Raw genomic sequence first — 72,089 nt, 5'->3', positions numbered from 1 at the left:
CCATGCATGTAGGCCTTCATAACGAGAGGATTTGAGTGCAGGAGCAAAGAGGTCCTACAGTTGTGCAGGGCCCTAGTGAGACCACACCTGGAGTATTGTGTGCAATTTTGGTCTCCTAATTTTAGGAAGGACATTCTTGTTATTCAGGTAGTGCAGCGTAGGTTCACCGGGTTAATTCCCCAGATGGCGGGACTGTCACATGATGAACGAATGGAACGACTGCGCTTGTATTCACTGGAATTTAGAAGGATGAGTGGGAATCTTATAGAAACATATAAAATTATTAAGGGATTGGTGCATGCTAGATGCAGGAAACATGTTCCCGATGTTGGGGGAGTCCAGAACCAGGCTACAGTTTAAGAATTCGGGGTAGGCCATTTAGAACTAAGATGAGGTAAAAAAATTTCACTCAGAGAGTCGTGAATTTGTGGAATTCTCTGACTCAGTGGAGGGAGGTTCACTGGATGCATTCAAAAGAGAGTTAGAGCGAGCTCTTGGTGCTAGAGGAATGAAGGGATATGGGAAGAAGACTGGAACGGTACTGATTGTGGATGATCAGCCATGATCACATTGAATGGCGGTACTGGTTCGAAGGGCCGAATGGCCTCCTGCACCTATTTTCTATGTATCTATGTAGCACAGAAACAGACACTTCAGCCCAATTCGTCCATGCTGGCCAAGATGCCCCATGTAAGCTCGTCCCATTTGTCTGCATTTGGTCCATATCCCTCAGACATGGCTGAAAATGCAGGCTCATGGTACATTACTGAATGCTTCTCAACTACAGTACAAGGGTGGCACAGCAGTAGACTTGCTGCCTTCCAGCGCCAGAGACCTGGGTTCGATCCTGACTATGGGTGCTGTCTGTATGAAGTTTGTACGTTCTCCCTGTGACTGCGTAGGTTTTCTCCGGGTGCTCCGCTTTCCTCCCACATTCCGATACATGCAGGTTTATAGTTTAATTGGCTTCTGTAAATTTCCCCAAACGTGTGTGAAGGATGCAAAGTGTGGAGGAAGGAACTGCAGATGCTGGTTTACACCAAAGATAGACAAAAAATGCTGGAGTAACTCAGTGGGACAGGCAGCAGGAATGGGTGATGTCTCGGGTCGAGACCCTTCGTCAGATGCGTAACAGGGATAATATAGAACTAATGTACAGGTGATCAATGGTCAGCGCAGATTTGGTCAAACGACCTGTATCCACTCTGTATCTCTAAAATTAAAACTAAAACAAGTGACAAATTTGAGTGTTGGTCAACATGGGAAAATGAAAATGCAGTGTTCTGAAAAAGAGACTCTGACACGCAATTTCTCCCTCTATAGATGCTGCTTGCCCTGCTGAATGTTGCCAGCATTCTCTATTTATATTTCTGAATATAGTGGAATTGAGTTATAAAGTACATTAACAAAACTTAAATCTTTAACCTCAGCATTATTTTCTTTATGGGATCGCGACCCCAATGCGGCCCCAATACATCCATGTAGCGGAGAGAGAGTTGGCAGATGGTGCCAGTGTACGCCTGAAGTAAGGGCAGTTTGACGTATCCGTCAATAAGGCAGGCACAGCTGGGGCTCATGCGAGTGCCCATGGCTACACCTTTAACATGGAGAAAGTGGAAGGAATCAAAGGAGAAGTTTTTGAGGGTGAGGACAAGTTTTGTCAGGTGGAGGAGAGTGTTACTGGAGGGAAATTGATGTGTCCCTTTAGTTTCGTTTTTCGTTTCGTTTAGAGATTCAGTGTGGAAACATGACCTTCGGCCCATTAAGTCCGCGCAGACCAGAGATCCCCGGAAACTAACACTGTCCGACACACACTAGGGGCAATTTACAATTATACCAAGCCAATTAGCCTACAACCTGTATGTCTTTAAACAGGAGTACCCGGGGGAAACCCACGCAGGTCACAGGGAGAACATACAAACTCGGTACAGACAGCACCCGTAGTCCTGATCGAACCCAAGTTTAGTTTAGTTTTATCGAGCGCTGTAAGGCAGCAACTCTACCACTGTGCCACCTTCTGTAAGAGGGTGAAACAGAGGGTCTCTAAACCCTTAGGTGGGGTTGGAGGTGTAGAGGGACTGAACGTCTATGGTAAAGATGAGGCAATGGGGGCTGAGAAATTGGAACTTGTCAAAAGAGAAGGTGTTGAGGGAATCTATTTCTGCCACTGGAATCACACAAACAGCCAAGTGTTTCCACACGACTTTCATTGGCACCTGGTAAGTGTTAATGGGAGTCAGATGTACATGTGTGTTGATGCTGGGTAGGAGCGGATCACGTGAGGCCTGTAAGACTGCAACAGCTTACCAGCAATCACTGGCCATGATCACGATCCCTGGGAGAGCAGCCAGAGGGCTCGGACCAGCCAAGTGCAGCACCTTAACATGAATGACCACTGAGCCAGTGAGGATGAAAGGAAAGCGCAAGATGTTTTTTTGCGTGCAGTTCCGTCGCCCCATTACAGGAAGGATGCGGAGGCTTTACGGAGGTTTTTTTTTATGGATATATTATTATCACGTCACGATGAAATTCTTTGTTTTACTTACCGTACACAAAGTGTGCAAAGAGTCCCCAGGTATAGGGTGCCCACAATGTTACAAAGTGTTCAATGTGATCCCCAATGGTCCATCTTTGTTCTTGACTCCCACCCTGCCACGCCGGAGAGTGAAGGGAAGCAAGGGTCGCTACACACTTTGATTCCCGCTCCCATTCCCACACTGACCTTTCTGTCCTTGGCCTCCTCCACTGTCAAAGTGAGCCTTTCCCCACCCCAGTTCCCTGACTAGTTTCACTGTCCATCTGATTAATTTACTGATTGTATGCCTCCTCTTCAGCTAACAATGAAGCATTTTACATTTCCTTATCCACGTCTGCTTTGATCTGTCATTTTCACGCCTTACCCATCCATATCTCTAGACTCCCCCTCCCGACTCAGTCTTAAGAAGGGTCTCGACCCGGAATGTCACCTATTCCTTTTCTCTAAAGATGCTGTTTGACGCACTGAGTTATTCCAGCTTTTTGTGCTAACCCTCTTTGTTCTCAGTGCCCCCCCCCTCCCCCCCACCCCCCCCACACCGGGTCCATCTATAAACACTGCGTCCTTGACAGACTTCCGTCACCCACTCGGACCTGTCCGTGGAGATTTACCACAATGCTGCCTGGATTAGGAGCTGCAACTACAGGGAGAGGTTGGACAGACTTGGATTGTCATTTCTGGAACGTCAGAGGTTGAGGGGAGATTCGATAGAAGCATTGAAAACAGATAGGGTAGACCGTCAGAACTGTTTTCCCAGGGTGGAAATGTCCAACACAAGAGGGTGTGGCTATAAGGGGAGAGGGTGAAGTTTTTAAGCCGTGGCCAGTCTCACCAGCAGGCCTGGCATTGCCCGCCATGGACCAGGGACTCGCACAGAAGGCCGAAGAGGAGGAAATCGGCAACAACAGTCACGAGGAGGAAGGCAGGAGGTTACACCAGCCGTGCCTAGCCATACCCTACAGCAGGCCCCGCTCGCTCGCCCACCCAGAGAGGAAGGTCGGACGGAGGGCCGGTAAGCAGACCGGTGGTGGGAGGGAGAGCACTGTCTCGACGGGGGAGTGGGCCACTGAAGGCCCTGCAGCAACCTGGGCCTCGGCTAGACCCGCGCTGCTCCAAGAGGCTGAACGCGTGGACTAGACACGGCTTACAGCAGTCGAGTACACCATGGCTACGCTTGGCCAGGCCGACCCTCCAATGCCGCCAGGACAATGGGCCTTCATGGTCAGGTCAAGAACCCAGCATTTAAAACTGGGACTTGAAAATGGTGCCTAAAACTGGCGATTCTGTATACTGTCTCAGTGTACTACTGCTATACATTCGTACTGTACCTTAGATTTATATGTGGTGATACTTGTACTGAATTGTATTCAAAAATGAATTTCACTGTACCTTCGTACATGTGATAATAAAGTTTCAGTTTCAATTTAGTTTATTGTCAAATGTACCGAGGTACAGTGAAAAGCTTTTGTTGCATGCTAACCAGTCAGTGGAAAGACAATCTATCTTCTGTACATAATTAAAACTCTCATCTTGTGCTCTTCCGGATTGCGTTGTATTTACATTTGCGCAAAAACGGTACCCGATGGCGCTATGATTTTTCACCACCTTGCTCGCCATTCTGCTGCAAGTGCTACAAGTTTTGTTCCGATTGGTGGAATATTACAAAAGTTATTAAGATGTAAACATTGTAAAAAACGCGCATGTGCAGACTGGTCTCTTCTGTCAGCAGATTGGTCTTCTCTCCTGTCATTCGCCGGGACGGTGACGCCCCATCCGGCACCAGCTGTCAATCACTGGCAGCGAGTAGAATAAAGCTGAAGCAGCGGAGTGAACAGAGAAGGAGAACGGGTGGGGGCTGCGTCTGTGTCGACCACCACCACAAGGGAGCTGTTGAGTGAGGCCCGGGGGCCGCTGAGTGAGGCTGGGGCCCGGAGCGGGAGCCGCTGAGTGTGGCCAGAGTCGGGGCCTGGAGCCGCCTTTGTGAGGCCGGAGTCGGGGACGGGAGCCGCTGAGTGAGGCCCCCTCTTCCCAATGGCTCTTTCCCCCATCTTTTTTCCGAGCTCTCTCTCCTCTCCTCCTCCAACTCCCCACTCACACACACACCCTCCCCCCCACACCACACACATCACCCTCCCACTACCCCCGCCCACACACCACCTCTCCCTCACAAACCCATGCCCACATACCCCCCTACTCCCCACACCCCCCCCCACACACAACCTCCCCCTCCCACACACCACGCCCTCGCTCCCCCTCCCACACACACCCCTCCCACACACACAACACACAGGCCCTCCCCTCCCACCCAACTCCCCCACCCACACACACACACCCAAAGGCCCCCTGTCCACACACCACTCTCCCCCACACACACCTGAAGCCGTCCGTCCCCAGCTGCAGGACGCTCCCCCCCCTCCCCCTCCACCGGCCCCCGCCTGAAGCGATCCCCATTCCCAGCTGCAGGATGCTCCCAACCGGTCCCAGACTGAAACCGGTTGGGGCGGCAGCTGCAGGCCACAGCAGCGATTGGCCACAGCAGCTACAGTGGTAGACCATGCCGGCGGCAGCGATAGGTCACGGCGGCGGTAGGCTATGGCAGTGGCAGGGATAGGCCACGGCAGTGGTATGCCACCACAGCAGCAGGGGTAGGCAGCGGCAGGGGTAGGCCATGGCAGCAGTAGGCCACGGCAACAGTAGGCCATGGCAGAGCTCCCCCTCTTCACCCCCCCCCCCCCACCGGACCCCGACTGGGCCTCGTCTGAAGCCGTCCCTGCCCCCCGGCTGCAGAACGCTCCAGCCGGCCCCCGCCTGAAGCCGTCCCCAGCTGTGGTCCATTTGGTCCACAACACCAGTATTAGCCCAAGAAAAATCCATTCCACCCACAATATCCGACCTAGCCTTCGGAAACCAGTCCCTTCGGCCCACGACAGCTGTACTCACCCAAAACAAGTCCACCCTGAAGCCATCCCCCTCCCAAGGCTACAGGACGCTAAGCCCCCTCCCCCTGCCTGAAGCCGTCCCCGTCCCTGGCTATAGGATGCTTCCACCGGCCCCCACCTGAAGCCGTATCCCTCCACCTCCCCGGCTGCAGGTTGCTCACCCCCCCCCCCACCGGTCCTTGCCTGAAGCCGACCCCCTCCCCCGGCTACAGACGTCCCGCCGTCCCATTACCCCAGCTACAGGATGCTCCCACCTCAAAAGTAGCTTTTACAACTGCAAAACCTTTCAAAGTACTTTTAATTGCATTCACTTTTAAAACATAGGAAAGGCAGTACTTAATGCATGGCCAGATCCCAAACACAAACACCAAGAACCAAATAGTTTAGTTTAGTTTAGTGATACTGCGCGGAAACACCCACCGAGTCCATGCCGATCAGTGGCCCCGCACTATCCTAGACATTAGGGACAATTTACAATTTTTACCGAAGCCAATTAACCTACAAACCTGCACGTCTTTGGCGTGTGTGAGGAAATCAGAGCACCTGTGGAAAAACCCACGCGGTCACAGGGTAAACATGCACACTCCAAACAGACAGCACCCATAGGCAGGATCGAACCCGGTTCTCCGGCGCAGGAAGTCAGCAACTCCACCGTTGCGCCTCCATGCCACCCCTGAGCAATTCTGGCCGAGTGAAATACCAGTGCAATTTTTCAAAAACATTCTGTGGATGGTTTGCACGGATCAGAAAAGCACAATTTCCTAAAGTGGAATACCCATTAAAAATACACGGGATGTTCAGTACAGTATAGTGTGGCACAGTGGCTGAGCTGCTTTCTCATAGCGCCAGAGACCCGGGTTCAATCCTGACCTCAAGATCTGTGTGTGTGGAGTTTGTACGTTCTCCGTGACTGCATGGTTTCCTCTGGGTGCTCCGATTTACTCCTACATCCCAAAAATGTGTGGTTTTGTAAAATTACCCGATATGAAAGTGGGGTAACATAGAACTAATGTGAACGGGTGATCGACAGTTGGCGTAGACTCGATGGGCTGAAGGGCCTGTTTCCATGCTACTGTAGGGCTGTATCACAGCTTGGTTTGTGAACAGCTGAGCCTAAGACCACAAGAAATTACAGAGTTGTGGATGCTGCCCAGTCCATCACACAGACCAGACTCCCTGCCATTGACTCAATCTACACCATGCTGCCTCGGAAAAGCAGCCAACATAATCAAAGACTTGTCCCATCCTGTTCCTTTTTCTCTCTGCTCCAGTCTGGAAGAAGATACAGAAGCTTGAAAGCGCGCACCACCAGACTCAGGAACAGGTTCTTCCCTTCATTTGTCAGGCTTCTGAAAGTTCGTCCATATGCTAGGGTACTGTTCAATTCACCTCTTCCCCATTGAGGACATTGGACATGGTCTACGGAACTGATGCGCCACAATGCTGAGAACTATATTCTGCACTCTGTATCATCCTCTTTGCCCTTTCTATTATACGATTATATACTGATTGTATCTATGTATGGTCTTACAGTGTGGAAACAGGCCCTTTGGCCCAACATGCCCACACCGATCAACATGTCCCATCTACACTTGTCCCACCTACCTGCATTTGGCCCATATCCCTCCAAACCTGTCCTATCCATGTACCTGTCTAATTGTTTCTTAAACATTGCAATGTTCCCTGCCTCAACTACTTTATCTGGCAGCTCGTTTCATGCACCCACCATCCTTTGTGTGAAAAGGTTACCCCTCAGTTTCCTAATAAATCTTTCCCCTTTCACCTTAAACCTATGTCCTCCTGTTCTCGATTCCCCTCCACAGTGCGTCTACCCGATCTATTCAATAGACAATAGACAATAGGTGCAGGAGCAGGCCATTTGGCCCTTCGAGCCAGCACCGCCATTCAATGTGATCATGGCTGATCATCCCCAATCAGTACCCCGTTCCTGCCGTCTCCCCATATCCCCTGACTCCGCTATTTTTAAGAGCCCTATTTAGCTCTCTCTTTAAAGCATCCAGAGAACCTGCCCCAACATCGGGAACATGTTTCCTGCCTCTAGTGTGTCCAAGCCCTTAACAATCCTCTCATGATTTTATACACGTCTATAAGATCACCCCTCAACCTCTCCCGATAGCTCAGGCCCTTGAGTCCTGGCAACATCCTCAATCAGTTGTAGTATGACTGATCTGTTAGGACGTTGCAAAACATAGCTTTTTACTGTAACTTAGTACATGTGACTATAATAAACCTAAACCTGTATCTCTAAAACTAAAACTATGTTTAGTGCTTGTAGAATTTGTACAGAGGATGCAGCTTTAGATCTGTGTGCAGCCTGGATTTCACATACAGGAAAGGTGTAAATGCGTTGGAGAGGGTGCAGTGGGGATTTGTGAGGAAATGGGGATCTGCACGAAAAATGACAGCTGTAAGGAAGGATTGAGTAAGGTCAGGGTTTACTTTAGTTTTGAGATACAGCGTGGAAACAGGCCCTTCGAGTCCACGCCAACCAGCAATCCCCGTACGCTAGTGCTATCCTACACACCAGGGACTATTTACAATTTTTTACCAAAGCCAGTTCACCTATAAACCTGTACGTCTTTGGAATGTGGGTGGAAACCAGAGCGCACGTGGTCACGGCGGAAACGTACAAAAGCCGTACAGACAGCACCTGCAGTCAGGATCGAACCTGGGTCTCTGGCGCTGTAAGGCAGCAACTCTACCGCTACGCCACCGTGCCGCCCCAGGGTGTATTCTTTGTAGCAGACAAGGCTGGAGAAAGACTTAATTCGGGTGTATACCTAAGACAGATAAACAGGAAGAAGTTATTTTTCCTTACCTGGAGGGTTGGGGGAGAGATATTTAAAGTAGCTAGACACAGAATGCTGCAGTAACTCAGGGGGACAGGCAGCATCTCTGGAGAGAAGGAATGGGTGACGTTTTGGGTCGAGACCCTTCTAGAGACTTATTTAAAGTAGTTATTCAGAGAAGATGAAATATCTTTTTTTCTAGATAATGGCACATGCCAGGAAGGCTGCCTGAATAGGTGGAAGGCACTGACCCGCACCCCTCACCCTTGGTTATAGCATCACTGAAAATAAAGCAAATTATAAGTTCATAAGTTCTAGGAGCAGAATTAGGCCATTTGGCCCATCAAGTCTACTCTGCCATTCAATCATGACTGATCTATTATTCCCTCCCAACCCCATTCTCCTGCTTTAGCCCCATAACTCCTGGCATCTTTACTAATCATGAATCTGTCAATCTTCGCCTTAAAGGTATCCATTGACTTTGCCTCGACAGCCGTCTGAAGCAACGAATTTCATAAATTCACTATCCTTTGTTTTAAGAAATAGTTAGCCAGACACATGGATAGGACAGGTTTGGAGGGATATGGGAAAACGCGGGCAGGTGGGACTAGTGTAACTGGGACCTGTTGGCCGGTGAGGCCAAGTTGGGCCAAAGAGCCTGTTTCCACGTTGTATCACTATGACTCTTTGACAATTCTTCTTCAACTCCTTTCTAAAGGTACGTCCCTTTATTCTGAGGCTTATAAAGAAAATAAGAAAATAAAGTATCATTGAGTTATGATGTTAACTAACCGGGTTAGTGGCGGCGCCTAACGGCAGCGGCTCGACTAGTCGTCTGTCTTTTTTTATTTTTGTCTTATTAAATGTATGTCTTGAGTTAGTTTTTTTTAGTTTTTTTCAGCTGTGTATATGTGGGGGGGCTGTGGGGGAAACCGTTTAAATCTCTTTCCCGTGCGGGGACCCGACTATTCCCTGTCGGGTCTCGGATGTCGTTGGGCCTAACATCGTGGAGCCGGTGGCAACCTCTGGCCGGGACTAACCTGGGGGCTCCAGTTGCAGAGCCTGCGGAACTGACATCGTGGAGCTGGCCAACTTCAGAGCGGGAAGAGCTGTGGTGGCGTGCTGCCGCGACCCGACTTTTGGAGTTCAGAGGCACCGGCCGCAGACCCGATGGACGGGAACATTGGGAGCTCCAAGTCCCTGGTGGGAGACCGCTTTTCCGAGCTCCGCAACGGCGACTTCTCCCGCTGGAATCGCGGGTTTAAGGACATGGAGCCGGGGCCTAACATAGCCCGGCGTGGCTTAAATGGCCTCAGGACTTACCATCGCCCGCCGGGGGCTTTAACATCGGAGCCCCAGTTCACCTCGACACTGCAGTTGGACTGCTGGACCACGGGAGAAGGAACAAAGGGAAGAGATAAAGACTTTGCCTTCCATCACAGTGAGGAGATGTTGGAGACTCACTGTGATGGATGTTTATGTAAACTGTGTTAAGTGTGGGTCTTGGATTGTTTTGTAATGTAAAAAACTGTAGAAATGATATTTCGTTCAAACCTAGGTTTGAATGACAATAAATTGCATTCTATTCTATTCTATTCTATTCTATTCTATGCACAACGATGTGTACATTAAGAGCCCTTGTTTCTGGGTCTGTGGGTCTGTCGGGGAATGTCAGGCTGGCCCTGCTGCTCTACTTCAACTGGCACACACACGGTGGGTCAAACTACCTGTTTCTGTGGTCCCTATATGCTCAAGAAATCCAAATGCATCTCTGGGCCCCTTGACATTTTATTACACAAGAGAGAAATCTGCAGCATTATTAAAACCCACAATTTCTTCTGAAGAGTAGGCGAGTGGGCAGTGGGACTTTTCCCTCAGCAGTGGACTGCGACTCATGTGCCACAAATTGTGCCTTGTTACGTCCGATCTTTGCTTCTAAACTAAATGGCAATAACAATCGGGTTGCTTCCATGCAGGACAAAGAACCATTATAATGTTTCAGTTTTACTCCAAGTACCAATGTGGCACTAGAACCATTTCTTTGAATGAGGTAAACATTCTCTTTATTTGAGTAAATCAGATCAAGAATGAAAGAGGAAATAGTTTATAAAATGGAGTCTTATATTTATTTATTTAAACATATATTTAAGCACATATTTTTATTATATACAGTATTCATTATATCTATACTGTATTATTTTAATGCCTGGGGCAAGTTGAACCATTGGAACTAATTTGGTTTCTAAATTAGTTACAAATGGCACTAATTTGAAAATGTTTAAGCTAATTATAGTTTCAAGAATGAATCTGTCAAGTAAAATCATTTCATATGGCAGAATATAATAAATGAATAAATAATAATAATAATAATAGATGCCTACTGTTCCACTGGAAAAGCTTAGTAAAAATGTGGGATGGAGAGAACCAGAGAGAGGTTTTACCATTGCATAACAGTGACGTCTTCAAGTTTTCTAATGCATGTAGAATAATTTGAATAGTGTCTCTGCTGCACCAGAAAAAGGATGCAAATTGCTGGAGTAAATCAGCGGGACAGGCTGTATCTCTGGAGAATATAGATAGGTGACATTTCGGGTCAGGATCCTTCTCCAGAGATGCTGCCTGACTTTAGACTTCAGAGATACAGCGCCGAAACCGACCCTTCGGTTCAACGAGTCCATGCCAACAAGTGATACCTCGTACGGTAGCACTATCCTGCACACTAGGGACAATTTACAATTACAGAAGCCAATTAACCTACAAACCTGTACATCTTTGGAGTGTGGGAGGAAACCGGAGCAACTGGAGAAAACCCACATGGTCACAGGGAGAGAGTAAAAACTCTGAACAGGCAGCATCCATAGTCAGGCATGAATGTGGGTCTCTGGTGCTGTAAGGCAGCAACTCTACCACTGCGCCACCATGCCGCCACTGTGTACTGACCCACTGTATTACTCCAGCACTCTGTGTTATTTTGATTAAACCACTATTTGTTGTTCCTTGTTGCTACAACAAGAAAAAAAGCATTTGTGTAGGCAACAGAACAATACAGTGCAGCTCACAGAGAGAATGGATGGCAAGCAAACGGAAGAAGCAATTAAAAAGGTAAAAACATTCATTCTTCCTAACGCCATTCTCCTGCCTTCTCCCCATAACCTCGGACACTCGTTGATCTCCAGGTAATCCATCATCTACTTCCTCTCATTATCCAGTGGGTAAGAGTGCCGTTATTACATTAAAAACCAGCCAACGTAATGTTCTTGGACCAATTTAGTTGTCAGTAAGCTTAATTAACCCATACTAAGTCATGAGACATTCATTGTTTCAAGTTTACTGAAACATTGTGAAAGGAGGGCTTCATTTCTGTACAGGATTGTAATCGCACTCTGTCATCTACGCAAAGGATTCCCAAGCGACCATTTGATCACTGCCTTACTGGTATACATTCCTGCATAACATTAATCTCTTGTTCAGTGCTCCTTACTGTTGAATAACCAATCCTAGCTTTCAAAAATCAATCAAGCTCTAAGTATTGGTGAAAACAAAAACATTAAATATGACATTAAACCAATTCGTACAAAAATACATTTATAATATTAGCAATTTCAAACAAGTATGCTGGGGAATGTGAGAAGAATCCATGTTTGAAACTAATGTACAGTAAAATGAGGGAACACTCTATAGAAACAAAAATAACTCAAAGTTTTGCTGTAACTAAGCGGGTCAGGCAGCATCTCTGGAGAACAGGGATAGGCAACATTATGAGTCGGGTCTTTAAAAATGGGTCCCGACCTGAAACATCACCTATTTATATTCTCCAGAGATGCTGCCCGATTTGCTAAGTTACTCCAGTACTTTGTGTCTTTTTTTTTATAAACCAGCATCTGCAGTTCATTGTATCTATCCATTGATGCTGCCTGAGCTGTAGAACATGTTCAGTCTTTAGCAATCTTATTTTTCTTGGTTGTTTTAAAATCAATTGCCTCATCAGAGTTTTCTTGTTTCTATAATCACCAACATCTTCTGGTTTCTCTATTCATTTATTAACTTGGAAGTGAAGGAGGAATCATTAAGTGGGGTGAGCGCAGGCGAAAAAGTTTGATTCTGATGAAGTAATGAATAATAAAACAAGTTGATGGAAGTGAACTTGAAGGACTGTGACTTGCAGGGACTTGGAACCCAGAGGTGGCATGTAGGATTGGGCTAGATCATTGATAAGACACAAAAAGCTGGAATAACTCAGCAGGCCATTGGACAAGTTCTCTGGAGAAAAGGAATAGGTGATGTTTCGGGTCTAGACCCTGAGAGTCAGGGGCATGGGAAATGAGAGATATACTGTAGACAGTGATATAGAGAGAGATATAGAACAAATCAATTAAAGATATGCAAAAAAGTAACAATGCTAAAGGAAACAGGTCATTGTCAGCTGAGGGCTAGGTGACAACAAGTTACAGTCTATGAGGCTCAACAAGACAACTTTGAAGCTAGTATGATTTGGTGGAGAAGTGATGGAGAGAGAGGGGATGCAAAGGTTCCTTGAAGTTAGAGAAATCAAAATCCTTACCATTGGGTTGTAAGCTGCCCAAGCGAAATATGAGATGATGTTGATTGATTGATTGAATTGATACAGCATGGAAACAGGCCTTGCGGCCCATGGAAAGACACAAAAAGCTGCAGTAACTCAGCGGGCCAGTTAGCATCTCTGGAGAAAAGGAAAGGTGATGTTTCGGGTCGTGACCTGTCATCATACTCACCTATTTATTTTCTCCGGAGATGTTGTCTGACCTGCTGAGTTACTCCAGCCTTTTTAAAAAAAAATCTATCTTCGGTTTAAAGCAGCATCTGCAGTTCCTTTGTACACACTTGTGGCACATGTAGTCTTCACCCAGCAACAATTACACTAGTTCTGTTATCCCACGCTTGCATCCATTCCCTACACACTAGGGGCAATTATCCTTCAAACCCTTTGGGATGTGGGAGGGAGTCGGAGCACCCAGAGGAAACCCACATGGTCACAGGGAGAACGTGTAAATTACCTACTGACAGCACAGCACCTGAGGCTAGTATTGAACCCATGTCTCAAGCGTTGTAAGGCAGCAGCATTTTTATTGACTAGCAGAAACACTGGGCCGAATGTAACATACTGTGTCATAAATGGATCATTTGTCATCATTTCTGCCACTTTCTACATGAATCCACCACTAGATACATCTACTCCCCTCTCTGCTCAACATCCCCTCTGCCATCTCCACCAACTCCTCTTCCCACAGCATTTCCTATATGTGTGCAGGAAATTATGGACTTTTTTCTTTTTTCCTCTTCCCACCATCCTAGAAATCAAAAAAATCCTTCCATGTGAAGCAGTGACTTCATTTAGAGACCCAGCATGAAACAGGCCCTTCCACTCACGCCAACTACTGAACATCCATTCACACTAGTTCAGTTTAGTTTTAGTCCAGTTTAGAGATACTGCACGGAAACAGGCCCTTCTGACTACTGACCAGCAATCGCCATCCACTAGCACTATCCTATACACTAGGGACAATTTACAATCTTTACCAAAGCCAATTAACCTATAAATGTCTTTGGACTGTGTGAGGAATCCGGAGCAACCTGGGGAAATGTACAAACTCCATATAGACAGCACCTACAGTCAGAATTGAACCTGGGTTTCTGGCGCTGTAAGGCAGCAACTTTACCACTGTGCCACCGCGCCGCCCTCTATGTAATCCTACTTTCTCATCCACTCTCTACATACTGGAGGCAATTTACAGATGCCAATTAATCGACACACCCAAACACTTTTAGGATGTGGGAGGAAACCGGAGCACCCGGAGAAAACCCACGCAATCACAGGGAGAACATACAAACTCCACACAGACAGCACCCGAGATCAGTATTGAACCCAGGTCTTTGTTGACTGGCAGAAACAATGGTCTGAATGCACCCTACTGTGCCATAAATATTCCCTACAATTTGACCTGGTCTATCTACATCATCAATATGGCAAAGAAAGCACATGAGCACCTTTCTTGCGCAGACTACTAAGCACAACTCCAATGACTCTAACCAATTTCTACAGATAAACCATAGAAATCATCCTATCCAAATGCTTGGTTTAGCAAATACTCTGCCCAATGTTGTGAGAACTTATCGAGTTGTGGACGCAGCCCAGTCCATCATGCAAACTAGCCTCCCCCCACTATCAACTCCATATACACTTCATGCTGCCTTAGGAAAGCCGCCAACAGAATCGAGGATGACACATCCAGGTGATTCTCTCTTGTCCCCTCTTCTGTCGGGCAGAAAGAACAAAAGATTGAAAGCATATAGCGCCAGATGCAAGGACAGCTTTTAACCCTATTATCTGACTCTAGAAGAGCCCTCTCATACGCTATAGATTCCAGTCTACCCTGTTGCAGCATTTGCACTTTCTTTACTTGTACTTTCTCTGCAGCTGTAACACTATATTTTGCACTCTATTTCAGTCATACAGCACAGAGATGAGCCCTTTGGTTCAACTCGTCCATGCTGACCAAGATGCCCCATCTAAGCTAGCCCCATTTGCCAGCCTTTAGCCCTCATCACTCTAAACCTTTCCTCTTCATGTACCTGGCCAAGTGTCTTTTAAATGCTGTTATAGTACTTGTCTCAATTACCTCCTCTGGCAGCTCGTTCCATTTACCCATCATCCTCTGAGTGAAAAGGTTTCCCCTCGGTTTGTATCAAATCCTGCCCCTCTCATTTCAAACATATGTCCTCTTGTTTCTGATTCCCATACCCTGGGTAAAAACATTCACCATATTAGCCTCATAGTTTTATACACATGACTCATATGATTTTACACCTTACATTTTATACATTATCCTCTCATGATTTCTATTCTATATTTGCACTGTTCTATGATGTATGGTATGATCTGCCTGGATAACATGCAAAATATTTTTTTTTGCTGTATCTCAGTATACTTGACAATTATAACTCGATACCAATGACAAATGTGCTTTATGCATGCTAGATTTATGTTTCATTGCAAACATCCAATTTAATCATGGAGTCATAGTTATGGCCGATTAGGAAAAGGGGAGATGCAACGAGACCTGGGTGTCATTGAAAGTAGGCATGCAGGTGCAGCAGGCAGTGAAGAAAGCGAATGGTATGTTAGCATTCATAGCAAAAGGATTTGAGTATAGGAGCAGGGAGATTCTACTGCAGTTGTACAGGGTCTTGGTGAGACCACACCTGGAGTATTGCGTACAGTTTTGGTCTCCTAATCTGAGGAAAGACATTCTTGCCATAGAGGGAGTATAGAGAAGGTTCACCAGACCTCTTCCTGGGATGTCAGGACTTTCATATGAAGAAAGACTGGATAGACTCGGCTTGTACTCGTTAGAATTTAGAAGATTGAAGGGGGATCTTATAGAAACTTACAAAATTCTTAAGGGGTTGGACAGGCTAGATGCAGGAAGATTGTTCCCGATGTTGGGGAAGTCCAGAACAAGGGGTCACAGTTTAAGGATAAGGGGGAAATCTTTTAGGACCGAGATGAGAAAAACATTTTTCACACAGAGAGTGGTGAATCTCTGGAATTCTCAGCCACAGAAGGTAGTTGAGGCCAGTTCATTAGCTATATTTAAGAGGGAGTTAGATGTGGCCCTTGTGGCTAAAAGGATCAGGGGGTATGGAGAGAAGGCAGGTACGGGATACTGAGTTGGATGATCAGCCATGATCATATTGAATGGCGGTGCAGGCTCGAATGGCTGAATGGCCTACTCCTGCACCTAATTTCTATGTTTCTATGCAGCATTGTAACAGGCCCTTTGGCTCAACTTGTCCATGCCAAGCAAGATATTTTTCCAAGCTAGGTCCATTTGCCTGCGTTTAGTCCATATCACTCTGCACTTTTTCTAGCCACACGATTGCCCAAATATCTTCTCTACATTGTAATTGTACCCATGTCTACAGTCTGCAGCTTCCCCAGGCAGCTCATTCCATATGCACTTCACCCTCTGTGAAAAATTGCCCCTCTAGTCCCTTTTAAATGTTCAGTAGGAAGGAATTGTTGGTTTATCCCGAAGACAGACACAAAATGCTGGAGTAACTCAGCGGGTCAGGCAGCATCTCTGGATAAAAGGAATAGGTGATGTTTCAGTTCGGAACCTTTCTTCCAACGCGAAACATTATTTATTATTTTTCTCCAGAGAAGCTGCCTGACCCGCTGAGTTACTCTAGTATTTATGTCTATCTTCCTTTTACATCTCTCCTATCTCAGATTAAATCTATGTCCCCCAGTTTTACAGTCCCCAGCCCTGGTAAAAAAAAGACTGTGGCCATCAAGATTTCATGTATCTCTACAAGGTCACCTCCTTTGCTCCAGGGAAAGAAGCCGCAGACTAGTCAACCTCTTACAACTTCAGCCCGTCAGTCCTAGTCATTCAGATACATTCCCTTATCATGTGTCTGTACACTGTGAATGTCTCGATTGTAATCATGTATCATCTTTCCACTGACTGGTTAGCATTCAGCAAAAGCTTTTCACTGTACCTCGGCACACATGACAATAAACTAAAGCAAAACTAGTAACATCCCTGTGAATATTTCCTGCACTCATTCGAGTGTCATGATATAGCCGGGTGACTAGAACTGCGTTCAATACTCCAAAGTGTGATCGCACCAACAACTAATACAGTTGAAGACCATATCTCAAATTCCTGTACTCATTGTCTTAACCGATGGACGCAAGCAAGCATGCCAAACACTTTCTTTATCACCCTCTCTACCTGTGTCATATCTCTCAGGGAGTCACAAACCAGTACCTACAGTCCTCTCTGTTCTATAAAACAGAGCCCTGGACCCTGCCTTTACTGTGCAAGTCCTGCCCTGGTTTAATGTACTAACCTTGCCTTTATCTGAGTTAAATTCTACCTGCCATTACTTCGCCCACATCGACACATAGATAACTTTCTTTGCTGTCCACTACACCAACAATTATGGTCTCATCCACAAACCTACTAAGCATGTTAACACTGGTGTCATCCAAACCATTAACGTGGATGAGAAACAAGAGTGGACCCAGCACTCATCCCTAGGGCACACCACTGGTCACGGGCCTCCTATCACTATCACATCTCCGCTACCACCAAGCCAATGTTGGCATGCACTCGGCTATCTTATCCTGGGCCCTATATGATTTAACCTTCCAGACTAACCTGCAATGCAGAACCTTCTCAACTGCCTTCTACAGTTAAAATAAACCATAGAACAGTACAGCACAAGAACAGGCCCTTCAGGCCATAATGTCTCTACTGTACGTGATTCCAAGACCAACACGTATCTGTTTGCACATTAGCTACAGTAAATCCTTGCATTTCCTGCATATCCATGTGCCTATCCAAACATCTCTTAAATACCATTATCATTTCTTGCTCAAGCACCACCCATGGCAGCATGTCCCAGGCATTCACTGTGTAAAATACTTGCCCCTTAAACTTTGACCCCCTCACCATAAACCTTTGCCCTCTAGTATTTCACTTTTGCATCCTGGGAAAAAGGTCCTGACCACCAATCCTATTTCTGTCTCTCATAATTTTATATACCTCAGTCAGATCACCCTGCAACCTCCATCATTCCAGATAAAACAATCCGTCTGTCCAACCTCTCCGTGTAGCTAGTACTCCATAAACCCAACAACACTCTGCTAAACCTCCTCTGCACCCTTTCCAAAGCCTCAACATCCTTCCTGTAACATGGCGACCAGAACTGCACGCAATACTCTAAATGCGGCCTAACCATAGTTCTATAAAGCTGCATCATAACTTCCTGACTCTTATACTCAATGTTCCGACCGATGAAAGCATACCACATGCCCTCAGTGATCTTCTTCATCACCTTTTCAGAAAAAAAATGTGGATTTTTACTAATCAGTCCTTCCCTTTCCAAACCTTGGTAGATCCTGTTCCTCAGTATTCCCTCCAGTATCTTTCACACCACTGATGTTGGACTCACTAGCCTGTAGTTCCCTGCCTTTAGTTTAGTTTACAATTTTTAATGCATTCAAATTAACCTACAAACCTTAATGGGCCTGTCCCACTTACGCGACTTTTTCGGCGACTGCCGGCACCCGTCATAGGTCGTTACAGGCCGCCGAAAATGTTCAACATGTTGAAAATCCAGCGGCGACCAGAACAAGCGTCATTCTGGTCGCCGCTGAATTTTTAACATGTTGTTAATTTTCAGCGACCTATGACGGGTGCCGGCAGTCTACGAAAAAGTTGCGTAAGTGGGACAGGCTCTTTACTTCTTTGGAATGTGGGCAGAAACCGGAGCACCCGGAGAAAACCCGCGCAGGTCACAGGGAGAACGTCCAAATTCCATATAGACAGCACCCGTAGTCCGGATCGAACCCGGGTCTCTGGCGCTGTAAGGCAGCAACTCTACTGCTGCGCCGCCCTTGACTTGTTCTTGCAGCTTAAATAAAAACAGAACATTAGCCATCCTACAGTCTTCTGGTACCTCACTGTGGGCTACAGATGATGCAAATATGTCTACCTAGGTTCCTACAATTTCTTACCTAACTTTCCACCATGTCTTAAAATACACTTGACCAGGCCTGAGGATTGATCCCCCTTAAAATGCTTCAAGAACCCAAGCATCTCCTCTGTTGTACTGTGAATATGCTTGTGTATTTATTATCAACTACTATCAAAACACCTATTTCTTATTACACCCATTTCTCCCCTTAACCTCCATTCCTACCACACAGGACCTTGTCAAAAGCCTTGCTAAAGTTAACATAGAACAGTACAGCACAAATACAAATGGACAAGTACATAGATAGGACAGGTTTAAAGGGATATGGGCCAAACGCAGGCAGGCAGGACTGGTTTAGATGGGACAGCATCTCTGGAGAAAAGGAATAGGCGACGTTTCGGTTCAAGACCCACGTACAGACAGCTCCACCAGCGGTGTTCTCCAGAGATTTTGCCTGACCTGCTGAGTTACTCCAGCACCTTGTGCCTTTTTTTTTTTTTAATACAAACAGCAAATTAATAAAGCAGCAAGATATATTTTTATTATTAGCAGTTATGCCTATATTCTGTTTATAATAAGGTGCCAGCCACTACAAGGCATTCCTGCTTTCAGAAGGATTGTGGCGTCATGTAATATGTGGAGTGGGCATAACCATACTGCTCTGCACAAAGTAATTGATTATCATGGGTGATATTGAATGCTGTTGGTGTCATGTGGATTCTGAGTGTGCATCCACTTTGCTCCATGACCACCCCAGGGCACCACTGGTGTCTTCCTTTCTTCTGACACTTGTATTCAAAGAGGAACTCAAAGCCCTAATTTCTGAGCCAAAGGGTGTGTGCAGGATTTACAGTCACGGTGACTGTGTCAGCCTGCGTGAGGAAATAAATAAAGGTTGAAGAAAAGCAGACTTCATGAGTAGGAGCAAGCAACTTAAATATAAACAAATGATTGATGCATTACTGACCCAGTCTAATCGATTACAAATGTAAATCAGAAGGCAACGTGCAAAGCTGGTAAAAACCTCTTTAAAAATGCAGGTCAAGTTCGGATTAAGTCATCGGAGCCCATGCTCTGAACACACAGGTCAGAACAGCAGAGGTGCCCTTCCCGTCCCACTTAGGCCGTGCCTACTTGGATTCCACAAGAAGCTGGAAAGAGTGCAGAGATTTACGAGGATGTTGCCAAGGCTACAGGGCCTGAGCTATAGGGAGAGGTTGGGCAGGCGAGGACATTATTCCTTGGAGCACAGGAGGCTGATGGTTGATCTTATATAGTTGTACAAAATCATGAGGGGAACTTTTTTGGTTTAGTTTAGTTTAGAGATACAGCCTGGAAACAAGCCCTTTGGCCCACCGGGTCCGCGCCAACCAGCGATCCCCGCATAGTAACACTATCCTACACACAGTATGGACAATTTTATTTTACATTTACCAAGCCAATTTACCCACATACATCTTTGGAGTGTGAGAGGAAACCACGGATCTCGGAGAAAACCCACGCAGGTCAAGGGGGGAACATACAAACTCCAGACAGACAGCACCCGTAGTCGGGATCGAACCCGGGTCTCCAGCGCCGCAAGCGCTTTAAAGCAGCAACTCTACGTCTGCTCCACCGGGGAATAGTTTAGTTTAGTTTAGTTTATTTTTAGTTTAGCTTATTGTCACGTGTACTGAGGTACAGTGAAAAGATGTTGCTGCATGCTAACCAGTCAACAGAAAGACAATACATGATTATAATCGGGCCATCCACAGGGTACAGATACATGATAAAGGCAATTCCTTTTAGTGCAAGATAAAGCCAGTAAAATCTGATTAAAGATAGAGATACTCCGAAAGCCTCCAATGATAGTAGTTCAGGACTGCTCTCTCGTTGTTGATAAGATGGTTCAGTTGCCTGATAACAGCTGGAAAGAATGTTTCCCTGAATCTGGAGGGTAGATCTGGAAAGATACTGTCTTTTAGATAGAGAACAGGAATCAAGAAGCAGAGGACATAGGTTTAAGGTGAGAAGGGAAAGATTTGATAGGAACCTGAAGGGCAACTTTTTGACACAGGGATGGTGGTGGGTATTTGGAACAACATTGAAAAGACATTGGACAGGCACATGGATAGGAAAGGTTTTGGGGGAATATGGGTCAAACGTGGTCGTGGGGCTATTGTAGATGGGCCATCTTGGTTGTCATGGGAAAGCTGGGCTAAAGGGCCTGTTTTCAGGCTGTAGGACTCTAAGAGGCTGAGAGGTATTTGTTAATTGATTTTCAGTTCCTTGCTGGCAAGAGAAACATGAGGGGACAAAAGATGGCAGGTGCAGGAACATGGAGAAAGAAAAATGTATCGAAGAATCTCAGTGGGAAAGTCAATGTTTTGGGTCTAGACCCTGCCTCAGGACTGAGATGTAGAGGGGAGATGTTAAAAGAGATGAGATTGAGGAGTGAGGCAGGGTCTGACAGGGTGAACCAGGAGAGGAGGGAGATGGTGGGCAGATGAAGGTGAGGAAGCAGTGAGGTTGGGAGATGGTGACCAGTGAGTGAAACGTAGAGACAGATAAGGAAAGATAAAATAATGAGTGCAGTTGGGGCCAAGATGGGGGAGGAGAGGGTGGAGAGAGAGAACAGGCTGTAGAATGATGTAGAAACAAGGGGCTGCTGATGAGAAATCTGATAATTAAGAAAAGTGGCACCGGATAAGGGAGTGATAATGGGCAAAAGGACTCAGCTGGGGAAGAGGACAGGAGGAGATGAATAGGGAAACACGAGTCATGTACGTTCACAGGCAACTACTTGGAAGTCTTGGACTTCTCTCTGCCCCAGTCTGAGAAACCCTTGCTCACAAGTTCATAAATTCTAGGAGCAGAATTATGCCATTCAGCCCATCAAGTCTACTCCACCATTCAATCACGGCTGATTGATCTTTCCCTCTCAACCCAATTCTTCTGCCTTCTCTCCATAACCCCTGACACGCTTTCTAATCTTTGCTCAAGATATACCCAAAGTATATTCCAGGTACAGATATATATGAGACACTTCCAGGATTGGAGAGTTATAGTTATTGTTAAGTTATGCAGCATGGAAATAGGTCCTTCAGCACAAAAGGTGCACACCACTCTCATGCACTAATCTATACTAGTCCTACACTAACCTAATTTTATCCTCCCCAAAATTCCCCACTTCGCATGGATTCTACCAGTCACCTACATACTCGGGGAAAATTAACCGGCCGATTCTCACTTTTGTGGGATGTGGGAGTGAATATCTGCAGCATCTGGAGAAAGCTCTTGTGGTCATGGGAAGAATGTGCAAACTCCACACATAGTGATCAACGCAGGTTGGTTAGACTGGCTTTGAAGATGGGTGTGATTTTTGTACATTAAGCTATGAAAGGGATCAACTAGGATGAGAATGTTACTTTCTCTCAGAGATGTGAATAATTAAGGAATACAGATAAAGTCATCGTAAATGGAAACCGCCCTTCAGCCCCACTTCCCCATGCTGACCAAAATGCCACACCATTAGTCCCACCTGCTTGTATTTGGCCCATATTCCCTCTAAACCTCTCCTCTCTATAAACCTGCTTAATTGCCTTTTAAATGTTGTTATTGGGCCTGCCTCAACTACTTCCTCTGTCAACTTGTTCCATATACCAACCACCCTAGGTGTGAAAAAGCTACTTCTCAGTTTTTCATTAAAACTTTCCCCTCTCACCTTAAACTTATATCCTCTGGTTATTTCTTCCCATATTCTGGGTGAAAATCTCTGCGCATCCACCATATCTATTCCCCTCATGATTTTATACACCTCTATAAGATCACCCGTCTTCTCCTGCGATCCAAGGAATAAAGTCCTAGCCTGCCCAACCTCTCCCTATAGCTCAGACCCTCGAGTCCTCGCAACATCCTCGTACAACTTCTCTGCACTCTTTCCAGCTTTTGATCCAATCCCGGTAGGCATGGCCTTAGAGGGAAGGGAAAGGAAGGGCCCCACAGGTTCCCATTTAATCTTTCCCCTCTCACCTTAAACCTATGTCCAGTGATTCTTAAATAAACACAAAATGCTGGAGTAACTCAGCAGGACAAGCAGCGTCTCTGGAGGAAAGGAATAGGTGACGTTTCGGGACTAGACCTTTCTTCAGAGTCTGAGCCTGAAGAAGGGTCACGACCCAACATATTGCCTATTCCTTTTCTCCAGAGACACTGCGTGACCCGCTGAATTACTCCAGCATTTCTGCTCCCTTACAATCAGACAAATGAATTTATAGTGAGAAACAAAGAAATGTCAGAGCAGTTAAATGAGTACTTTGGTTCTGTCTTCATTAAGGAAGACACAAACAATCTCCCAGAAATATGAGGGGACCGAGGATCTAGTGGGAGGGAGGAACTGAAGGGAATCCATATTAGTCAGGAAATGGTATTAGGTAAACTGTTGGGACTGAAGGCACATAAATCCCAAGGCCTGATGGTCTGCGTCCTGGAGTACTCAAGGAGGTGGCCATAGAAATCGTGGATGCATTGGTGATCATTTTCCAATGTTCTCTCGGCTCTGGATCATATCCTGTGGACTGGAGGGTAGCAAATGTAACCCCACTTTAAAAAAAAGGAGGGAGTGAGAAAATGGGAAATTATAGACCAGTTAACCTTACATCGATAGTGGGGAAGTTGCTGAAATCGATTATTAAAGATGTTACAGCAGCACATTTGGAAACAGTGACAGGATCAGTCAAAGTCAGCATGGATTTATGAAGGGGAAATCATGCTAGACTAATCTGGACATTTTTGTGAATGTAAGAAGTAGAAAGGATAAGGGAGAGCCAGTGGATCTGGTGTATCTGGACTTTCAAAAAGCCTTTGACAAGGTCCCACACAAGAAATCAGTGTGCAAAATTAGAGTATTGGGGGTAGGGTATTGACATGGATAGAGAACTGGTTGGCAGACAGGAAGCAGAGAGTAGGAATTAATAGATCCTTTTCAGAATGGCAGCCAGTGAATAGTGGGGTGCCGCAAAGCTTGTTGCTGGGACCCCAGCTATTTACAACATATATTAACAATTTAGAGGAGGGAATTAAATGTGACCTCCAATTTTGCGGATGACACAAAGCTGGGTGACAGTGTGAGCTGCGATGAGGATGCTATGAGGCTGCAGGGCGACTTGGATAGGTTCAGTGAGTGGGCAGATGCATGGCAGATGTAGTACAATGTGGATAAATGTGAGGTTATTCACTTTGTTGGCAAGAACAGGAAGGCAGATTATTATCTGAATTGTGTCAGATTAGGAAAAGAGGAAGTGCAACGAGACCTGGGTGTGCTTGTGCATCAGTCACTGAAAGTAAGCATGCAGGGACAGCAGGCAGTGAAAAAAGCGAATGGCATGTAGGCCTTCATTGCAAGAGTATTTGAGTTTAGAAGCAAGGAGGTCCTACTGTAGGTAGACAAAAGTGCTGGAGAAACTCAGCGGGTGCAGCAGCATCTATGGAGCGAAGGAAATAGGTAACGTTTCGGGCCGAAACCCTTCTTCAGACTGATGTTGTACAAGGCCCCGGTGAGACCACACCTGGAGTATTGTGTGAAATTTTGGTCTCCTAATTTGAGGAAGGACATTATTGCTATTGCAGGAGTGCAGCATAGGTTCACCAGATTAATTCCAGGGATGATGAAGGAATGGAGTTACTGGGCTTGTATTCACTGGAATTTAGAAGGATGAGAGGATATCTTATAGAAACATATTAAATTATTAAGGGATTGGACACGCCAGATGCAGGAAACATATTCCCGATGTTGAGGGAGTCCAGAACCAGGGGCCACAGGTTAAGAATAAGGGGTAGGCCATTTTGAACTGAAATGACAAAAAACTTTTTGACACAGAGAGTAGTGAATTTGTGGATTTCTCTGCCTCAGAAGGCAGTGGAGGCAGATTTATTGAATGCATTCAAAAGAGAGTTAGATAGTGCCCTTATGGCTAGCAAAATCAAGGGATATGTGGAGAAGGCAGGAATGGGGTACTGATTATTGATGATCAACCATGATCACATAGAATGGCGGTGCTGGCTCGAAGGGTCGAATGGCCTACTCCTGCACCTATTGTTCAAGTATCTATGGTGGAACTGACATATGATGAAATAATGGGTCGACTAGGCTTGTATTCACTGGAATTTAGAAGGATGAAAGAGGATCTTATAGAAACATATACACATAGAAACATAGAAAATAGGTGCAGGAGTAGGCCATTCGGCCCTTTGAGCCTGCACCGCCATTCAATATGATCATGGCTGATCATCCAACTCAGTATCCTGTATCTGCTTTCTCTCCATACCCCCGATCCCTTTAGCCGCAAGGGCCACATCTAACTCCCTCTTAAATATAGCCAATGAACTGGCCTCAACTACATTCTGTGGCAGAGAATTCCAGAGATTCACCACTCTCTGTGTAAAAAATTCTTAAAGGATTGGACAGGCTCGATGCAGGAAAAATGTTTCCAATGTTGGGGGAATCCAGAACCAGGGGTCACAGTTTAAGAATACTGGGTAAGCCATTTAGGACTGAGCTAAGGAAAAACGTCTTCAACCAGAGAGTTGTCTTCTTCTTCTTCTTCTTGTGTATATTGTGCACAGCCTAAAGTTGTAGGACAACTTGCTCTATTTGATCTTATTTAATTGTGTACGCCAGGTTGATTGCATTCGCCGAAACAGGGCGGACCACGTGAAGGTTGCAATCTTCCACCTCAACCCAGAGAGTTGTGAATATGTGGAATTCTCTGCCACAGAAGGCAGTGGATGCCAATTCACTGGTGTTTTCAAGAAAGATTTAGCTCTTGGGGCTAAAGGAATCAATGGATATGGGGAAAAAGCAGGAACGGGGTACTGATTTTAGATGATCAGCCATGATCATATTGAATGGCAGTGCTGGTTCGAAGGACCGAATGGCCTACTGCTCCACCTATTTTTCTATGTTCCTATGTCTATATTTGGTATAAAGCAGCATCTTTCTGCACATTTTGTCTGCTTCCCTGATTCTTGATTACCCTTCTAAGGGCAAAAGAATCTACGCATATACCCCATCTATTCCACATGATCTTATACACAGATTTAACCTTTTTGGTACATGAATTAGAGGAGAGGTAAGGAAGGAAGATTTACCAAAGGGATGGTGGTTTGAAAAGCATGGCCAACATAAATAGTGGAGGTAGAATCCTCCAAAATGTTTAACAACTACCTAGAGCTTCACTTGTAGAGCTGTATCATTATAGGGATGTAAATGGCCACCTCCATCCACCATATTTCGCTTATGCACTCTAGGCGGCACAGAGGCACAGCGGAAGAATTGCTGCCTTACAGCGTTTGCAACACCGTTTTATCCTGACTACAGGTGCTGTCTGTACAGAGTTTGTACGTTCTCCCCATGACTGCGTGGGTTTTCTCCGAGATCTTCAGTTTCCTCCAACACTCCAAAGATGTACAGGTTTGTAGGTTAATTGGCTTGGTAGAAGTGTAAAATTTCCCCTAGTGTGTGCATAGGATAGTGTTAATGTGCTGGTCGGTGCAGACTCGGTGGGCCGAAAGGCCTGTTTCCATGCTGTACCTCTAAACTAAACTAAACCTATTCCAATGAGGCTTTGTGCCAATTCTGAATTTGAAACTGGCGAAAGGAGAAAATTCAGAGATTGTCCAGTTGATTGTCGCTCGTAAATCCAATAGGATTTTAGAAGCGACTTCACTTAGAGAGGAAAATACAAAGTGCTGAAGGAACTCAGCCGGTCAGGCAGCATCTGTGGAGGGAATGGCCAGCCAACATTTCTGGTCAGTCCCTTCTTCAGGGAGGACTCCAAGGATTACCCAGGGAGTAGTTAGAACGCGACGGACAAAAGGAACGTGAAGAAGGGTCTCGTCCCAAAACCATGTTCTTAGTCAGAGTATTGAGTATTAGGACGTTATGTTAGTTGTACAAGTCATTAGCGAGGCCACATTTGGAGTTTCAGTTTTCGTCACACGCCTTTGAAGGAAAGATGTTGTTAACCTGGAAAAGGTGCAGAGAAGCTTTGCGAGGTTGTTGCCAGGATACGAGGGCCTGAGCTATAGGGAGAGTTTGGGCAGGGGAGGGCTTTATTCCTTGGAGTGCAGGAGGATGAGGGGTGACCCTATAGAGGTGTATGAGAACATGAGGGGAAATAGATCGGGTAATGCACAGTCCTTTACCCAGAATATAGGCATCAAGAACCAGAGGGCATAGGTTTAAGGTGAGAGGAGAAAGATTTAATAGGAACCTGAGGGGCACCTTTTTTTTACACAAAAAGTGGTGGGTAAATGGAAGGATATTGGCCAAACTTAGGCAGATGGGACTAGAGTGGATGTTGGTCAGTGTTGGCACGTTGGGCCGATGGGCCTGCTTCCACAATGTAGGAATCAACATGAAAATAATGCGAGGGAGTGAAGGTTATGCTGCAAAACCCAAATACAGTGGATGCAAGAAATCTAAAATTAAATGTCTTGGAATACTCAGCAGGTAAAACAACATCTGTGGAGAGAGAAACAAAATGTGTTAATGGAGAGATGCTTTCTGGATATGTCCGGGATTTATGTTTTTCTGCAGAGGTTTGCAGTGATTTACTTTGAGTGGGAGAGACTCGGAGGAGACAAGCACAGGCCGTTTCAAATGGCTGATATCTGCTTTGTCCATGATATATTCGTTTATTGGCATCTGGGCTCAGCTCTGATGGGCAAGACAGGATTTCCACACGTACAACAACAGACCCCCCTGAGAGAGGCCCTCTATTCTGAACTCCATCACCCAAGAGATTACCAGGTGGATAATGGAAAAGGTTCCAGGATGTTCTTAATACCCAAGTGGGAAAAACTCATTCAAATAATTATTTGGCCTCTTGAGGACTGACTGTTGTGCATCCAAAAGATGATCTGAAGAAGGGTCTTGACCCGTAACATCACCCATCCATGTTCTCCACAGATGCTGCCTGGCCTGCTGAGTTACTCCAGCACAGTTCTATCCCTTTGTGGAAAATCTCAAGGAGAGATACAGTATGGGAACAGGCCCTTCAGCCTAGCCAATCAACCACCATTTCCTGAGAAGTACACAAAAAAAGTCTGAAGAAGGGTTTCGGCCCGAAACGTTGCCTATTTCCTTCGCTCCATAGATGCTGCTGCACCCGCTGAGTTTCTCCAGCATTTTTGTGTACCTTTGATTTTCCAGCATCTGCAGTTCCTTCTTAAACACCATTTCCTGGGGATGTCTTCACCGATTCTTGAGGACCCATGCTCCTAGACGGTTTAAAATGGAAAAAGAGCATTTGGAACGGTATTGTAAAACCTCAAGACCTTGCAGATGGATAAGGTAACATTGGAAACAGCATATTGGTGCAAACCTCCCATCACCCCACGCTTGCCCACTTACAACAGAATCAGTGGCTCCCACCTTGGCTCACCAGGACCCATGGGGAAGCAGGTCACCACTATCTCCATAACAGCAATTAAATGAAACATGGACAAGAAGATGGACAGGGAAGGTTTAGAGGGATAAGGACAAATGGACTGGCATAGGTGGGGCATGGACCATCCGGGCCGATGGGCCTGTTTTTGCGCTGTGAGTCTCTGAGACAAGCGGGTTTCTTCTCACGTGCAGGGCGATACTCTGGGTGGGCTAAAGGCTCTATTCCCGCATTGTGGATGTGTAGTTACTAAACACGTTTCTATCCCCTCTCCCGCCTGACTGTTCTCTGCGGTAACATGTCATTTACCCGTGCACACCCGCCCACCGGGCACATGGAGTGCAGCTCTCGCTGAAGTTAACGACTGGGCCGGGCTGCTGGAGCCACCCCTCCCCTGCGGTAGCATCATCCACCAGTTTCACGAAACGCCCTCGCATACTAGCCGGCGAGAGAAACGATGCAGGCTCTATCTTCTGAAGAAGGGTTTCGGCCCGAAACGTCGCCTATTTCCTTCGCTCCATAGATGCTGCTGCACCCGCTGAGTTCCTCCAGCAATTTTGTGTACCCAGGCTCTATCTTCACTGCGCACTCGTTTTATGAGCTTCTGAAATTTGGAAACCTCCCAAACTGGTCCCTGCCCCTGGGTGGTGTTGCACTCTCTCTCCCTCCCTCCCTCGCTCGCTCCCTGCGCCCGGAGACAGGGGGTTTCCAGCGTCACCGGGTGGTTCGCAGCCTGGGATCCGCCCGATCCGCGCGTCACCGCCCGACCCGAGGAGGCGGTCCGGCCCGCAGACAAAGCATCGGGGCCGCGGCGAAGCGGCCTCATTCCGCCCGCTCCCCACCAGCTGCTGTTGCCCCAATCCCGGGCTGCCCGAGGAGGGAGGAAGAAGAGGGGGAGGAGGGATAAAGGTCCCATCTCACATCACACTCACACACAGAGGAGAGTCTCCTTCCATTCCCAGCCATGTCTGTGTTCGCCTGCCGCGACTACTTCGCCGCCGAGTGCCTGATGTCGATTTCCAGCGGCGCGGTGGTGCACCGCTCCCCGCTCAAAGGGGAAACTTGCGAGCTAACTTCAAAGGAGGACAAAGAGGTGAGCGACACGCTGAAGGAAGGCGGCAACCTGCTGATGGTCGCCAGCATTTTGACCGGCTTGCAGAAATCCAGGCCGATGTCTTCCAACTCGGAGAGCAGCAATTCCTCCTCCGGCGAGAGTCTGGAGAGCGGCTACACGACGCTGTCCGAAGGACCATACACCACCCCGACTCTGATCGCCACAAACTGCACGTCGGAAAAGCGGAAAATCAAGCGTTCGGACAAGTCCTCTGCGAAAAAACATCTGTGTTACTTTGCCGGGTGCGATAAAGTGTATGGAAAATCGTCTCATCTGAAAGCACACATGAGGACTCACACAGGTAGGACCTAAGGTTTAATCCACATGACCTATGAAACAAAGTTGCCACCACGTTTCATTTTGTGCTCGATGAAGCTCGCCGTTTCTTTGTTCTGTGCAATTCACGAGCATTCTTTAGTCTTTTGAAACACCACGCATCTTGTGCTGTAAACCAGAACATAATTTATGGCCATTAACAGTCCTCGGTGATGTTGTGAGTTTTATTTCGGGGGCTTTGTTTTAGTTCAACTATAATAGGCATCGTTCCAACTGAATAAAAGTTGCGGATCGTATATTTAAAGAAATATATTGTTGATTGGCATGAAACAAAGAAGTTTACTTGAAGCACTCTTCCTCACCCCCCACCCCCCACCCCCCTCTTTGGACGGTAACATCCCTATTTGCAGACTTACCAATTCTGAGAAGGGGAGGTCAGTAGTGGAGCAGACAATGAGTTCTCGGTAGCAGGCCCATAAATATTGTATAAATTGGCGGATTCAGTTCGACGCTGGACAAAAGGCAATTGATATTTAACGTTCCTTTATTGGTGTGGGGTTAAGTTTCATGGGTTGAGTTTATTTTGGAATCCGCAGGTTTCAACTAGTGTGGGGGATGTGACAGGGCAAGTCTAGGGGTCCGAGGAGCAGAGTTTGTATCCTTATGTAGTTGGAGTTGGCTGCTGTTAGAATTCTAGCTACAACGCCCCCTTTTAAAAAAAATTAAATGCCAGCTTGTTCCTTGCGGTCGGTTTAGATAATCTGAAGAGGGGGCGGGGTAGGTCACGCCACCTGTTACTGAGTCGGTTAATTTACAGCCGCCCCCTTTTAACGACTCTCCCGGCAAATGCGGGGAACGTGGTGGGTATGAGTGGGTCCCCCCATGTGGCACGGTGGGGTTCTGGCTGCGGTTGAGGCAGTCGCGGTGCCACATGGCACTCGGTGGGTGATGGTGCTGCGCCCTGGAGAGGCTGCCTGGGCGTTTCTCCGTCTGATACTACCCCACCCACTCCAGCAAAATGTCTACAGCCCGCGTCATTTCCCACCGTGTGCCCTTGGTTGAGGGCTTCATCCCTCTGGGGGAGGGGATGGAGCGGGTGTGGCGGGGAGACAAAGCTAGAGGTGTCAGCGCGGAAACACCAGGCTGGCGGGCAGCCAGTGTGCAGCCCTCCGCCCACTCGCGTCGGGCTGGTCAGGGGTGGAGAACTAGCGCCTTTCTGCTTCCTAAAAGGAGGAGAAAAAGCCCATAATTGGGATACGCCGGAACTGACCGTCAGGTGACGGTGGTGGGCTGATTTGCTGGGAGTTTAGATTGCAGGAGATCGTTTGCGGTAATATTGATCCAAGAAGGGCGAGGCGTGGCTTGAACATCGGAATATGGCTTTTTGAGGGGAAAAAACCCCGAACCGCGTTGCGTGACTTGGAAGGATCAGTGGACCGAGATGGGAGGGGCCGAATTAATTTTTTTTATAGAGGCATGTGTGCTAGAGGCACACATGCCTCTATAAAAAAATGTTCAAATGACAAATAAAAGGTGTTGTATTGTGAGTTTCAGCAGGTTTTAACCGAAGCTAGACACAAAATGTTGGAGAAACTCCACGGGACAGGCAATATCTACAGAGGCAAGGAGTGGGTGGCTTTTCGGGTCGAGGCCCTTCAGACATTGGTTTGAAGCATAGTTGTGAAGACATTTATCTCTTTCCTACAAGGAAAATCAGGATTCCTGCAAATAGTTCCTTCCAAGTTCTGATTCTTTCTTTACTAAGAGACTAAGCGAGCAATGTTAGTTTTCTTTCCAAACATACCCTTTATTTGGAATAAAAATATACACAACAAAATATATACTTCATAAGTTCTTCGAGCAGAATTAGGCCGTTCGGCCCATCAAGACTACCCTGCAATTCGATCATGGCTGATCTATCTTTCCCTCTCAACCCAATGCCCCTGCCTTCTCGCCATAGCGTGTGTAAGAAGGAACTGCTGGTTTACACCTAAGATGGACACAGAATGCTGGAGTAACTCAGCAGGGCAGGCATCTCTGGAGAAAAGGAATGGGTGATATTACGGGTCGAGACAGACCCGCTGAGGTATTCCAGCTTTCAGTGTCTATCTTCGGTTTAAAGCAGCATCTGCAGTTGCTTCCTACACATCCATGTTCTGTTGGGTTCTCATGGAATGGTCCACCATATTTCGCACATCACTCAGGGCAGCACAGTGGCGCTGCGGTAGAGTTACTACGCTTGCATGCATCCATCCATCCATGCTCTGCCGAGCTGTTCCAGCACTTTGTTCAAAAGGGAACTGCAGATGCTGGAATATCGAAGGTACACAAAATTGCTGGGGAAACTCAGCGGGTGCAGCAGCATCTATGGAGCGAAGGATTCGTCGCCTATTTCCTTCGCTCCATAGATGCTGCTGCACCCGCTGAGTTTCCCCAGCAATTTTGTGTTCCAGCACTTTGTATCTTTAACTTTGACTACATTTCCCACAATGCTGAGTAGGGGGCGGGGTTGGTGACACGGTGAGCCAATCAGGAGTAATGGAGGGCGTGGTTTCCCTGGCGTGGGCCAATAGGCAGAGAGGGGGCGGGGCTAGCCGTGGGCCACGTGCTTCACCACAGGGCGCCTCCGCCTGCGAGCATCCATTCGCTTCCTGGTGACTCAGTCTCTGTAGCCCTCTGCTGCTCGCACGCCACCACGCTTGTTTTGCAGCATGTGGGCTGTGCACAGGCACGGTTCTCTGGGAATGTGATGCAACCGGTTGGGAGTTTCTGAGAACTGCCTGGATTTTGAAGGCATCCTGTTTCCCCGTTGCCAAGCATGCATTCCGATCAGTGGAATTTCGCCCCTGTTATTTCCCAGAACTTAGTTTGGCTCAGGGGATCGTAGCGATTGCAAATGGTGAAATCCAAAATATAATATATCACTCTATTTTCCAAAATAAACAACGTTGAGGCAAACAAAATCTGGAACAAAGGAACTGTTGGTGCCCGTTTACAAAAAAAATTATAAAGTGCGGGAGTAATTCAGCGGGACAGGCGGCATCTCTGTAACAAATACTGGGAATGAAGAATAGTTTACCAAAAAAAGTTTGTATGGAATAATGGGCTACATGTTGAATGATTTAATTTAGAATTGGAGAGTTTAGTTTAGAGATGCAGCATGGGAACAGGACTTTCGGCCCATCGAGTGCGCCGACCAGCGATCACCTGTACACTAGTACCATTATACACACGGGACAATTTGCAGAAATCAACTAACCTACAAACCTGCATGTTTTTGGAATAAGGGAGGAAGCTGGAGCACCTGCTGGAAACCCAAGTGGTCACCACGAGAATGTAAAACTCCACACAGACAGAACGTGTCGTCAGGATCGAACCTGGGTTTCTGGCGCTGTGGAGTAGCAACTCCATTGCTGCAGCATTGTGCCGTCCATGAACGATGTGAAAATGCCCCTTAGCCCAACTAGTCTGTGCTGATCAATATGTCTTTCTAAGACCCTTGTTACGAGTGGGGAGTGAGAGCGGACCAAGGGATATAGAAGAGATCGTGCTGAGAGCCTCATCTATAGTCGAAGAGGGGAACCCCCGTTCCCTAAAGAATGAGGACATCTCTGATGCCCTGGTGTGGAACACCTCATCCTAGGTGCAGATGCGGCGCAGACAGAGGAATTGGGAGAAGGGGATAGAGTCCTTACAGGAAGCAGGGTGGGAAGAAGTTTAGTCCTGATAGCCATGGGAGTTAGTGGGTTTGTAGTAGATGTTGGTCAGTAGTCTGTTACCTCCCCTTTCGGCTTTCCGCAGAGATCGCTCGTAACTCCATGGTTAACTCGTCCCTTCCTACCCAAGCCACCCCCTCCCCTGGTACTTTCCCTTCCAACCGCAGGAAATGCTACACTTTACCTCCCCCCCCTCGACTGCATCCAAGGACCCAAGCAGTCTTTCCAGGTGAGGCAGAGGTTCACCTGCAATTCCTCCAACCTCATCTATTGCATCCGCTGCTCTCGGTGTCAACTGCTCTACATCGGCAAGGCCAAGCATAGGCTTGGCGTTCGCTTTGCCCAACACCTCCGCATATTTGGTTTCTCCAATTTCAGGTAGTCCTTGCTTTCTCCCTCCTTCCCCTCCCCTTCCCAGCTCTCCCACAACCCACTGTCTCTGCCTCTTCCTTTCTTCTTCCCGCCCCCCCCCCCCCGCCCCCACATCAGTCTGAAGAAGGGTCTCGACACAAATCGACACCTATTGCTTCGCTCCATAGATGCTGTTTCACCCGCTGAGTTTCTCCAGCATTTTTGTCTACCTTCGATTTTCCCAGCATCTGCAGTTCTTTCTTAAACATGTATCCGACTAAATAGCTTTTAACTTTTATAATTATATCTTCCTCTATCGCTTCCTTTGACAAATTGTTCCATATAGCCTCCATCTTTTGTAAAATAGTCAGGGCTGCCAACTCTCACGCTTTGAGCGTGAGACTCACGCCCTCAAGCAAACTCTCACGCTGATCAGAAATTTCTCACGCTCAGTGGTGAGAAATTTTGTGATCAACGAAAATGTCAAAACCCGGATAAACTGCATGGTCCGCGGGTGTTGGAGAGCCAGGGCTGCGGGAGGGATGGGAGCAGAAGCAGCGGCGGGAACAGATGCGGGGAGCCGGGACTTGCGAGTGTTTGCGGCGCTGTCGTGTGTTTGCGGGGCTGAAGCTGCAGCTTCGGCCATGGAGCACTCCGGACAGTGCAAGACTCCTGGGCCGCGGAGCCGTTGGAAGCGTTGTGCCGCTGCCGCAAGAGTCTCTGTGCCGAAGGGACAGACTCTCAAAGGGAGGTGGAGAGAGAGAGGGGGGAAGGAGACAGGGAGACAGAGGGGGGAGAGAGGGGGGTGAGAGGGGAGAGACAGAGGGGGCGTGAATGGAGAGAGAGAAGAGGGAGAGGGGGGGAGAGAGAGGTGGGAGAGGGAGGAAAGAGAGAGATGGGAGAGAGGGGGTGGAGAGGGTAGGAGAGAATGGGAGAGAGAGGGGGAAAGAGAGAGAGATGAGGGGGGAGCAAAGAGAAAGAGGAGATAGAGAGGGATGAGAGTGAGGTGGGAGGGAGAGAGAGGGGAGAGAGAGGGGAGAGGGATAGAGAGAGCCAGGGGGGAATGAGATGGGAGGGAGAAATGGGGGAAGGGAGAGAGAGGGGGGGGAAGAGTGAGAGGAGAGACAGAGAGATGGGAGAGAGAGAGGGGAGGTGTGAGGGAGAGAGAGAGAAGAGGGGAGAGAGAGAAGAAAGAGAGGGGGGAGAGAGTGTGAAGGGAGAGAGGGGAAAGAGGAGGGAGAGGGGATGAAAGAGAGGGTGAGAGTGAGGTGGTAGGGAGAGAGGGGGAAGAGAGAGGGGGAAGAGAGAGGGGGAAGGGGGGGAGAGAGAGTTAGGGGAAAGAGAGGGGAGAGAGAGTTAGGGGAAAGAGATGGGAGAGGGGGAGGAGAGTGATGTGGGAGGTAGAGGGGGGAAGAGAGAGAGAGAGAGGGGGGGGGAGAGAGAGAAGAGAGTGGGAAGTGGAGAGAGTGAGGGGTGAGAGAGGGGGAGGGCAGAGAGATGGGGGTTGAGAGGAGAGAGAGAGGGATGAGAGTGAGGTGGGAGGGAGAAAGAGGGGGGAGAGGGATAGAGAGGCAGGGTTGCCAACTCCCATGCATTGAGCGTGAGAATCACGCATTTCACCAAATTCTCACGCTGATCACAAATTTCTCTCGCTCTGTTGTGAGAAATTCTGTGATCAACGAAAATGTCAAAACTCATATCAACTGCATGGGCCACGGGTGTTGGAAGCGGAAGCAGCGGCGGGGACAGATGCGGACGGGGAGCGGGGCTGGAGAGTGTTTTCAGGGCTGGCGAGTCGCTCACTGCAGCTCCGGCCATGGAGCAGCCTCAGTGCAAGAGTCGGCCGTCGGAGGCGTCGAAGCGTTGCGCTGCTGCCGTGAGAGTCTCTGTGCCGAATTTGCCCAGGTGACCGGCATGGATCAGGCTGCGGCTCAGTGCATCCTGGAGGACTACCAGTGGCTGCTGGAAGTAAGTACCAAGCACTGGGTAGAAACGGTGGAAGATAGTGGACTTCAAATGGGGGTGGTTGGAGAAAGCATCCTGCTTGCCTGCTAGATTTTCACTTACTGTAACTGCAGGAAAAATGTTCCCGATGTTGGGGGCGCTCAGAACCATGGGTCACAGTTTAAGAATAAAGGGGGGGCCAGTTAGGACTGAGATGAGAACAAACTTTCTTCACACAGAGAGTTGTGAATCTGTGGAATTCTCTGCCACAGAGGCAGTGCAGGCCAATTCACTGGATGTTTTCGAGAGAGAGTTACATTTATTTCTTGGGGCTAACGACATCAAAGGATATGGGGAAAAAACAGGAAAGAGGTACTGATTTTAGATGAATAGCCATGATCATATTGAATGGCAGTGCTGGCTCGAAGGGCCGATGGCCTATTCCTGCACCTATTTTCTATGTTTCTATGCTTGAGTATATGGCAATAAAACTCGATCACTTGATTTTGAAGCATTCATGCATGGTGGAGGTATAATGTAGTCATAGAGTGAGACAGTGTGAAAACAGGCCCTTCGGCGCAACTTGCCCACACCCGCCAACATGTCGCAGCTACACAACCTGCTTTTGGTCCATACCTCCAAACCTGTCCTATCCATGTATCAGTCTAACTTTTTCTTAAATGTTGGAATGGTCCCTGCCTCAACTACCTCCTCTGGCAGCTTGTTCCATACACCCATCACCCTTTGTGTGGATAAAGTTACCCCTTAAAAAGTTACCTCTTAAAAATACTTCATACAAAAAACATTGAAATCATACTTCTACAGTGCACTAAAACATGATTTTAATACATCAAATTTCAAAACGTTCCTACCCTGGGAGGGGACACACCCTTCTTCCACACCCCCTCCACACTCGGTTGCTCAACCCCCCCCCCCCCCCCGTCGCTATACTCCCTGGGGCTTGGTCTCGCAATTTCTCACTCTCAACCAATGTTGGCAGCCCTGAAATAGTTGCCCCATGGCAACATAGAACAGTACAGCCCTGGAACAGGTCCTTCAGCCCACAGTTTGTGCAGAACATGATGACAGGTTAAACAGATCTCATCTATCTGTACATGAGCCATAATCCTCAATTCCCTGCACCTCCATGTGCCTGTCTAAAAGCCTCTTAAACACCACCATTGTATCTGGCTCCACCACCAACCCTGGCAGTGTGTTTCATGTCCTCACTGGACTCTGTGTAAAAAAGATTGCCCCGCCCACTTTCTTGCTATGCTCTCTAGTATTGAATACTTTCACCTTGAGGAATAAAAGTTCTAACTGTCTACCCTAACAATGCCTCTCATAATTTTATATACTTCTATCATCTCCCTTCAAAAAGACAGTGACCATCAATAATTTTCTTTGGCAACCATGATTTTATATCCCTCTACATATCCCTCTATCCCGAGTCATCTCTCGGCCATCAGGGGAAAAAGTCAACCTATCCAGCCACTTGGAACTCAGATCCGGGCGGCATGGTGGCGCTGGGGTAGAGTTGTTGCTTTACAGCGCCATGGCCTTGGGTTTGATCCTGACTATGGGGGCTGTCTGTACGGAGTTTGTACGTTCTCCCCGTGACCTGCATGGGATTTCTTTGGTTTCCTCCCACACTCCAAAGACGTACTGGTTTCTAGGTTCATTGGCTTGGTATAATGTGTGTAGGATAGTGTTAGTGTGAGGGGTTGGCGTGGACTCAGTGAGCCGATGGGCCTGTTTCCCCGCTGAATCTCGAAACTAAATATCCAAGTGAATCTTCTCCATCTTTTAATTTACAATTACTGGGATCAAGGATGGGATAATTTTAGAATGTCAGGAACACACAATGATCAAAATAAAATAGTGTGTCTTGTGGGACAAATAAATATGATGTATGGCCAAGAATTGCCTTGAATAACTTAAGCAAAATCCTGCTGAGGAAATTTGCAGCTAAAGTAAGCAATGTGCTGCACACATCCTGTGCCAGTGGTTTCCAATTTGTAATAAACAATTCTGCATTATTTGGACAATGAACATGTTTGTTAATGAAACTGCTGCAGGGATATGGATGGCTTGGTTTGGCACCATATTTAGCAGCCATCTTACGCCCCCCCCACCCCTCCTCCAAACACAAGTTGTGCTGGGGGTGGAAGTTAGGACAAGTCTATCTGGGGAAATAGTTGTTCTCTTTTGGGCTATTTACATAAGTGTCTAAAATGTAGCTCTGGTTTTGCGGTTTACAAAACTAAAGTACTCCCTATTTTTTTTTTTTCTTCCTGTTGCGTAACAGCAAATCTCACTGCTGCTATTTCCAAATGCTAAATTAAGATGAGTGCATTGCAGTACAGATTTAGTTGTGGAGTAGAGATATGATTTCCAAATGGGCACAGGCAAATTTCCTGAGGGTTGAAGCTCAAAATCATTAGATGCACGGGGGAAACTTTGCTGATCTTTTACCAATCATTCAGAATGCAGAGTTTCAATTTAGTTTTGAAATTCATGCCGGCATTGTTTATAATTTAACGTTTGAAAAATACTTTGGTTATTGCAGCTGATAATTTGAAGTTTGCAGATCTGACAATAAAAACCCCCTGTCCCACGGTGCGAGTCCACCTACGAGTTATCACGAGTTAAAAACAAATCAAACTCGTGGTAATCACGTAGAATGAACATAGCGGGAACGTCGGAGCTCATGGACATAACTTAGTGACTCGTAACGGTAATGGCAGGTACTCGGGAAACGTGTTAACTCGTGAAAAATTTTCACCATGTTGAAAGATTCCCACGAGTCAAATATACTCTTGAAGGAAAATGTTGATACTTTTAAACTCGTTGTAATACCGTAGTAGCCCGTGAGTTTACCGTATTAACTCGTGGGTACTCTGAACTCGGCAGCTGGACAGAGGAAAAAAAAGGTGAGTAAAAAAAGGTTTGCCAAGTCTGCCTGTCAGGAAACATAGAAACATAGAAAATAGGTGCAGGAGTAAGCCATTCGGCCCTTCGAGCCTGCACCGCCATTCAATATGATCATGGCTGATCATCCAATTTGGAATGATCCCCTGATGCAGGAGACACCTGTGGGAATCTCACCTTAGCCTTTGGAATAGAGGGACCAACAAGCAATATTTCCAGATTTACAAGGGCAGGTCACTTCCATTGTTTTTGTGCCTTTCACATTACTGCTTCAGAGGTTAGATGCGTTATGTGGGGTGGGAAGGGGGGGGGGAGTGAATGCATTCCTGTTTGAATAAGTGTAGGAAGGACCTGCAGATCGTAGTTTACACTGAAGACAGGCACATAACGCTGGAGTAGCTCATCGGGTCATGCAGCATCGCTGAAAAAAAGTCTCGACCCGAAGCATCGCCTATTTCTTTTCTCCGGAGATGCCGCCTGACCCCCTGAGTTACTCCAGATTTTTGTGTCCATCTCTTGTTTGAATAAGATTATTTGAAAATGAAATGATCCACACCAACTCTTAAAAATGAATCGCCTTTATGTGAAAAATAAAGCAATTACAAAACGTTGCCAACACGAAGGGGAATATCCTTTGGTGTCGTTCGCTATCATCCGCAGTCATGTATAAAACAGTGCAGGATATGATAACGTGGCCAATGATACAGGTGTGAGGCGAGATCCCTGAAATACAGTCTGCCGAGCGATGAATAAACAGGGGTGAGAAACGTACTAACCGTCAGCCTATATATTGAAAAATCCCAAAACTCGGGTTCAGTGAGTTTTAAAAAGTACATTGGACAAGAAACCTTTACAAATAGCGAAGCTTCACGTATGGCAGCGCACACACCTGGTGAAAATGTCCCAAAGGGCGGAAACAGGCCCTTCGGCCCACTGAACCAGCCGTCAAACACTCATTTACCTCAAACTCATTTCTGCCGCATTCACATCAATTTCCCACCTGAGCCCCATTCGACCACTCACCGACACATCGGGAGAAGGTGACAGTCCTTCAGGTGTTTTTGCCATTCATTTCTCATCGAGTCATGGGTTCATACAACACAGCAGGTGTTGCGGGGAGCATTCATACAACAAAGCAGCATGTGGGGAGCGAAAGGGAGCACTTGGAGGAAACTCCATAAAATAGTACCGGAGGTTAGAATCGAACCCGGGTCCCTGGAGCAATGACACGCGCTGCTCAAGTGAACATATAATGAAATGAATGATGACAGACAATAATCAGATTAATTGAACTCATCAAAGGGCATAGATTTAGAGCAGCAGTCGGAGAGGAACTTGGTACATCGCAGAAATTAGAAGTAAACGGCAAACTTAGACATACACGTGGGAACTCGTTGAAACTCATGAACATAAACTTGGAATCTCGTAGAAAACCACGAGTTTGATTTTTTCTTTAACTCGAGAGAGCTCGTGGGTGGACTCGCACCGTGGGACAGGGCTATAAGAAAATCTAGTTTGTAACATCATATAGTTTAGTGTGGTGCGTAGCATGCCTGAGAAGGTGGAATGATTTGCATTTTTGATTATCACTGCTAAGGTTGCGTGACCAATTCCTTTTCTTTAATGCAATTTTTTTTTAAAGCTGGTTTCAACAGGGATGGATCTTTTTTGAAAACAAATTGGCAAAAGTCTTTGTACTTTAGAGATACAGGCACTTCGGCCAGCAATCACCCCGTACACTAGCAGTATCCGATCCAATAGGGACAATTTACAGAAGCAAATTGCCCTACAAAACTGTATGTCTGGAGTGTGGGAGGAAACTGGAGCACCCCGTCACAGTATCGTCACCTGGCCATTCTCTCTATAATCATTTTTAATAAAAAGAAATGTTAAAAAAATTGGGCAGCACATTGGCGCACTAGTAGTGTTGCTGCCTTACAGCGCCAGACACCCGGGTTTGTCTGAAGAAGGGTTTCGGCCCGAAACGTCGCCTATTTCCTTCGCTCCATAGATGCTGCTGCACCCGCTGAGTTCCTCCAGCAATTTTGTGTACCTTGTTCCTGACTATGTGTGCTGTCTCTACACAAGCTTGTTCATTCTCCCCGTGACCTGCGTGGGTTTTCCCCAGGTGTTCCGGTTTCCTCCTGCACTCCAAAGACATTCAAGTTTGTAAGTTAATTGGCTTCGGTAAAAATTGAAATTGTCCCTCATGTGTTAGTGGGTGTGGATCGTTGGTCGGTGCAGACTCGATGTGTGGAAGGGCCTGTTTCCGTGCTGTATCTCTGAACTAAACACCAGGAGAAAGGTCGCAGGGAGAACATATAAACTCTGTACAGACAGCACCTGTAGTCGGGATCATGTTCATAAGTCATTGGAGCAGACGTAGGCCATTCGGTCCATTGAGTCTACTCTGCCATTTAATCACGGCTGATTTATTTTTCCCTCTCAACCCCATCCTCCTGCCTTCTCCCCCATAACCTTTGACACCCATACCAATCAAATATCTGTCAATCTCCACTTTAAAAATACCACTTTCACTATTTGGCAAATTTCAATTACCTGTTGCTGTGCGCCATTTTTCTATGTTCTAAGTCTGGTATTATGATAACACTTCTGGCCCATAGCAACCCCCACCCCTTGTAAGCTATCAACACATCCTCAAAATTCCCTTCTTCTCAACCTTCCAAATTGAAAACTCCTTTGAATTGGATTTCCACCCCTGTCACAGCACTGAGAGAAAAAGTACAACGTCTGCTGGGAGGTAGGTTAGAAGATTGGGGCAGCACTCTAGTTTGTGAGAGAACTGTTCAGAACTCTGATAACGGTGGGGAAGAAGCTGTTCTTGAATCTGGAGGTACATGTTTTCAAGTTTTTATATTTTCTTCCCGAAGGAAGGAGAGATGACCAGGATGAAAATGTTGACTATGTTGACCGTTTTTCTGAGGTAGCCTAAAGTGTAGATGGAGTTGATGGGATTCTGTGGAATTCATTGCCACAAAACGCTGTGAAGGCCAAGTCAATAGACATTCTTAAGGCAGAGAGAGGTAGATTCTTGGTTAGTGCGGGTGTCCGGGGTTATGGGGAGAAGGGAGAAGGAGAATGGGGTTAAATGGGGAAGATGCATCTGCCATGATTGAATGGCAGAATAGACTTGATATACTGAATAGCCTAATTCTGCTCCTATCACTTATGAAAGTGGGGAGTCTGGTCCGTGTGATGGACTGGGCTACACCCACAACTCTGCAATGTCTTGCCCTCTTGGGTAGACCTGTTGCCAAACCAACTAGTGATGCGTGCCCACATCCAAAATCTATCCACCGTTTTGTAAATACCATCTGGTCAAATTACTCCCTGTGTCTGTAATCTTTGATATCCCTGTAACATTTTGGCCTTCACACCATCCTTGTTTTCTGGGCCTTCAGCTGCCAAGGCCAACTCTTGGCCCCTCTACATCCTTTCCTCTGTGAAGCTCATTAAATTGTATCTCTTCGACCATACTTCTGAACATCTATCTTTTGTGACTCAAAATATATATTTTTATAATAGTCCCTGTGAAGTGCATTGCGAGCTTTTGTTCAGATTAATGTGGTTTGTATAATAACAGTTGTGTCATGAAAAGAGCACGTGAATTAATTGGCTGTCTTGGAAATGTGTTCCACGTCTTGAATGCTTGGTAGTTACTTCAATTTCATCTGAACCATTTAAAAATTTCCAGTTTCAGCATTTTTGTGTTTTGCTTTTTTTGTACGCATAGATGGTTGAGATCTCAATGTGAATAAGGCAGTACAGTGGTCCTCGTGGACATGATGGGCAAAGGAGCTTGTTTTTGTGCTGTATAAATCCGTGACTGTGTACATTTTGGAATGACAGTGATGCAGTGGTACAGTTGCTGCCTTACACTGCCAGATTCCTGGGTTCGATCCTGACTATGGGTGCTGTCTAGACAGAATTTGAACAAGGGGAGCATACAGACAGCACCCCACGTCAGGATTGAACTCTGATATCTATCGCTGTAAGGCAGTAAACTCCACTGCTGCGCCACTCAGCTGCATCGTGAGTTGCAGAAGCTTCCTGCATTGGAGGTGGTCTTGCTGATGACCCAGGTGGGTTGTCCAGTACTCACCTATTAGTTGGATACGATACAGAGGTCTTGAACAGTAGGTGGCATGGTAGCACAGCGTGTTTCAGTGCCTGAGACCCGGGTTCGAGCCGGACTACGAGTGCTCGTTTGTACGTTCTCCCCGTGATCTACGTGGGTTTTTTCCAGGAATCTTCGGTTTCCTCCAAAGACGTACAGGTTTGTAGGCTAATTGGCTTGATATTAATATAAATTGTCCCTAGTGTGTGCAGGATAGTGGTAGTGTGCAGGGATCGCTGGTTGATGCGGGCTCTATGGGCTGACGGGCCTGCTTCTGCGCTGTTTCTCTAAAATAATCTAAACATTGTTTACATGGGTGCCAAAAGTTAATGGAGTTGATGACAGTGGAGGTGTGTATAAAATAAAGTGGGACAAAATAAAGTGGTTTAGGCCTTCACAAATGTGAACTTGGAGAAAATGACTGTCCATCCAGCAACCAGTTCTCCTGCTTGCAGATCATCCAGGGGTTGCTGAGGCACTTGCCACTTTCATGTTTTGGTGGAAGCTGTTGTCTTTTCCTTTGGGTGATGTTGGGGAAGGGTCCACTGGCAGATTCTATCTTGGATGGGGGGGAAGGAGATGTTATTGTGGGCGGGTTTGGGGTTTGACGGGATTGAGAATGGAAGTGACGGAGGAAGCAGATTTGTGGAGAAGTATTGGTGGTGGACGGAGTTGTCACTTGTGTCCATTGTCAACCATTGCTACAGACGGATGATGAAGAAATGACCTTTGCCCAGGTCACATCACAAATACTTAGTGTTTTGGCCTTTACCTGATCGGAGGGCATTTAGGAATATCACAATGAATTTAGAAAGCTGCGGCAAGTTTTGTTTTGGAAGAGAATATTTGGAAATATGAAGGAGGAAGGGCAAGTTTGAAGGAGACAAAACTCCTGACTCCGTTTCTGTAGGCAGCAGGATGGGAAGCTTCAGAGGATGTCGTCGTTGTGGCTATCCCTCGAGGTCAAAGATGATGGTCTACGTTCTGTTGTTATAGACTCTCAGGTGGCTTATGAGTCCAGTCCTGACTTTGAAAGTTCTTCGGCATTCAGGACAGGTAATTCCAGATGGCAGATTGGGCTTTGGTTGTTGCTGCCTCTCTTTCAGTTTTCTTCTCTTTTCTTCTAATTCTGCGCATCTCTTGGCTTTGAAGGTCGCTGTTCCTTCTTGGATGATGGTTCGCCAGAGTTTCCTGTCCTTGGCATTGCTTTCCCAATTGTCAATGCCGATTTCACATTTCTTCATGCTGGCTTTTAAGGCATCTTTGAATCTCTTCTTTTGTCCGCCTCCTTTCCGTTTGCCTTCTCTAAGCTGGGAGTAGAAGGTCTGCTTTGGTAGACGCTTGTCTTCCATCCGAACAACATGACCGACCCATATTAGTTGATTCTTGATGGCGAAGGCTTTGATGCTAGATTTGTTGCTTCATTCAGCACGCTGACATTGGTTCTTCTGTCTTCCCAGTTGATATTTAAGCTGCTTCGAAGACATCGTTGATGGAACTTTTCAAGGGTTTTCAGATGGCGTTGGTATGTTGTCCAGGTTCCTGATGCATACAGGAGCATTGGAATCACCACTGCCTTGTACACTCAGCGGGTGCAGCAGCATCTATGGAGCGAAGGAAATAGGCGACGTTTTGGCCCGAAACGTCGCCTATTTCCTTCGCTCCATAGATGCTGCTGCACCCGCTGAGTTTCCCCAGCAATTTTGTGTACCTTCGATATTCCAGCATCTGCAGTTCCCTTTTGAACACTGCCTTGTACACTACCATTTTGTGTCTTCGGATGTCACGATTTTGAAAGACTCATTCAAAGACGTCCAAAAGCTGTTCCAACACGCCTATGGTGGATCTCGTCATCAAGGTCGACATTGGAGGAGAGGTGACTTCCAAGGTTCGGAAAGTGATCCACATTTTCCATATTGTTTCACCAAGTTGAATTGATGGTTCTTTCCGATTTGTCTCAGTTGTTGCGATTGGTAGATAACCCGAGTCTTCTTGGATGTAGATATATCACGTCAACATAGAAAAGAAACACATTGCTGGAGTAACTCAGCGGGTCAGGCAGCATCACTGGAGAACATGGATAGGTGACATTTCGACGTTGGGCCCCTTCCTTAGACTCGGTTTATGAGGAAGGCCTAGGACAGGTTTAGAGGGACATGGGCCAAACGCAGGCAGATGGGACATGTTGTGGGTAAGTTGGGCCTTGGGTTCTGTTTCCACACTGTAAGATACTATGACTCCAAAGCCCCAATCCATATTCTCCAGGGTCTGTCTTACTGAATTACTCCAACATTTTGTGCCTTTCCTTGGTAAACCAGCATCTGCACTTCCTTGTTTCTATGTCTACCTAGAACACCCTTTTGCCATTCGGGTCTATCTGGAGAGTCTCTTTGTCATCGTGAACATCTGGAGAGTAAGGCACATTTTTATACCTTGCTCATGTTGAAGAAGCCTTTGCTTCTTTCCTCTCGTGGACTAAAGTGACCGTTGTTCCAGTCACATCACACTTCATTTATCACTTCAATGGTGCTCGTACATATTCCAGACTGGTGGGATTGTGGATGGCTACACAGGGAGCACACTCAAACTCTGAGCTCTAACATGCTGTTGGCACAGTAACTGGTTAAGCACTCATATGTGAATCCTTGTTTCAGGCCCATGTACAAACTCTACAAAGAGGGAGTAGTGGGACAGGGCACCTGCAGGGTGTTTATTGTCTCGGCCATCTAGAGTTACTGAAAATACTTCCTGCCTAGTTTCTTACACAAGCTCGGTCCTTTCTTTTTTGCAGCGTTGTCTAATTGTGCAACTTCATTTTTTTTTTTTTCTCGCTGGATCATGAGGGGAACTAAAATATTTTTGAAATAAGTATTGGTCTAATCCATTTTGAACTGTGTCCCTCCCTTTGCATTCTTAACAAGTACGCTGACACTGAATAGCCTTTTTAATAGTTTTCATTGATCTAAATATACTGACACTCTTAATGTTATAGCGAGAGCCAGATTTATTTTTGATTCCCTCCTGGACATGGGCAGCAGTTCATAAGTTCTGGAAACATAATTAGGACATTCAGCCCATTAAGTCTATTCCGCCATTCAATCATGGCTGATCTATCTTTCCCTCTCAACCCCATTCTCCTGCCTTCTCCCTGTACCCCTCAACACAAATCTAGAGAGAAACAGAATGAACATTTTGAGTTGATGTCTCTTTTTTTATTTCCCCCCCCCCCCCCCACTCCCATCATTTTCAATTTTATATTGGGCTTCCTACATCTGCAATATTTTGCATTTAAGTGCGGAGACACAATTACGCTTGAGGAGGTGACCCTGGGAGCGACTGAGAGACTTGCTGGAATATTAGTGGAGGCCATAGGTGCAGCGGGGAAGGCACAGTGGCACAGCGGTAGAGTAGACCCGGGTTCGATCCTGATTACGGGTGCTGTCTGTGTGGATCGTTCTCCATGTGACCGCGTTGGTTTTCCTATGGTTTTTCCCGGCTTTCCGAAGACGCATAGGTTTGTAAGTTAATTGGCTTCGGTAAAATTTCCCTAGTAGGCAGGATAGTGTTAGTGTACGGCGTGATTGCTGGTCGGCACTGACTCGGTGGGCTGTAGTGCCTGTATGCCTCTAAAGACACGTCTAAAAGCAGAATAATGCCAACTATTTTGTAAGTTAATTGGCTTCGGTAAAATTTCCCTAGTAGGCAGGATAGTGTTAGTGTACGGCGTGATTGCTGGTCGGCACTTACTCGGTGGGCTGTAGTGCCTGTATGCCTCTAAAGACACGTCTAAAAGCAGAATAATGCCAACTACAGTGCCCTCCATAATGTTTGGGACAAAGACACATCATTTATTTATTTGCCTCTGTACTCCACAGTTTGAGATTTGTAATAGGAAAAAAACCACATGTGGTTAAAGTGCACGTTGTCAGATTTTATTAAAGGTTATTCTTATACATTTTGGTTTCACCATGTAGAAATTACAGCAGTGTTTATACATAGTCCGCCCATTTCAGGGCACCATAATGTTTGGAACATATGAATTCATAGTCATTTGTAATTGCACGGGTGAGCAATTTAAATGTTTAACTGCCTCCTCAATGCAGATATAAGAGAACTCTCAGTACCTAGTCTTTCCTCCAGTCTTTCAATCACCCTTGGAAACTTTTATTGCTGTTTATCAGCATGAGGACCAAAGTTGTGCAATGAAAGTCAAAGAAGCCATTATGAGACTGAGAAACAAGAATAATATTGTTAGAGACATCAGCCAAACAGGCTTACCAAAATCAACTGTTTGGAACATAATTGAGAGTACTGGTGAGCTTACTAATCGCAAAGGGAGTGGCAGGCCAAGGAAGACCTCCGCAGCTGATGACAGAAGAATTCTCTCCATAATAAAGAAAAATCCCCAAACACTTGTCCGACAGATCAGAAACACTCTTCAGGAGTCAGGTGTGGATTTGTCAATGACCACTGTCCGCAGAAGACTTCATGAACAGAAATACAGAGGCTACACTGCAAGATGCAAACCACTGGTTAACCGCAAAAATAGGATGGCTGAGTTACAGTTTGCCAAGAAGTACTTAAAAGAGTAACCACAGCTCTGGAAAAAGGTCTTGTGGACAGATGAGACGAAGATTAACTTATATCAGAGTGATAGCAAGAGCAAAGTATGGAGGAGAGAAGGAACTGCCCAAGATCCAAAGCATGCCACCTCATCTGTGAAACACGGTGATGGGGTGTTATGCCCTGTATGAAGGTACTGGCTCACTTATCTTCATTGATGATACAACTGCTGATGGTAGTAGCATAATGAATTCTGAAGTGTATAGACACATCCTATCTGCTAAAGTTCAAACAAATGCCGGCAGCTCATTCTACAGCAAGACAATGATCCCAAACATACTGCTAAAGCAACAAAGGAGTTTTTCAAAACTAAAAAATGGTCAATTCTTGAGTGGCCGTCAATCACCCGATCTGAGCCCAATTGAGTGTGCCTTTTATATGCTGAAGACAAAACTGAAGGGGACTAGCCCACAAAACAAGCATAAGCTATAGATGGCTGCAATACAGGCCTGGCAGAGCATCACCAGAGAAGACACCCAGCAATTGGTGATGTCCATGAATCGCAGACTTCAAGCAGTCATTGCATGCAAAGGATATGCACCAAAATACTAGACATAACTACTTTAATTTACGTGACATTGTTGTGTCCCAAACATTATGGTGCCCTGAAATGGGGGGACTATGTTTAAACACTCTTGTCATTTCTATATGGTGAAGTTTAAACGCTGCTGCTCTGTCAATTGCTGTGCTAGTTCTCTTATTCCTTCCGTAGCAATATAAGGGTGGATCCACAATGCTGATTAGCGATGGATCCTGCTGGCATGAGGAGCTAGCCCATGCCAGCCCCGGTGGGGTCTATTCCCTCTGGTCAGCAGTCTCTCCAGGCCGTCACTAGGTCTTTCCCTGGTTGTCGGCTGCCCTTTCGCAGTAGTAATGGTAGTAAACATGAAGCTGTTAACTTGGAATTACAAATATTATTATTCAATTCTGCAATTGATTAAGTTCCTGGGAGAGGTAGTTTAGTAGTTACCTAAATTTGAAGAATTCAATGTCCATGCTGTTGGGATGTAAGCTTCCTCTAGTTTGCTGTTCCTCCAGTTTGCATTTGACCTCACTCTGACAATGGAGGAGGCCCAGGACAGAGAGGTCAGCGTGGGAATGGGACGGGGGTTAAAATGGTTGGCACCCAGGAGATCAAATAGGCCTTGGGGGATCGAGCAAAATGGTTGCCAAGTCTGCCCAGCTTCTCCTCTCCTCCAGCTTTCTTCCCTCTCCCCCCTTCTCCAACATCGATCTGAGGAAAGGTCCCAACCCGAAGCGTGATCTGTCCATGTTTACCAGGGATGCTGCCTTACCTGCTGAGATACTCCAGCACTTTATGTCTTTTTATCACATCTGTGGCAATGATGATGAAGAACATTGGATCAGTAATACAGTTCCAATATTACTGGCATAGTTTTGACTCGACTAGATCCTGAGCCAAATGAATTTGACTTTAATGAATAGGTGGCTTGCAAATCTGGCGCAGTGCTTTCTGGGGAAGCAGTGGCGAGCGGGAGTGGAAGGGGGCATTTAAGGACAACTGGCCAGTGGAAGTGCATGCAAAGATGGCAGTGTGAAATAAAACCAGAAAAGCTGAAAACGCTCAGCAGGCCAGGCAGCATCTACGCAACTGTGATAATGTGTATCTGAAAGGGAAGAGAAGCACTAAGTCTTCTCCCCACAGAGGCTGCCTAACCCACTGAATATTTTCAGCATTTTCTGGCTTGACTAGCTTCTGCATTTTTTCTTATCATGCAGGTGGTGGCGAACCTTGAATGGGGTAAATGGCTCAAAGTTCAATAATATTTTGTGGGGAGATTACTATCACAACATTCGAAAAACATTTAGACAGGTGCATTAATATGATGGGTTTGGAGGGATATGGGCTAAACACAGGCAGGTTTGACTAGTGTAGAGGGGCATGTTGGTTAGTGTGGACAAGTTGGGCCAAAGGGCCTATTTCCATGTTGTATAACTCTATAAGAGATGTGTATGTCTGAATTCACCTTGTAAGGCAGACAAGCAGATGCAGTATCTTTTATAGCACCAGATTGTTACAAACCGTTGTAATAGATGAATCTCGGAGGCCAATAAAGAACAAAGGAGCTGCAAAACTCTGGGCGGTGTAATCCTCATTGAGGGTGAAGAAATCGGCCTGATGGAAGCGACTGCAGATAGTTTCGTGGATGCTGATTGCCTGGGGCACTGTTGAAGTGTATTTTCAGTGTACTCTGAATAGCTTTCTGAATGCGCATATTTGCTGAATACAGGTCCAGCATTAATATTCCGGCATCCTTGGTTCCAGAGCCTTTCTGAATTATCTGTTTTTCTGGACCAACAGAGTTGACGGCCTCCAAGAAGAGCCGAGGTGCTGCAAAGTCGGTTATGGGAATGGATCTGCTGGCCAGGCCAGAGTTCCAGAGCCCCGGCCACAGGGGGGGAAACTTGACCCACCAATCGGCCACGGAGATCCCGATAAGGTCGAGATTGGCCACCTCACCAGGCCTAGGCGCCATATATATTCGGAAGGGGTGTGGTGGGGACATCCGGGAGGGGAGTTCAAATGCACTCTAGTAATTTTGTTCGAATTAAAGGAGGTGCCAGACCACCAGTTGCCGGAAAGTCCATGGTGGACCTGTACATGGCAGGGCTGGCCGTAGATTCTGACACCACATTTACTCCCAAGGCTACTATACTGTTGAGTGTTGGCCAGTTAGCAAATCCCGGCATCTTATCAAGCAGTACTGCGATGCCTTCTGGCACTGGTATATTTAGCAGGCTTATTTCTGGAGTGCATTTGCCTTGTTTTTATTTTCCTACTCTGTCACTGCCGCAAAGGCTGTTGGCAACCACAGTTACAATCACTTATAGCTAATGCTTATGTCGTGCATTATAATCCTGGAAACCGTCCCTTTCCCCAGCAGCTGCACAAACCAAGTTCAATGTAGTTCATGTGCTTTGTATCATTAACCTGTCTTTATGTCTTGGTCTTGTCAGTGGCTCTAATGAGCAGTTACTTAACCCACATTGGATGCCAGTGATGTGACAGGCTGGATGGTGTAATAGGCTAGAATAAACAGCCCTGTTCACTTCAGTCCTGGCAGATGGGTAAAAGGCTTGTGAGGGTCAAACAACATGCAGCATTCAGCAGAGCTTGGCTTAATCGAACTCTGTTGAACAACATTTGGATTTGGTTGTGCCAAGACTCTAGACTTTAGACGTAAGAGATACAGTGTCAAAACAGGCCCTTCGACCCACCGACTCTGCGCTGACCAGCGATCACTCAGTAAACTAGCACCATCCTACAAACTAGGGACACTTTACAGAAGCCAATTAACCTACAATCCTGTGCACCTTTCGAGTGTGTGAGGAAACTGGAGCACCTGGAGACAACCCATGCGGTGATAGAGATAACGTACAAACACTGTACAGACAGCACCCGTAGTTAGGATTGAACCCTGGTCTCTGGCGCTGTAAGGCAGCAACTCTACCACTGTGTCACCCCCTATGTCTGAATTCCATTCATTCAAATTATTAGTGTAAGCACCAAATTCCCACGAGTAGGTACATTGCCTGAAATTGTGGTGGATTGAATCTGAAGTGGAAGTTCAAATTCCATTGCAATTGGTAAATGGATGGAACTGAGCTAATCTTCTCAGCCGGCACCAGAGTCTGGCCAAAGCTCTCTAACGTGCGATGTTTCTAATGGGCCTGTCCCACTTTTTAGGCGACTGCAGGAGACTTTACAGTCGCCACATGTTTGCGGGTGGTTGCCGGGGAGTCGCCTTCGTGGTCGTGAGGAGTTCCCACATTTTGGGAACTAGTTGCAGCCTCATTATGGTCGCCGAGAATTTTTCAACATGTTGAAAAATTAGCGGCGACTAGAATGAGGTCACCATGGAGATTAGCGAGAATTCTCAAACCGTAGATGGTGCGCAAGGAGGTCTTAGTGGGTTGCCAGGAGGTCGAAGGTTCTCATAGGTTGGAGCCGGTGCTGACCGGTGAATTTCATTGGCTCATTGGGGGGAAAAAAGGTAAGCGGTAGTTTTCAGAAGCAAGGAACCGACCGGTAATGTTAAATGTCCGCTGAACTTCACAGCCATGTATCTCTGGCTTCTTAAAAGTTGTCTCCACTACTACTCCCCCCCCCCCCCCCCCCCCAGAGATCAAGCACGAGGGAGCTTAGTGACCGGGGGGGTCTCCCATCCCATTGGTACGGGGCTTCCGCATTTTTCAGCTTGAAATTGTGCAATCTGGTGCATACTGTAGCAAGTCTTTTAACTTACACTTGAATGCAATATTTATGCTTTAAATTGGATTAGCTATGAATAAGGTTAGGCTAAATTACATTCCACAGTAGAGCCAGGCTCTGATCAACAGGTGCAGCACATGAATGATCAGTGTATTCATGTATGGAAATCAGATTATAACTTGGCCCATGTTGACCAACCTGGGTCTCACTGCACACGTGGTACTACTCCAGACCCGGACTCCAGTTGCATACCTTCTCTCATTCCTGACCCTGAATCCACCCTTACACCTGGCCCCCTATTATACCCTGATCATAGCTGCTTACCTGCTTAGGTTCCCAGTGCTGAACACTCTCATTGTCCCAGCTTTGACTGCACACCCAGTACTATTCCAGACCTTGACTCTGGATGCACACTTGGCCTTGCTCCTCTGCACTGACAATATATCTGGCCCACACATAAAGCCCCATATCTGACCCCTGGACTTAACCTATTATGTTCAAGTTCACAGGTGCTTATCTAATGCGGTAATCTTTTATGGGGCTCTTCACAGACCAAATTTTGTATAACAAAATTTTGTATAACAAAATTTGCTACATCCATTGGCTTCCTTGTTATCTAACATGCTAGTTACTTTATCAAATAAGTCATCAATTGGTTGAACACAATTTCTCATCCATAAAATTATACTCACTCAACTGTATAATTATTCTGTTACCATTTCCTTCATTTTCTTAACAAGCTGTCATGAAGTCATTTTCACCCCCAATATTTTCAGTATTTTGCTGTCTTCCTCTCAGCTGGGACTTTTCCGAAATGCAATAACTATAAATGCAATTCCGAAAGTCCAATAACTATATATTTACGCAATATTATTCTATTAAATGTGATCTTGAGAGTACATAATATTTTCTCTGGTATTCATAACACAACAATGATAAAAAGATCTTAGTTTTGATAGCACCTACCTACATGCATACATTATTATATTACAGTTAATATGTACCGAGGGCAAATTTTTGTTCCAATGCTCCCCATTCCCAATTACTTTTTCATTGAAGTGATTGAAATCCAAGTGAGTTTAAATGGCATCAGAAAAGTAAAACGTGGTTGGTTGGAGTCAGTATCAGCACAATTACTATATTAAACTTTGAATCTTCAGATGTCCTGGTTCAAGCTAAAACTAAAGACAAATAATAACCTCCTCGCACATTCCCCTGCAAGTATCTCTGTCACTCCTTTAAAATATGCTCCTTCTTTGAACAAGTTCTTAAACATCGCATCTGAATCAGTTTCCATTTGATTACACTCCTTGAGGATGTTCATCTACGTGTTCAATTAATAAAACAACGAGTTGGGAACATTTCTATTCAACCTGTCAAAGGAATTTAAGGGGGTGGTTTAGAAATAGTCAGTGAGGTAAACAATGAGGGACAAATGACAATAGTGCTACCTTCCCAATAAACTGAAGGAAATAATGGGTTATCAGGGCTGTATGTTGTGACAGACAGCCTGACACCTTGCATGTTATTTTAATATTACACTTATCCCATACCCCAGGATATTCTGGATTTATAAATTAAGGTTTTGTCAACTAATTACAAATCAATCACATTAGCCAACTCCGAAACACGAAGCACTGAGCATTGAGATCCAGACATCACGGACAACTGGCCTCAGTTCCCCACTCACATCTGGCAGTGCTCTCTGTCTGAACCAAGGGCCACAGAGCGTTTTTGAAAGTGGGGGGGCTGAGCGATCACTGATCACTCGCCTTGGGGGTATCCGGTGAGGGAATGGAGCAAGGGAGGGTGTGGGAGGGGGTTTTCCCCCCCTCCCATGGTAGGGACTTTATTTGTATTTGATGTATTAAAATCATGTTTTTATATGTATTTGATGTATTAAAATCATGTTTTAGTGCATTGTAGAAGTATGATTTCAATGTTTTTTGTGTGAAGTATTTTTAAGAGGTAACTTTTTCCACACAAACGGTGGTGAGTGTATGGAACAAGCTGCCAGAGGAGGTAGTTGAGGCAGGGACGATCCCAACATTTAAGAAACAGTTAGACTGATACATGGATAGGACAGGTTTGGAGGGATATGGACCAAAAGCAGGTAGCGTAGCTGGGACATGTTGGCGGGTGTGGGCAAGTTGTGCCGAAGGGCCTGTTTTCACACTGTATCACTCTATGACTACATTATACCTCCACCATGCATGAATGCTTCAAAATCAAGTGGTCGAGTTTTATTGCCATATACTCAAGCATATACTCCTCTCCGGGGAGGGGACAGCCGCTCCAGACTTTTCCAAGCCGCTGAGGAATGTTTCACCTGACGCCGATGTTTCATCTTTACAGCAAGAGGGCCCTGAAAATCATCGGACTGGCTGCACGGCCACAGATGGGCCCTGACCTCGGGTGTTTCACAGAGGAAGAGGACTTAACTTTCTGGTGCCTTTCCCCCACAGTGGAAATGTTTTGATTCTGCTGTGGGGGGATGTTTGTATTGAACTCTGTAATATGTTGTGTCCATTTTTATTCATTTTTTTAAAACCTTTTTCTATGGTTTGCAATGGAACTTATTATTTAAATTATGTGAAGCACTTTGGGGTCAATGCAAATTGACTTAAAATGTGCTACATAAATAAAGTTTACTTACTTACTTACATAGAAGCATAGAAAATAGGTGCAGGAATAGGCCATTCAGCCCTTCGAGCCAGCACTGCCATTCATATGATCATGGCTGTTCATGTAAAACAGTACCTCTTTCCTGTTTTTTCCCCATATCCCTTGATTTCGCAAGCCCTAAGAGCTAAATGTAACTCACTTGAAAACATCCAGTGAATTGGCTTAATCTCCCTTCTGTGGCAAGGAATTTCACAGATTCACAACTCTTTGGGTGAAGAAAGTTTGTCCTCATCTCAGTCCTAACTGGCCTACCCTTTATTCTTAAACTGGTTCTGAACTCCCCCAACATCGGTAACATCTTTCCTGCAGTTACAGTAAGTGAAAATCTACCAGGCAAACAGGAGGCTCTCTCCAACCACCCCCATTTGAAGGCCACTATCTTCCACCGTTTCTACCCAGTGCCTGGTACCTACTTCCAGCACCCATTGGTTGTCCTCCAGGATGCACCGAGCCGCAGCCTGAAGGGCCTGCCCCACTTAGGCGATCTTTTGGGCGACTACAAGCGACAGTGGCAACCATTTTTGCTGTCGGAGGTTGTCGTACGTTGTCACGAGGTGTCGTAGGTGAATGCTAGAAAAACTAGTCCCAGGCAGTCACCTAAAGAGTCGCCTCAGTGGGACAGGCCCATAAGTGCGTGGGAATAGCGTAGAGCTGTGACCTGCTGCGCCACTTGTTGTCCAGCCCACTCTGCAAGGCACTGATAGACATAAAAAGCCGGAGTAACATCCGATTTCCTCTCTGTGTCTGTGGTCCGACTCCAAGCAACAGAGGCCCATTGATCTGCGGTGCTGTCAATACGTGATTGGCTTTGTGGAGATCAGAGCCAGATGTCACCGTGTCCCGGCACTCGGCCCTACACTGCCCTGCTAGCCGGACAGGGTTCAGTTTAGAGATACAGCGCGGAAACAGGCCCTTCGGCCCACCGAGTCCGCACCGACCAGTGATCCCCGCACATTAACACTATCCTACACACACTAGGGACAATTTACACTTATACCAAGTTAATTAACCAGACTTTCAGTCTGAAGAAGGGTCTCGACCCGAAACGTCACCCATTCCTTCCCTCCAGAGATGCTGCCTGACCCGCTGAGTTACTCCAGCGCTTTGTGTCTATCAGTTTTAACCAGCATCTGCAGTTCCTTCCTACACGTGTACCTGTCCAAATGCCGTTTAAATGTCATTGTGGTAATTTCAAGTGTCGAATGAAGACAAGAGTGTATAGTTGTCGCATGCAGCGACATCAGAACAATGACATTCTCAGTTGCTGCACCTTAACGGGCCGGTTAAAGCAACAACACACAGATACATGTAAATAGATAACCATATAACATATAACCATATAACAATTACAGCACGGTAACAGGCCATCTCGGCCCTACAAGTCTGTGCCGAACAACTTTTTTCCCTTAGTCCCACCTGCCTGCACTCATACCATAACCCTCCATTCCCTTCTCATCCAATTTATTTTTAAATGATACCAACGAACCTGCCGCCACCACTTCCACTGGAAGCTCATTCCACACCGCTACCACTCTCTGAGTAAAGAAGTTCCCCCTCATGTTACCCCTAAACTTCTGTCCCTTAATTCTGAAGTCATGTCCTCTTGTTTGAATCTTCCCTATTAACAAAGGGAAAAGCTTGATCACATCAACTCTGTCTATCCCTCTCATCATATTAAAGACCTCTATCAAGTCCCCCCTTAACCTTCTGCGCTCCAGAGAATAAAGACCTAACTTATTCAACCTATCTCTGTAACTTAGTTGTTGAAGCCCAGGCAACATTCTAGTAAATCTCCTCTGTACTCTCTCTATTTTGTTGACATCCTTCCTATAATTGGGCGACCAAAATTGTACACCATACTCCAGATTTGGTCTCACCAATGCCTTGTACAATTTTAACATTACATCCCAGCTTCTATACTCAATGCTCTGATTTATAAAGGCTAGCATACCAAAAGCTTTCTTTACCACCCTATCTATATGAGATTCCACCTTCAAGGAACTATGCACGGTTATTCCCAGATCCCTCTGTTCAACTGTATTCTTCAATTCCTTACCGTTTATCATGTACGTCCTATTTTGATTTGTCCTGCCAAGGTGTAACACCTCACATTTATCAGCATTAAACTCCATCTGCCATCTTTCAGCCCATTTTTCCAAATGGCCTAAATCACTCTGTAGACTTTGGAAATCCTCTTTGATTGATTGATTTAGTTTACTATTGCCACCTGTAGCGAGGTACAGGGAAAAGCTTTCGTGCGTGCAATCAGGTAAATGCAGGCAAGCCACTCACAATGTACAGATAAAGGAGAACGGGCGCAATATATATAATCAATAATACAATGGATTAATAATCAGTAATATTGGGAAATCATCCCGGCATATCAGCGGAGGCCCAAGTATTAGCATTACAATTAATGCCCCACAGCGCCGGAGACCCGGGTTCGATCCTGGTCTCGGGTGCTGTCTGTGTGGAGTTTGACCGCGTGGGTTTCCGCTGGGTGCTCCGGTTTCCTCCCACATCCCAAAGACGTGTGGGTTTGTAGGTTAATTGGCCCTCTGTAAATTAAAAAGGAATAATATGATTATTCCAGTTAACAGCAATCCCTTTCCCCACCCCCCATCTTATTTATTTTAATCTATTTTCTTTCTCAGACCCATCAACACCCCTGCCCCTGCCGAAACCTCCCACCGCTGGCCTACTTTCGGGACAATGTACAGTGGCCAAGTAACATTTAAAGCTGTGTAGGATGGATCTGCATACTTTGGTTTATATCGGCTATAGACATAAAGCGCTGCAGTAACTCAGCGGGACAGGCAGCTTTTATAACTTTTATAACAACATTTATAACGCCGATCTTTTGGGACGTGGAAGATGAAGTGTGGCACCTGCGGAAACCCGTTGCAGTCCCAGGGAGCATGTGCAAACTCCACAGTCGAGTTGCACTTGCTGCCTTGGTAGGAGTAACCTTGCCATTAGTCCCTGAGCTAACCCGGGATAGACTGGTACAAAGCTCCCTATCCAAGAAACAAGTGGACCATTGTTATAATACTATTATAACCAGGCAATAATCTACTAGCTCAATGCAGATTTGTGTGGGGTGCCCAACAAAGTGTGCCTAGTCAGAGTTCTCACTTGCTGTTGTGTGGATATGCTTTGAACAATTTATTTTAATCTGTTGCGTGGAAAACATATGGGTTCGGGTCTAATGGTTGTTTCAACAATCTGCTTAATTTTATTCTTCTGCGGCAGGATCTAGAATCACAACATTTAACCCATTGTTGGCACACTGTGCTAGAGTAACTCAGTGAGTTAGTCAACATCTCTGGAAAACATGGATAGCTGACGTTTTGTGTCGGGCCTCTTCTTCAGACCCTCTTTTGAATGCAGAACAGTCAATTCTCAACAGAGGCCGAATATAAGTTTGAGTTTTGCCACTTTTGCCGGTAGATGTGTCCCAACCCGAAATATATCCTACTCATGTTCTCCAGAGATGTTGCCCAACCCACTAACCTATTCCATCGCTTTGTGTCAATTTGTGTAAACCAGCATCTGCAGTTCTTTGTTTCTACATTTATACCATTCTGTTCGTTTTACATCTGGCAAGTTGGAGTGATACAGAGTGGAAACAGGTCTTTTGGCCACACTGAAGCCGTGCTGCCCAGCTATAACCCCGTACATTAGCACCATCCTACCACACTAGGAACAATTTACAATTAACAGATGCCAAATAACCTACAAACCTGCAAGCTCACAAGTGTGGGAGGAAACTGGAGTACGCAGAAAAAACCCACACAGTCGCAGGGAGAACCGACAGCACACGTAGTCAGGATTGAACCTGGGTATCTGGCGCTGTCAGACAGCAACTCTACCGCTGCACCACCATGCCGCCCGTAGTTACCCCCTTGGATTCTAGTCTTCAGACCTATCCATGTTCTCCAGAGATGCTGCCTGACCCGCTGAGTTACTCCTGCACTTTGTGTCCTTTTGTGTAAACCAGCATTGACACTTACTTGTTTACATATTTATCCCAATTTGTAGGTTTTGCATCCGGTAAGTTAGACTTAAAATTGCCCCCTTGGTTTCTAGACTCTCGTGTAGGAAAATCTTCCAATATGCATCAGGCAGGAAGATGAGTTTGTGTACCCTGCCTGATGCATATTGTGAGAGAGCTGGGGTTGGGGGTTTAGTGAGGAGGGGCTGCAGAATATTTTCTGTGCGCTTGTCAATGTATCACAGCTTGGTTTAGGCACAGCTCCATCCAGGACCGCAAGAAACTGCAGTGAATTGGGGACGCAGCTCAGACTATCACACAAACCAACCTCCCTTCCATTGACTCCATTTATACCTCTCGCTGCATCAGCAAGGCCTACAGCATAATCAAGGATGAGTAGCACCCTGGCCACTCCCTTTTCTCCCCTCTCCCATCAGGCAAATGGTATAAAAGTGCGAAATCGCACACCTCCAGATTTAGGGACAGTTTCTACCCAGCTGTTATCAGACAACTGAATCATCCTATCACATCCAGAGAGCAGTCCTGAACTACTACCTACCTCATTGGTGACCCTTGGACTATCCTTGTTCGGACTTTGCACTGCACTGAACATTCCGTTATCATGTGCCCATGCACAGTAAATTGATCGATTGGAATCATGTATTGTCGATCTGCTGACTGGATAGCAGGCAGCAAAAGCTTTCTTTCGCTGTACCTCGTTACACGTGACAATAAACTCAACTAAAGCTGCGTCCAATGTCTGATGGTGAATTCCATTTTGTTTTTCAGGAGAGCGACCGTTTCCTTGCACCTGGCCACAGTGTTTGAAGAAGTTTGCCCGCTCTGACGAGCTGGCCCGACACTATCGCACGCACACGGGCGAGAAGAAATTCAAGTGCCCGATGTGTGAGAAGAGGTTCATGCGCAGCGACCACCTGATGAAGCATGCCCGCCGCCACCCCGACTTCAAGCCCACCATGATCGTCAAGCCAAACAGCAGAAGTGCATCGCCCCCCAAAATGCTGGCCCCCACCTTCCACAGCCTGGCGCCCCCTTCCATCATCATTCCATCTCCAAACCCAGCTAGTCCCGTGTTCAGTCAGACGGAAGAGAGTCCAGTTTGTACCAAAAGTCTTGTTTAAGCTCCTACCCTCTGAGCATGTGTGGACTGTGCTTATAGATGATCTTCGCTTTTGAACCTTTTCGGTCAAGTGTTGGGAGAAGGGCCTTTATCATGAGCATTGTTTTTGCACACACAGTGACTGTACCCAGCCACAGAATTGCTTGCTTCTTTGTTGGGATAGTAAAATAGTGTGAGTTGTGGATGTTGTTTTAATATTGTCCCCAGTATTATTTGTCTTATTAGACCCAATGCCCTTTTAAAAAAAAATTATAATTTTAACTTATTGCAGAAACTCCACACAAGCTTTTGAAGTATATTACAGCCATTGTGTTTAATCAACCTAGTTGAAAATTGACCTATTTTAGTGGACTGAATGAGCAGCAGTAAACTAAACAGCTAAACAAAGCTCCACTGTGCTAACACATCATTGAAAAAGAACTATAAAAGACACTTTAGGGCAGTTTTAACTGGATCAGGGAGAGTAAAAGTGAAGTCACTTTTTTTCAGGTTTTATGAATAAGTCTTTATATGTTCAAATGAATTAAAAAACCTTGAGGAATCAAATCTGCTTAGTTTGTCCATCAATTTCCAGTCATCTATTGTTACACAGTTTCCCTCCCCTGAACGTCGTGTTCAGCTAAAGATCCGAATTATTGTAACTTGCAGGATTTCTACAGTGACAATGATTTGCAGCTTTTTCTTTCCACTTGATACCTCTCAGGGCTACAAAAGATCTTTCCAATATGTCACAGACACAGACATAGGACTGCAATTCCGGGCACTGACTTCTCTGTAATAAACAATCGTTTCTCACTTGAGGGGAGGCTGCTGAGTTCCACAGCAAAATGGCAAAGTCCTTCTGCACATTTGTATGGACAATGGGCAGACCAGAACTGAGATTGAGATTCAGTTCAGCTTTACTCTGATGTTGAGAAATTTTCAGTTTAGAAAGAGCTATGCCATTCGGTACTAAACAAAACTCTTGTCCCATCAATCTGCTTTTTGTTTGATTGGTCTTTTGAAGATCAAATGCACCCTGGATATCGAAGTAATGTTCAAGAGAAAACATGGCGTGTGCAATGTTGCCTGTTTCTCTGCGAGCTTCACTGTGTTAAGTGGGAAAAATGTAACCTTCATTCAGAGGCACCTTGCGTTTTACACGAGGAGGGGGTAACGTGCTTGAAAAGTGGCGCGTAATTCAAGAGCGCGTAAGTTAAACGTAAACACTGTCGGCAGTACATTTGAGGGCGCTATTCCAAATTGTGTAAATGTAGCTTTGGTGTCACAGGACAAGCACATTATTTCAAAAACCCATAACTCAGACATGTGTGAAACATGAGGTGCCTTTACTTGAATCGCAACAGTATTTTCTATCCTGGTACTTTGGAAGCCAGTTGCCATTTTTCTGGGAAACATGTTCAATGGAATTGGCTGAGAGTAAATAACATGACAGTGCTTGCTCATAAAGCTAAATGTTACAGACGGCTTCTGGGTAAGAGTTGCAGCCCTTTCAACATAGTTGGGATATTTATTGAGATTTGCTCATCACTGATGAGAATTGTACAAACACATGCACAGCAAGAAAGTTGCATTTTTTGAAGCTTTTGCTGGAATTTTATTGAAAGGCGTTTGACTGGCATTAGCCTACTCAATGTCATCTGTGTGCAAAAATAATATAGCAGTGGGATTATGTGCATACTGCCTTTCTTAAAGTGCTCCTTTTAATAAGGTATTTTTGTAACATTTCTACTCAGGGGGCTGTGTTGCTAATGCATGCATTTCACCATATACATGTGGAGTGTGTGAATATAAAGTTTTTACCTGTTCAGTGTGAAATTTGGAACTATATCGTTCCCAGTAATTTGTTTGTGGTAAACTGTTGACCAGTTACCAAAAGGGAAAATATTCATATTCTTTATCTAAAAGTGTTCTACTCTACTAAAATTGCTAGATGTGTGTTTGGAAGAAAAATAATAGATATAACTTTAAAAAAGGTAAATGTAAATATCTGTGGAAAGCATGTTTTTAAGGTGATTTTAAATCTACACTAATTATTTTACTATAATTAGCTTGTGCACTAATGCACACAACTCTCAAACAGTTATGTTGCAGGAATTCAACCTTTCATATAAATATCCCCATTTCAGTCTCCAATCTTTCAGTCTTCTCCAGGTTTTTTCTTTAAATAGTGTGATCTGATAGGCAGTTATGATTATTTTATCTCTCCCATATCCATATATATAAAAGTTTATCTTATTGATGTTGGTCCTAAAATGGATTTGACATATTGCAGTTTATTAAGGAAGTTTCAAATCAATCCTTTTTGGGTCCAGGTGATGATGAACAACTTTTGTTACTTTATTTGCTGGCTTGACATAATTTGGGAGTTTATTCTAGAATTAAGAATTGTTATGAGAGTTAATATTTCTATCATATGTCAAAATTCTTTTGCATTGCAAAATAATGTGAAGACATGATTTATGAGTTATATTTACTTGTCCACACTCCCCGCATGATAAAACAGTAATGGTTGTTTTCATTACCATATTGCTGTAGGTTTTTAATCAAGGATAGAAATTCCTCATTAAATGAAAAGAAAGAATGAGTAAATGGTCCACTGGTTATCAAAGCAATGCATAGCCTTGAAGCATTCCAAGTTTTGTTCATAGTTTTGTAATTTATTTCCATTTTGCAAGCAAGACATTTTAGTCCTGCATATCTGATATTTATCGCAATGATGCCAAGGTTGGTGATGAAGGATTTGGACACTGATTTGCAAGAACATGCAGTCTGGGACAGGCTATTTGGCTGAAGAAAGCTGATAATTGTATCAGTGTCCTTAAACCATTGACAATTCTAACTTTTTTACCTTTTGCTGGAACCTTCTTCACATACCTTGACGCAATATTCTGGGCGTTCACAGTTATTGAGTTATTTAAACTCCCCCTGTGGCTGCACTAGAATCCTTGCTTGAATGCTTTGTTTGACTTTGTTTAAGTTTTCCTTTTTTTTTAAGGGAAAAACAGCTTTATTTTTTAATGTCCTCAATGACCGTTTATTCATTACTTATTCTGCAGCCTACCATGGGTTGCTATGGTAATGCTTCCAAGATAGCACCCAACCAAGGTGACTATTTGCCTGCTAGCCACAGAAGTGGATCTACGATCACACATATTACAATCGCTCCACACTTTTATGTCTTTCCCCGACTGGTTAGCACGAAACAAAAGCTTTTCACTGTACACGTGACAATAAACTCAACTCAAACTAAATTTTTAAAAAAAATCTGAACTAGTTAACTCTTCTCTAGTAAAGCCTTGTTTACCTTGGCGTGTAATCACTATCATTTGCAGAGTCCCTTAATGTTACTATCAGGTTCCTCAAGAATTAGATGTTGCTTGGAGAGAAAAGTAGTGATATTCCCAAAGCCTGGCCTCTAGGCTGGTGATGATAGTATGATGGATTAATTTTTAACACAGGGATCGATATGCGGCCCAATACCAATGTCTCACAATATATCTATCAACCTGCCACATGGAATAAAGCTAATTTCTGTTCCCTTCCTCTGCAGGGATTGCATTTAGTTGTCTAATTGTGTGACGGTCCAACTTTTAATTAGGATGTCGGGCATATGGTTCGGTTTGATCGGCCTTCTGTTAGTTGTTCATCAAGTGATATTGGAGAAGCCTGCTGTTGGCTCTGGATCATCTGATCACCAAGATAGTATGACTGAACAATGGGCGACCATGTAGCTTGTTTTGTGACGTACTTTTTATTTCATTTGTAGGTGTTGAGGTGTGAGGAATGCCATATGTGGAGATGTTAGTATTTAAGGATGTGAGGATTGTATCATTCCAGTTTTAAACTCGGAAACTAAGGCTGCAGGCAGCCCTTCATTTATTTGCAATAAAATAAGTATTCAGTACAATGAGGCCAGTAATAGGGCATCAGTGTAGATCCAACAATAAGCTTCCATAATAAGTAGCTTGTTTATCTTCTTGGGTCAAATTTATCTTGTGTTGTATAAATTGCCTTCTCCAGACAGACAATGAATAAATTATACAATTGTTGGCTTCAGTGATGTAAACTCCAGAGTGTTTTAAACTGAGGGTCATTTACTATCCACTGCCTCTTCCCACTACTACCGTGCTGTTCTACTACTGGTAGCAATTGTAGATAAAGGGGAAGGTGTTAGCCACAACTCCTGCACAAACAAGACCCGAGGAAACAATACTGTCTTGGGAGCAATCTAACTGGTAGAAATATTTATTGTAAGGAGAGCCCTTCTGGTTTTCAAAACATATTGCACATTTTATTAAACAAATCATTATTTTATTCAGCGTGTTTTACTTAATTTGTACTTTGGCAACCTTTTTTTGCTTTCCTTGTTTTATTAAAGCAACTGAAAGATGCACACAAGCATTAACATTTTGATGGCTGATACCTTTTTATTTTATCTTTTTTTCCCCCGTTTTCTCCCTTTATCATGTCCCGCTTGTGAGGGTGACGATTTATGCTAGTGCACAGTTTTCCTCACTTGTCTTTGGTAATTTGGTGGTCTACTTCCAAACTCAGGCAGCAATGGCTGTCAATGCAATAATCGCACTTTGCATCAAGGTCAGGAAGAGAATCCTGGCTGACATCCCCCCCCCCCCCTCACTTTTAGGAAGAAACTACAGAATCTCCATTGCTGTCTAAGATTACGTAACTCGGACAGGGGTTTTCTTGGTTTAAATGGCTCAGAGTCTCTCTCTCTCTCTCACACACGCGCGCACACACACACACACACACACACACACCGAATCAATTAAAAATGGAGAATTATTTTAACAAAGGACCATTTGCATATCGGCTCTTTTTCAATTTGGCATTGAATAAAAGTCAAAAACAATGCCTCTTTTAAAAAAAATAATTCAATGGAATAATAAACCTTTAAAAATACAGACGTGTGGAATATAAACTGGATTTTTTTGTGCATCTGGCCCGTCAAAGTGTGGCAATTTAAACAATGTTTTTAATCTTTCAAAATAGATGAAGCTTCGGAAAGAAGCGTCTTATTCAGGAATTACCGGTGTATGTGCCTAAAAAGGAATCCTGTTTTCACTATTAATATCCCTGTGTTTCCCTAAGTCTGTACATGTAGTACCCATGTAGCAGTTGGTATTACTGGAAACTTTGTATTTTACTTTTTTACAGTCTTTTATGGATATTGTCTTTTATAATATTCTGGTGGTCAGTTATATTAGTACATGTGCTGATAATTGCAGAAAGCTACAAAGCATCACAGAGAGATTACTCTTTGACATTTTGCATGGTTGACTGAATTTTGTATAGAGTGAATAAACAATGATGTCCTAATTAAAGAAGCCTATGTGCTGCTTATACAAAATAAGGGCTCTCGAAGTTGGTCTCTAAAATGAATGCGTTACAGCAACTGGCACCTCCTTTAGTTTAAGGGAGGCACTAAATGCTGGAGTAACTCAGCGGGACAAGCAGCATCCCTGGAGAGAAGGAATGGGCGACGTTTCGGGTCTTGACCCCTCTTCAGTTTAGTTTAGAATACAGCGCGGAAACAGGCCCTTTGGCCCACCAAGGCCGTGCCAACCAGCGATCCCCGCACATTAACACTATCTTACACACACGCTAGGAACAATTTACATTTATACCAAGCCAATTAACCTGCAAACCTGTACTTCTTTGGAGTGTTGGAGGAAATCGAAGATCTCGGAGAAAACACACATGGTCACAGTGAGAACGTATAAACTCCGTACAGACAGCATCCATAAAAAGGATCGAACCCTGGTCTCTGGCGCTGTGCCAACATGCCGCCCCTTATACCAGACAAAATTATAATGACGCCCTTAAACCTCCCCCCCCCCCCCCCCCCCACACACACAAAATGTGAGGCGAGCTGAAGATCATCGGGACTTTGCGTCGTTCGGCAGTTCGGTTTGCCCCCTGTGGCCGAGGTTCAGGAACTCTAACCTTGCCGGGGCCGACAATTCGGTTCCCAGAGCTGACTTCGTGGGCCGGTATCTCAGCCCCCCAAGGCCATGACCTCTGTTGGTCTAACAAAACTGATAGGCTGGAATCAAGGGTGCTGGTGGACCTGTACTAGCTTCTATTTTCCTCCATTTATTTCTCCACTGGCTCGTGTCTGGAAACTGCTCAAGACAAAGAGTTCTCTAACTTTTATCCCTGAGCTGTTAACCATTTAAGCCAGCCTTAAGCTGGATGTCATAACTAACATCTGCAGTTTCACAAAATTAAATGTTACTTTCGTTCTACAGAATTTATTTCTTAAGCCTAACGGTTATAGGTGCCAGTTAGTGTGGCACAGTTGCGCAGCGGTAGAGATGCTGCCTTACAGTGCCAGAGACCCAAGTTTGATCCTGATTGCGGGTGCTGTCTGTACGGAGTTTGTACGTTCTCCCTGTGCCCTCGTGGGTTTTCTCCGGGTGCTCCGGTTTCCTCCCACACTCCAAACATGCACAAGTTTGTAGATCAATTGATCTCTGTAATTTGTCCCCAGTGTATAGGATAATGCTCGTATACTGGGTGATCACTGGTCTGTGAGGACTTGGTGCGCTGAAGGGCCTGTTTCCACGCTGTATCACTAAATCAAAGTCTCGCTCTGAGATTGGAATGTGTTATTTGGTCATGTTTAAGTGTGGAACCAAAGATATGCTGCATCACTTTGCATAAATACTATCCAACGGGACGTTACACCCAAAACCTGCCTAAACCCTGTGGTTCTGATGCATTTTAATGATGGAAGTGGTATCACTTACGAGAGGCTACAGTTAACTTTGTGCCAGAAGACAGAGGAAATGTACAGCCAAAGTTCCTGTTCCTACTTCCTGTTCAGTGACAACCATCAGCTCCCCACGTTGCCTGGCCCTGTAACATCATAGTAGATATTGATAGCTCAAAGTGTAGTTTGCGTTAACAGCGAAAAATATTCCTGCAGCAGACAAGGGTGCAGGGAAGGTTTACGAAGATGTTGCCAGGACTTGGCCTGAGCTACAGGGGGAGGTTGCGCAGGCTAGGACTTTATTCTTTGGAATGCAGGAGGATGAGGTATGATCTTATAGAGGTGTATAAGATCATGAGGGGAATAGATAGGTAAGGGCATAGTCTATTACCCAGAGTAAGGGAATCAAGAACCACAACAGGTTTAAGGTGAGGGGGGTAAGATTTCATAGGAACCCAGGGGCAACTTTTTCCTCCTCAAAGGGTGGTGGATATATAGAACGAGCTGCCAGAGGAGGTAGTTGAAGCAGGTACTATTACAACATGTAAAAGATATTTGACAGGTATATGGATTGGTATACGGATATGAGCCAAACACAGGCAGGTGGGACTGGGATAGATGGGGCATCTTGCTCAGTGTGAGAAAGTTGGGCCAAAGGGCCCGTTTCCATGCAGTATAACTCTAACTAAGATAGCCAAGTGAAAATGTATCGGGCAAGAGTAAGCAAATAGGTCTGGAGCACATTCACTCTGCGTAGCAAGGGTCACCAATGTAATGCATATTTACAGAGGATTGGATGGCCTGTATATTTATTTTTATTTTGCACCCGCCATCCCCATGCACTTTCTAGGAACCAGTGTTGAGGATCTACTGATGAGGAGTGCTGGCCTGCTAATGCTACACTTCCCGGTTGATTCTTTAGACTTTAGAGATGCATGGCAGAAACCGGCCCATCGGCCTACAGCATCCGGACCGGCCAGTGATCACCCCGTACACTAACACTGTCCTACACAATAGGAACCAAAGCCAATTAACCTGCAAACTAAAGATAGACGCAAAATGCTGGAGTAACTCAGCAGGACAGGCAGTGTCTCTGGAGAGAAGGAATAGATGATGTTTTAGGTTAAGATCCTTTTTCAGACTGAGAGTCAGGGGAGAGGGAAATATGACGTGGAAGGGTACAAAGAAAATGTAAGATGTGAATGGAACAGACGATGATCACAGAAATGTACAATGGTTCATTATTAACCATATAATATAATAACCATATAACAATTACAGCACGGAAACAGGCCATCTCGACCCTTCTAGTCCGTGCCGAACACATAATCTCCCCTAGTCCCATATACCTGCGCTCAGACCATAACCCTCCATTCCTTTCCCATCCATATAACTATCCAATTTATTTTTAAATGATAAAAACGAACCTGCCTCCACCACCTTCACTGGAAGCTCATTCCACACAGCTACCACTCTGAGTAAAGAAGTTCCCCCTCATGTTACCCCTAAACTTCAGTCCCTTAATTCTCAAGTCATGTCCCCTTGTTTGAATCTTCCCTACTCTCAGTGGGAAAAGCTTTTCCACGTCAACTCTGTCTATCCCTCTCATCATTTTAAAAACCTCTCTCAAGTCCCCCCTTAACCTTCTGCGCTCCAAAGAATAAAGCCCTAACTTGTTCAACCTTTCTCTGTAACTTAGTTGCTGAAACCCAGGCAACATTCTAGTAAATCTCTTCTGTACTCTCTCTATTTTGTTGACATCCTTCCTATAATTAGGCGACCAAAATTGTACACCATACTCCAGAATTGGCCTCACCAATGCCTTGTACAATTTTAACATTACATCCCAACTTCTATACTCAATGCTCTGATTTATAAAGGCCAGCACACCAAAAGCTTTCTTTACCACCCTATCTACATGAGATTCCACTTTCAGGGAACTGTGCACAGTTATTCCCAGATCCCTCTGTTCACCTACATTCTTCAATTCCCTACCATTTACCATGTACGTCCTATTTTGATTTGTCCTGCCAAGATGTAGCACGTCACACTTATCAGCATTAAACTCCATCTACCATCTTTCAGCCCACTCTTCCAACTGGCATAAATCTCTCTGTAGACTTTGAAACTCTACTTCATTACCCGCTCAGCCTTATTGGCTGAGGAGAAGTTGACAAAGAGGCGTACAAACAGTCTTTGGAGTGTGGGCGGAAACCGGAGCACCCCCCAGGGGAAACCCCATGCAGTCACAGGGAGAACATATAAACTCCATACAGACATTGCCCATTGCGAGGATCGAACCAGGGTCTCTGGCGCTGTAAGGAAACAACGCCCTGTGCCGTCTGCTCTGGGACAGGCTTCCCAACAGCACTCTATTGGCCATAGTAATGGAGAGCTGCTGATACAGTGTAACACACTGTGACACACGGCATTATTTCAAGAATGCTCCTTGCAACAAATTTGATCAGACATTTTGACTTAAGCTTTTGATTGGTGTTACACAACAGCTAATACACAGTGTTTGCCTTAAACAGTACAAGCCAATGATCACAAAATGCTGGAGTGACTCAGCGGGTCAGGCAGCATCTCTGGAGAACATGGAAAGGTGATGTTTTGGATGGGGACCCTTCTTTGTTCTCCAGAGATGCTGTCTGACCCGCTGAGTTACTCCAGCGGTTTGTGTCCGTTTGTTTAAACCAGCATCTGCAGGTGCTTGTTTCTACAAGCCAATGGTGCTTTTTTCCAAAACAAACTAAAATATGTTGCTCTCCAATCTTGACTTGGATTGCATCCAGGAAAATGTGCCGGCTGGTGACACTCTTTTTATGAGAATTTAACAAGACCTCATCAATTATATGTTTCAGTGTCCAGCTCATTTAACTTTTTGTTTTGATAGTTTCCAATTGCAGGAGGAACAGTACGCCTGCCCAGTTACTGAATAGATATTTGGGGAAGAGACAGGGAACTGCAGATGCTGGTTTACAAGTTTGAACTTATTGAGGGGAGGCAGGAGCTGCTAATGCTGGTTTAAACTGGAGATAGACACAAAAAGCTGGAGTAACTTAGTAAAAGCTGGAGTAACTTGGAGTAACAGGCAGCATCTCTGGAGAGATGGAATGGGTGACGTTTTGGATCTAGACCCTTCTTCGGACCAAAGAAGTGGATAATGAAAAACTGACAGGTGGTGGGGTTTGGGTGAGACCCAGGCTCTGGGGAGGGGAAGGGTCCCAGGAGAGGTGCAGTGGGGTGGGGGCTCAGAGGGGAGGGGAGGGGGCAAATAATATCACCACATTTGCTATGGACTTTGAATATTACTGGGAATAGAGGAAAACAGCATGGACATGTGACCAGGGAAGTATATTTAGACTTTAGAGATACAGTGCAAAAACAGGCCCTTTGGCCCACTGTGTCTGTGACGACCAGCGATCACTAGAACTATACTACACATAGTAGGAACAATTTACAAATTTCTAGAAGCCAATTAACCTACAACCTGCAAGTCTTTGGAGGGCGGGAGGAAACCGGAGCACCTGGAGAAACTCCACGCGATCATAGGGAGAACATACAAATGCCATACAGACAGCAGCACCCATAGTCAGGATTGAACCAGGTTATCTGGCGCTGTAAGGCAGCAACTCCACTGCTGTGCTACTGTGCCACCCTGGTGCTGGGCCTGTTGAACGTGGCGAAGATGGCAGTCAGGAATGATACAATTGGACTTCAGCTCACATGGAAGTCAAGTTCACAAGTTATAGGAGTAGAATTAGGCCGTTCGGCCCATTCATTCATGGCTGGTCTCTGCCTTCTAATCCCATTTTCTGCCTTCTCCACAGAACCATTGGCACCCGTTCTAATCAAGAATTTATCTATCTCTGCCTTAGGAATATCCACTCACTAGGCCTCCACAGCCCTCTGTGGCAATGAGGTCCACAGATTAACTACCCTCTGACCTCCTTTCCAAAAGAGCACCCTTTAATTCTGAGGCTATATATATGCCCTCTGGTCCAAGACCAGATGAAGTGGCTGCTTGTACAATGTACATTTCCACCATTGGGAACAAGCAGAGCAGTACTGAATGTGACTACAAGTCCTCCCCAGGTTACTAATGGCCGACTGATGTTCATCCTCAACGTTTGGGAGATGGGCCGACGGAATGGGTGGGGTTAGATTTGCCCGCTCGCTCTCCCATCGCAGTGGTTCGTATGATACTTGTCCAAACACTCATTGTGTAGAAAGGAATTGCAGATGCTGGTTTATACTGAAGATAGACACGAAATGCTGGAGTAACTCAATTGGTCAGGCAGCATCTCTGGAGAAAAAGAATAGGTGATGTTTCTTCAGGCTGAAAGTAGAGAGAAGCGGGGGGTGGGGAATAAATTGTATGTGAGAACAGAATAAATCAGGGTTGGCAACAGAAGACCTCAAGAAGGGTGGAGCCCAATATGGCCCATTGTTGGCTGTGGAAGAGGTGATAAAAAGGGGGATTAGGATGCCAACAGTGGAACAGGTGCGTCAATCAGGGCGGAGGATGGGGGGGTGGGGGTGAAGGAGAGACACAGGTGAGAGAATGCAAGAGTTACTGGAAATTCGAGAAATCAAGGCTCATACCACTGGGTTGTAAGCTACCCAAGCAAAATATGAGGTACTGTTCCACCAATTTGTGTGTGGCCTCACTCTGACAGTGGAGGAGGCTCAGGACAGAAAGGTCAGTGTTGAAATGGGAAGGGGAGTTAAAATGTCGATGCAACACTTGTTCCTATACCTTCTCCCTCAAATCTATCCCGACAATCCTTTCAGGTGAGGCAGAGTTTCATTTGCACCTCCTCTAACCGCATCTACTGTATCCGCTGTTCCAGGTATGGACTCCTGTAAATCGGCGAGACCAAGCGCAGGCTCGACGATTGTTTCAGATCCGTTCAGTCCGCCTAAACCTACCTGATCTTCCGGTTGATAAACACTTTAACTCCCCCTCCTATTCCCATACAACCCCAGTATGAATATTGATTTCTCTAACTTCAAGTAACCTTTGCACTCCCTCTCTCTCTATCCCTCCCCCATCCTAGTTCTCTGACCAGTCGACTGTCCTGATTAAATCCTGGCAGTTTGAGTTTCACTGTACTTTGACTGGTACACATGACTATAAACTGACCTTTGGACTTTGTGTGCTTTAGTTTCACCTTCCCCTAGCTAACAATGATCTATTTTACTTTGTCCTTGACCTTCAGCCCCTTTGATGTCTTGTTTTCCCAACTTAACCTTCCATCACTCAATGTCTCCCTCTCCCTTGTCTGGGGATGAGGGGGGTTATCTATAATAGGGTTTTGTTCTAAAAGCAATAATTGGGTGCAGGAAGAGTGACCCAGATACATGGAAATATATCTTGGTATCACTATTAGACACTCAAATATTGACCGAGGCATCAGGGAAAAATAATGGACAACACACGGACGGCAGAGTGGTGCAGCGGTAGAGTTGCTGACTTACAATGCCGGAGACCCGGGTTCGATCCTGACTACAGGTGCTTGTCCGTACAGAGCTTGTATGTTCGCCCGTGACCTGCGTGGGTTTTCTCCGGGATCTCCGGTTTCCTCCCACATTCCAAAGACGTACAGGTTTGTAGATTAATTGGCCTTGGTAAAATTGTATATTGTCCCTAGTGTGTAGAATAGTGTTAGTGCGCGGGGATCGCTGGTCGGCGTGGGCACAAGGGCCTGTTTCCATGCTGTATCTCTAGATTAAACTAAACTAAACAAAACTGAACTAAACACACATTGAAGTGTCACACAGTGAAAAACAATGCCCACCGACACTGAGCTTTCTTATCTGTATCCACCTATCACTTGCCAGGCTTTGTCCGCCCCTGCCCACACCTATTTTCGAACTTTCACCCCACTGCTGCAATCAGTCTGAAGAGGAGTGTTGGCCTAAAATGTCACTTGTCCATGTCCTACAGAGGGCCATCGATG

The 72,089-nt window shown here is 45.6% G+C and overlaps 1 protein-coding gene and 1 long non-coding RNA gene across 2 annotated transcripts; one reads left to right on the top strand and one right to left on the bottom strand.

Annotated features, from left to right (window-relative positions):
- Window positions 1–19,270: 19,270 nt before the first annotated feature.
- Window positions 19,271–29,302, bottom strand: LOC116989247. Its single transcript, XR_004416195.1, has 3 exons — window positions 29,173–29,302; window positions 27,992–28,073; window positions 19,271–19,684 (listed from the first exon to the last, which is right to left on the bottom strand). It is a non-coding gene; the product is annotated as an uncharacterized LOC116989247 (long non-coding RNA).
- On the top strand, window positions 28,816–64,732 carry LOC116989246 (Krueppel-like factor 9). The gene is made up of 2 exons (XM_033046440.1): window positions 28,816–29,655; window positions 59,036–64,732. Exons 1-2 carry the CDS (start codon window positions 29,205–29,207, stop codon window positions 59,386–59,388), a joined length of 804 nt encoding a protein of 267 aa, XP_032902331.1. The 5' UTR covers window positions 28,816–29,204; the 3' UTR covers window positions 59,389–64,732.
- The last annotated feature ends 7,357 nt before the right edge of the window (window positions 64,733–72,089 follow it).

This window comes from Amblyraja radiata, chromosome 29 (genome assembly GCF_010909765.2).
Source record: "Amblyraja radiata isolate CabotCenter1 chromosome 29, sAmbRad1.1.pri, whole genome shotgun sequence".
Lineage (NCBI taxonomy): Eukaryota > Metazoa > Chordata > Chondrichthyes > Rajiformes > Rajidae > Amblyraja > Amblyraja radiata.
Note: the sequence above shows the minus strand (reverse complement) of the source record. Positions and strands in the feature narration are given on the sequence as shown.

Bases quoted from the DNA above. Each gene is read 5' to 3' on its own strand.
- LOC116989246 (XM_033046440.1), top strand. From the start codon at position 29,205: ATGTCTGTGTTCGCCTGCCGCGACTACTTCGCCGCCGAGTGCCTGATG. The intron at 29,656-59,035 runs GTAGGACCTAAG...TTTGTTTTTCAG, and splicing joins ACACATGAGGACTCACACAG to GAGAGCGACCGTTTCCTTGC.